We start from the raw sequence: 72,089 nt of genomic DNA on the forward strand, positions 1-72,089 counted from the left end.
ATTAATTATATAAATAAAATTATTAAATTAAATTAATTATTAAATTAAACAATAATACTTAAAAAAAACAAACATCTATATAGGAAATATGTCCTAAATCTTTGCATTGGTAGCATCAAACTCCGATAAGAATCTCCTACCTTCTCAATATTCATTAAGATGCTGGCAAGGCTCTAAATCAAAGAGAATATTCTTTCATCTTTGGTGGAAATATGATAAAAGTATCAGAGTTTTGGAAAAATGTTTAAAGAAATGTGTTACATAAATAATAAAGGCAGTTAAAAATAAAATAAATAAACAAAAAATTTGCTTCTCTCCAAAACAAGGTTTGCCAGAAATATTTGATGGCCACAATAAGAAATTACAAAGTAAAACAGCCTTTAAGTTTTACATATACTGTAGCAGCCAAATTACCGGTAGTTGTTGCAGAACATGGGAAAGATCCAGATATTTCAGTGGATAGATAGCATAGTAAGATCTGGTCGTGAATCGTTGTTATATAAGGAATGATGGAATTTTAAATAAATAGTAACCTAAAAATAGTTTGTATCCAATTTTATGGACCTATTAAAGTCTATCTAAAATTCAAATAAAATTTATATATACCATACGTAATTTGTCTTTGCCTTCAATTTCTTTGGTTTACTATGTCTTACTGCTTTTCTGCGCTTAGCATAAGATTGCCTGGCATGAAAGGGAAAAGAATGAAGGAAGGTCAAGTAGGTATGAAGTCCTCCTCTACATAGTGGTGGGATTCAAATATGTGAACAACCGGTTCTCTGTGTGGATGCCGCTTCCGGAAGTCCATTCTGGGCCTGGGCAACAAAGAATTAGCTACTGGTTCTGCCAAACTGGTGTGAATTGGCTGAATCCCACTGCCACCTGTACATCTGGGGACACTAGGATGGAGAAATTATATCTGTCAGGACCCACCCCAATCCACGTCTTAGGAAAACAAAAACTCTTGGAGTCAGTTCTAGTCCAAAAGGAATTTTTACTAGGACATGTTTGGTTGTGGAAATGCAAGACAGGACTTAGTATTGTTTTACAAATTGAAACTTTATAAAGGGTTCCCGGTTCAACCCCCCCTTCCCTCAACCCCATTTGGTCAGCCCCCATCATTTTACTTTGTGTCATCCCTTTCGTGGGGAAAAAGGAACTTCAAATCTTTATGGTTATTGCCTTCTTCCTCTACAGATTTAAATGAAGACACAGGCCAGATGCCTTCTCTAACCCTCCCTTTTGTTCCCCCAGTTCAAAAGGTTTCCCTTGGTCTTTGAAATAACCTAAGGCAGGCTGAATCCACGTGCGCTCCTCCTTCCTCGGGAGATGGCAGAATTCCATGGGGGGGATAATGTTTTAAACATACATTTATGAATGTGATATAAATGGATTCTGACAATATCTTTCATTCTACTGGCTATTACTTCCCTTCTTTAATATTCTCAGGATTGTTTTGAGGATATGTCTCACCAGTTATGTGCCCTCTACTGGCCTTTCTTTCTGCAAAAAGCCCCTGAGCTGCAGTGTGCCATGCAGCCCCGAACCTGGCACACCAAGAAACAGAGATGTGGTGCAGCAAACAACTCCAGAATTCTGGCCCTGTTTGCCATGCTTCAGCAATGGGGCTTCTTGGTGTGCCACAGTTCTGGAATTGCTAGAAGCTCTAGCTGTGGCATGCCAAGAAGTCCCTGAGCTGCAGCTTGCTAAGAAGTCCACCCGCACCCCCTCGCTTTGCTGGGTCAGTCTCACCTATGACTCTGCCACTGCAGGAGCAGTCTTACAAGAGCTTTGCCTCCTAGAGTGGCCCTTGCACCCCAGCCCGATGTCAACCCCTGCAGAATGCTTCTGCAGTGCCTCCCCATGAATGGCCAGGGTGAAGGAGAAAGGCAGGCAAAGATGACAAAAAGCTTGGGGTGGTAGTGGAAAGTGATCATATAGGCAGGCTCAAATTTTTCACTTGACAACAGGGGTGCTGCATCTTAAATTTGAAGACTGGTGACCAGCATTTTTTCAGCACCATCATAATTCTGAAGTCACTGAATGCATGGCTATTAAGCAATGTCTACCTGTATTCCTAACATCCTTATAGTCCATGATATGTAGAAGTGCAGATGAGACTACATATGTTGGGATTTTTTTCTTGCAGATTTGTTGACAAGAATCTTTGTACTTGTAATAAGAGTGATAGTAAAGCACCAGGGTTTAATAAGACTCCAGGACAACAGTATTCTAGACCAGGCATGAGATCCAATGCTTGACAGTCCTGTTTTAGACTCTGTTGTATTGGAGAAACTATAATGGCCCTAAGGAAATTTGAGTGGATGTATACATAATTACAAAATGAGAGACGGACCTATTTGAATTCCATACTGTACATACATCAATTGTGCAATTGCTTTGGCCAGAAAATGCTTAACTGCAGCCAGGCAAGTGTACTTCCTTGTGTCCTGTACAATCATAAGATGGACTTGGTGATCTTTTCTGCTTTTGAAAAAACAGAGCTAGTTTGGGCTGTAATTTTCCTATTATTTTGAAAGCTATTTTTACTGTTGAACTTGTTCAGCTGTGTTATTTTTAACTGATCATTTGTATTTCTGTCTTTTATTTAAGGAAACGAAAATGTTGGTTTTATCGTAATAGTTACTCATCTTTATAATACCTTGACAAGTTTTCAGTGCATGCAGTGCATGCTGTTTGGGGGGATATTGATACATCATCTACATACATGAACATTGAGAATCTTCTATCAGCTAGTTTAGGGGCACGAATGAAATCTTTTAATTAAAAGAATGTATATATTGAACAACGAGGCTAATATATTGTACAACCCACACCTCTTATGTCTTGATGTAATTAGAAAGCTCCCCCTGCTGACTGTATCTGACTCTTAAGTCTTGTCTTCTTGTAGCTTCTTGGCCTTTTGGCTAAGATCGAGTGTCAAAAATTGCCTGTAAATGTTCTTCCACCAAATCTAACAGCAAATTCTCGGGTGTTGTTTTCGCTGGGCGAAGCCGACATAATAGCGTTAATGATGGAAATGACTGAGGCTGATAGTACATAATCTCATTCATGCTCTCCCCGACCTACTTTTTCTCAAGTCCTGAAAAGCTGCAGGCCCAGGAGGAAATCAGGGTGACGTAATAGCAATCAGTCAAAGATCTCCTCCTCCAAATCCGCCCCACATCAGCTGTTCCTCCTCCTTCCTCCCCTATCGACCTTAGCACCCGGGTTCTCAAAGCATTGTACCAGAGCAGGCAAAGCAGAATAAGAGCAAGGATAGCAGAAACAAACAATAGTTTGACTCTCGGCTGCCAGGCGGAGGACGGACGCCGCCCTCCCGCTCAGACGAACATAAAGAAAATGTTGCAGCTCCCGCGCCAAGCCCGACACCGTCCGAGGGCGTTCGGGCCCGACGCATGCGCTCTAAAGCAAATCTGAGCTCGCTCCCGGTCTCTTCGAAGTGCAACCCCCCCCCCTCAGTCTCGCGCGCGGAGGGTGGCTACGCTGCGCGTGCGCCATCTTCGCTCTCTTGTTAGTCCGCCTGCCTAGAGGAGCTGAGCTGAGCGGCGCTGGGCGGGCGGGAGGGGGGGAGGGAGGAGAAGGAGCAAAAGAAGCGGGGTGTCGTGGGAGGCTGAGCGGGCAGGCGAGCCCGGAGGACGCCGCCGTGAGAAGGAAAGACTGCGGGGAGGAGGCGCGGGAGAGAGAGAGAGAGAAGCTGGAGGAAGAGTGAAGGGAGCGGGCAGGCAGGCAGGCAGGCAGGAGAGATGAGCGCTCGGTTCCTTAGGAGCAACGAGGAGGAGCAGCAGCAGGAACAGCCCCAGCCTCTGCGGCCGTGGTTGTCGTCGCCGTCTCTGCCGTGCGAATGAACTGAGGCAAAGGCGCCTTCGCCGGCTCGGCTCGGCTCGGCCCGGCTCGAACCACTCAGTGCTATCCTTCCGACCCTCCTTCTGGTAGCCGCCTCTTCTCCTGGCTCGCCTGGACTGAAAGGTAAGCCGCTACGGTGGCCGAGGTCGTGCGAAGGCCTGGGAGAAGGTGGAGGCCGCCGCCGCCCGCCGCTTGGGAGCTCGGGGCCTAGAGAAGCGGGAGAAGCGAGAGCCACGACCTGCTTGTACATGTGGGGATTTGAAGCGGGCGAGGGGGGGCGCGGTATCGTCGTAATCCCAGAAATATCGCCCCTGCCTCGTTACCAGCTGGCATTTGCCGGAGAAGGGGGTTGATGGAGGCTTCGCTTGAGGGAATTTTGATACGTCAGGGCAGCCTACGCTGCGTTTTTTTTTTGTTGAGGTGGTGCCGGCGGCTTCTCTTCTCTCCCCTATAGACTCGTATTATGGTTCACCTTAATTGCGCCGTCGTTGCTCGTTAATCACTGGATTGGTATTGTTTTGAACCGTGCGTCGCATTGTCATTGATGATGATTTGTTGCTCTGTGCGGACTTTAATAAAGGAATAAACTAAAAGACCGTACCTTCGAGGCCCACGTAAGGGCAGACAGCAGAAAAAGATGAAGTTAGGGAATAGAGTGACAAGAGGTAGAACATGCGTGCCTTCAGTTTGGGGTGGCTTTCTTCTTCGGTCCCACCCCTTCCTGCTTGTATTTGAAAGAGAAAAGTGTATAGTCGGTAAGAGGCACGCTGTAGTGATCTAAAATGAAAATTCTGAAATCTACTCAGGCATTGGTTAAGACCAGACAAATATGTACAAACTGCTGCTCCGTGTATGTGTGAAATATATGTATATTAACTTTATATTAAAAATCACAGATCCAGAATATATTTTAAAATGTGTAGAGGTATATAATGCATGCAGAGCAGCTTTGCAGATACCATTATTTGCATAGGCTTTTAAAACGTGTGTAGGAGGCATGCATATTTTAGAAATACGTGTATATGACTAAAGCGCATTTTAGCAATATTCAAATGTGGTACATCTTGCAAAAGTTCTAAATGCATTCAAAGGCAGGTTTGTTTAGAAGAAAAGCCGGTTCCATTTTAATGTAATACGTTTCCAGCTATGTTTTGTATGCTAATAGTTTATGGTGTTTTCCATACATTTGTGGTAGAAAGTTCTTAAATGAGTTTAGACTCCCTTTGTTTTGGATCTGATTTCTCTGTGTTCATTGTTCTTGTCAACTCAGTCCAGTGATGACGTAGCATGATGTTGTTTCTTTCTCTGGAGAGACAGAAGTGGGCGAAGAACTCATTGTCTGCCAAGCTTTATTAAGCATGATTAAAGTCATACTTTCCCCTCCTGCTGCAAGTGTTCTGTCAATCAGACAGAGATGACTGTTTATAAGATTCTATATAAGATATGATTGTTTATAAGATTCCATATATATCCTAATAAGAGAAGATTTCTGCTTGATCCAATTTAATGAATAAATTGAAACGTACAATATTTATAAAGTAATGTGCCTTAATTATTACCTTATACTTCCTAATTGCATAGTTATTACTGCTCCTTTTTTAAAAATGGGAAGGAGAAATGCATAAAACAGAAAAATGTAAATGATTTTCCTTTTTATTATATTTGGCATAGTCAATAGAGGCTGTAGGCACCATTATTTTCAGGTGACTGAATATGCCCAATGGGATGTAGATACATCGTAATTCTTTAAAAGCCTGCAAGGTGCTCTTGTTTTAGCAGTAATTTTGCAGTTTAAGATATTGTACATGTTACTATGGCTTGGTGTAGTCTCTGCTAATGTAATCTGTATTTTTTAATCTACAGCACAATGGTATGTAGATGTGTGGTAATTTATTATTTAGAACCCTGTTTTAAGAGTAATTCTGTAATTTAGGATACAGGCTTTGTCTTGGTCTAGCTAATATAGTCATTTTAGTCAAATTTTGTGACTTGCCCAAGTACACTTGCATGCATTTAATTTACCGTATACTGTATTCACGTAGCTTTTAGCATTGAGGAGAAAGAAGTCATATTGGAACCCTGAGCTATAAAAGTATTGCTTCATCTTCTCATTCCTAGATTTGATTATATGTAGTTCCTATATCTTAAATATTGTCTTAGCTTTAAAACGGGAAAAATTGAAAGTTGAGAAAGCTGGAATGCTGAATTACGAAGTTTTACTTTTCTACATCTTGATTATAGAATCTACACAGTTCTGGTGCTGATAATTTAAAGAATTTATTTTTTAAAGCAGAGTAAGCTTCAGAATGATTGTGTGGATCATAACAAACTGTGGCAAGTCTTTAAAGAGATGGGCATACCAGACCATCTTATTTGTCTCTTGAGAAACCTACATGCAGGCCAAGAAGCAACAGTGAGAACTAGACACGGAACCACTGATTGGTTCAAAATTGGGAAAGGAGTCTGGCAAGGCTGTATACTGTCGCCTTGCCTATTTAACTTATATGCAGAGCATATCATGAGAAAGGCAGGGCTAGATGAATCAAAAGTTGGAATTAAGATTGCCGGAAGAAACATCAACAACCTAAGATATGCAGATGATACCACTCTAATGGCAGAAAGTGAAGAGGAACTAAAGAGCCTCTTGTTGCGAGTGAAGAAGGAGAGTGCAAAAGTTGGGTTGAAACTAAACATTAAGAAAACCAAGATCATGGCATCTGGCCCTCTCAATTCCTGGCAAATAGATGGGGAAGAAATGAAGGTAGTGACAGATTTTATTTTCCTGGGCTCCAAGATCACTGCAGATGGGGACTGTAGCCAAGAAATTAAAAGACGCTTGCTCCTGGGGAGGAAAGCCATGGCAAATCTAGACAGCACACTAAAAAAGCAGAGACATCACCCTGTCAACAAAAGTGCGTATAGTCAAGGCTATGGTCTTCCCAGTTGCAATGTATGGCAGTGAAAGCTGGACCATAAGAAAGGCTGAGCGCCAAAGAATTGAGGCCTTTGAGCTATGGTGCTGGAGAAGACTCCTGCGAGTCCCTTGGACTGCAAGGCGATCAAACCGGTCAGTCCTAGAGGAGATCAACCCTGACTGTTCTTTAGAAGGCCAGATCCTGAAGCTAAAACTCAAATACTTTGGCCACCTAATGAGAAGGAAGGACTCACTGGAGAAGAGCCTAATGCTGGGAAAGATTGAGGACAATAGAAGAAGGGGACGACAGAGAATGAGGTGGCTGGATGGAGTCACTGAAGCAGTGGGTGTGAGCTTAAATGGACTCCAGAAGATGGTAGATGACAGGAAGGCCTGGAGGAACGTTGTCCATAGGGTCGCAATGGGTCGGACACGACTTCGCAACTAACAACAACAAAGCTTCAGAATGAATTTTCATATCAGGGTATAAGGCTTGTAGTAGAAAGTATTTTAACCTGTTTTTCAGCTGTTTTTAAGCTATGCTTTAATTCATGTATTTATATGATTTTATTATGTTGTACAGAGTCACTTACATATAGAGCTTAAATAAAATAGTAATTTATGATCTGTGTGCTGAAAAACTCTAGGCGGCTTAATGTCAATGGAGATTCTCAGTCATTCAGGTCATGGTTGTCTCAAAGGTGCTTTTTCAAGAGGCAATTAGACTTTCTTGTTTTTCTTTAAAGATGTTTTGCTTCTTATCCAAGAAGCTTCTTCAGTTCAGAGCTGAAGAAGCTTTTTGGATGAGAAGTGAAACGTCTTCAAAGAAAAACAAGAAAGTCTAGTTGCCTCTTGAAAAAGTACCTTAGGGACTAAGGTAGCTTACAATATATTTTATCCAATTCATATGGCCCACTCATCTAAACGTGACACTGGATGGCAAACAGAATTAAAATAAAAAATTAAATAAAATGCAGGCAGCAGAGAAACAACTCAAATTGCTAAGACTACTGAAAAACAAGTGCCTGTGCACACTTGTGCTCCATGCTGAGGCACAGAACCAAGTCTTTAGGGCCTTATGAAAAGCCAGTAGTGTCAAAGCTATCCTCATCTTTGGAAGGAGAATTAAAGAGATATATTAAAGCACTTATCACAATATATCAGATTAAAAAAAATTACTTCTAATTCTAATTACTTATCCAAATGTTTACTGCATGAGAACTGCCTTTACCTTTTTCCTACAGAAAAGGGTAGGATTTAACCTGATCTCATGGGCATGCTCTTGGCATGGGAGGGGGATGCAACATCTCGATGCATTTTTCAGATCTCAGCTTCCTCCATGGTTGCTCAGAAAGTGGGTGCCTAAGCATCCTTTTTCTCAGAACTAGTAGGATGGATGTAGTCTACTTGAAAAAGTTGTAAACATGGCAAGAGAGCCAATTTGATGCAATGATTAAAAGTATAGGACTACAATTATTTTATTTTATTTTATTTTAATTCCATTTATATCCCGCCCTTCTCCGAAGACTCAGGGCGGCTTACAAGCTTAGCAGTAGCCTTCATTCTATGTATATGCCTGCTTATTAGGGCTTTCACACACACCCCCAAGCGGCATTATTACAAAGTCAGCTTAATTGCCCCCAACAATCTGGGTTCTCATTTTACCTACCTCGGAAGGATGGAAGGCTGAGTCAACCTTGAGCCTGGTGGGATGCGAACCTGCACTAATTGCAGGCAGCTGGTGTTAATTAAGGAGGCATTAGCTCACTGCTCCACCAAGGCTCTAAGAAGACTGTAAGTTCTACTCCTCCCTTAGGCGTGAACATTACTTTGGTGATTTTGGGCCAGTTTCTCACTCTCAACTCAGCCCATGAGAATGTTGTGGTGGGGGGGGGGGGGAAAGCATTATGTATTTTATTTTGAACTGCACAAAGTAAAGATGGAATACTACTACTGATTATAGGAAGGGGCCAAGCTGTATGAAGCTTGATCAGCACTTTGAATCAGGCCTGGAAGCTTATTAGCAGCCTGTATATCTCTGGCAAAATAAGCGTTATAGCAACTAGTGCTGGTCAACATGCTGTACAGCAGCTGCCTGTTGTGCCAAGTGCAGCTCCCATAAAAGCAGCTCATAGTAATCTAACTAATAGATAATAACATTGGCAAGTTTTCAGCAAGTAGCAAGTCAAAGTAATTATTGTTTTACTTGTAGATTAATTTTATAGGTCTGTAAAAGAATAATATACAGTTTATTGAGAAATGACTATAAATATTAATATTTATGGTTGGAAAAGCATAAAACATTTTCTTAACATATTTGTTAAGAGTTAACAAGTAATCAGATTTATTTATATCAACAAGTTGTTTCCCAAAGGGATTATTTATTATAATAGTAACATAATTGTGACAGTATTTTGTTGTCAAGTTCTAAGAATGAAGATTTCAAATCTCTGGAGTCTTGGCTATCTAGAGTCTGGAAAAAAACAGTTGATAGCTTTCTTTCCATTCTCTTAACAAATTGTAAATAGTAGGAATATTTTTTTGAAAGCATAATCTGGAGAAAAAGGCTTACATGGCAATATAATATAGCTAATAATTTTACTCTAGAACAGTTTTCCCCCCCAAAAAAGCCAGATAAGAGCAATATTTATATGTACAAGTTGATAAAGGCTAATTCTAAACATAGCAGAATAGTGCTTTCTATCCAGTGGAGCAAGATTGTCTTCAATGCAATATCACCTCTGGAAAATTCCACTTCAATCCTTTAAAATCAACTTATTATGAAACAATTTCGCAATCAGGTTTTGCTAATTTTTACTCCCTAAAATAGAATTAATATAAAGGATTCTAAGTAATACCGTAGTTGGTATGTAAAGAATGGTTTACTTTCTTTAACTTCTCAGTGCGGAAAAAGTTCCCATTATACAGATGAGAAACTGAGGTTGAAACTAATGACTTCCTTAAAAGCAGCATACAGTAAAATTTCAATGTAATGTATTAATTTGGGAGGGTGTTCATTAAAACAGAATGTTAGTTAAACCTGCATGGAATTGTACCCATATGTGAAATTGGAATGGGATTTTATGCATTTGTAAAACCCTTAACAATACGGATTCTGTCTTTTGCACTGGAAGTCTAGTAGTTGAATTCCATTATACTAGGAGATTAATGATTTCATCAGATCTAAAATCAACAGTCTCCCTATTTACCTTAACTTTTATTCAAACTTTGATTTATTCAGGCTTTCATATAGTTTTCTAGATGTGCATCTGGACTATTCATCTGACTGTAACTCTCTTGCATAAAAAAAAGGTCTAACAGAATTGATTTTCAAAACAAAACAAGGTTTGTGGCTCTTTAAATTTGACTTTGGTTGTATAAGGAATTTGGCTGGATGAGTTATCTCAGAAATAAAATAGGGAATGAGTATGATCTGTTCTCACCTGGTTTTAGTTGGACTCAGGTGTTTACCAATATTAACTCTTTTATTTATGTCTTATTATTTGAGATAATCAGTGACAGTTTCAAATCCTGTGGGAAGTAAGGATTTTCACTCCTAACCATAACAATCTTTAAGACTTACAGACATGTTAGCACCTAATGCTAAGCTGTGCTTATCCATGATGTGTGTCCTAGACAACATGCAGTACCATCTCTGGCAGCTGTATTCACCCTTTAGTTCTATCTAATTTCTCAGCCATTTTTGTTGTGAGTGGTAAGGGATCATTTTTTGCATTATAAAAACAAATATCCAGTTGCATGGTATCCAATCATGTGGTTAAATGTTGGATGTGGAAATCCTAATCTTTCTCCCACTCCTTTGCTTCATTAAAGAGCTTTGTACCGTAGTTTCCGGCGTATAAGACTACTTTTTAACCCATGAAAATCTTCTCAAAAGTCAGGGGTCGTCTTATACGCCACTGCTGAAAATTTAGGGACAGGGCTGGCTGGAAAACCTGGAGCGGATCTCCCATTTAGTCTGCGCAGGGAAAGCAGGACCAATTGGAGAAGAAGCTGCAGTCTGTGATTTTTTACAGGCTGGGGTCTGGGCGTCTTTCTAAAGTTGAAGAGCAGCTGTAGTATATCCCAACTTGAAAGGCAGGTGGGGAAGGCAGCAGCAGAGCAGCAGCTTAGCTCTAAGGGCACATTTGACTCAGGAACTGGGCGGGCTGGCTGGAAAACCTGGAGCGGATCTCCCATTTGGTCTTTTTTAAAAAAATCCCATTTATATCCTGCCCTTCTCCGAAGACTCAGGGTGGCTTACAATTTAAAGCACAAATCAATGTGCTTAGCAAAAGCCTTCATTCTGTGTATATGCCTGTTTATTAGGGCTTTCACCCCACCCCCCCAAGCGGCATTATTACAAAGTCAGCTTATTGCCCCCAACAATCTGGGTCCTCATTTTACCTACCTTGGAAGGATGGAAAGCTGAGTCATCCTTGAGCCTGGTGGGATGCGAACCTGCACTAATTGCAGGCAGCTGGTTTTACGTAAGGCTCTGCGCAGGGAAAGCTTTAGAGTGAATTAGGAAAAGTGAAAAAGTGAATTAGGAAAATAGGGAACGGTTGCTGGAATTGGGTATGTGTAGTTTAACGAAGAGAAGGGTGAGGGGTGACATGATAGCAGTGACCCAATATCTCAGGGGCTGCCACAAAGCAGAGGGAGCCAAGCTATTCTCCAAAGCACCTGAAAGCAGGACAAGAAGCAATGGATGGAAACTAGTCAAGGAGAGAAGCAACCTAGAACTAAGGAGAAACTTCCTGACAGCTAGAACAATTAATCACTGGAACAACCTGCTTCCAGAAGTGGTGAATGCTCCAACACTGGAAGTTTTTAAGAAGAGACTGGACAGCCATTTGTCTGAAATGGTATAGGGTTTCCTGCCTTAGCAGGGGGTTGGACTAGATGACCTCCAAGGTCCCCTCCAACTACTTCTTCTTCTTCTTCTTCTTCTTCTTCTTCTTCTTCTTCTTCTTCTTCTTCTTCTTCTTCTTCTTCTTCTTCTTCTTCTTCTTCTTCTTCTTCTCCTCTTCTTCTTCTTCTTGTTATAGTTTAATCCACTTGCACTGTTTTATGTTTACATGTTTGATGACAAACAGCCTTATGTTTATAAGTGACAGTTTTCCTACTAAGCACCTGCATGTCATAAGCATTTGAATTAAAATTACCATATTAAAATCAAATCTGATGTTTTTTAATTTTTATTTGGTGTGCGTTGGAAGAGGGGTAGTCTTATACGGCGAGTATAGCCCAAACCCTATAATTTAACAGGAAATGTAGGGGGTCGTCTTATACGCCCAGTCGTCTTATACGCCGGAAAATATGGTAATATAGGGTGAAAAATGGAATTGGAGATGCTGTCACAGAAATACTTCTACTTTTCAGCCATTCTTAATTACCTACATGGAGGAAGAGTTAACAGTTGAATAACTCATGTCCAGATGACATACAAGTTATGTTTTAAGTTAGAATTTTGGATTGGGCCAACCAGATTAATGTTTTTCAGTAATGGGATCACACTTCTGCAGGTAGTTCTCAAGTTATGATTGGTCACTTGGTGTCCATTCAGAGTTACAGTGAACCTACATGGGCATATTTGCAACCTGGTTCTGAAGTTCCAATGGCTGTGCCACCCCTGTGGTCACATGATTGCATGTCAGGTACTCAATCAGCCCACATTTATGGATGTTTGAAGCACCCCTTAGTTACACAACCTCTTTATACAACAGTTTTGCTGAAAAAAATTACTTCCAGTGTCTGCAATACCAGCCCATAGCAAACCATTCGTTCACTTAAAAGCCAGCATCATTTGCTTAATGACTGCCACAAAAATGGTTGTAAAATTAGACCAGTCACATGGTGACCCGATTTATGACCGTCATGACTTACGACCATGATGGGCAGACTCCATTACAGTCATAAGTCAAGGACTTACGTGCATTATAGATAGTGGTAACGAAACTGCATGATTTCTGTGTCACTTCATGTTTTGAGCTTGAAACATTTCAAAATTACTTTAAATCAATCTAATTTAAATTTAAAGCAGATATTTTGAATTTAAAGATATTTTGATACTGCTACTGAACAATATTGTCACAAAGACCTATGGAAACTCTCGAATCAGCCACTGAACTATTTATTCTCTCAACACTTTTTAAGACATCTGGTCCCTTGAACCATATCAGCTCATAAAACCTTTCTATCTTAGCATTGTATATCAGAGAATCACAGGATACTTATTTCAGTTTATATTATGGATCAAATAATTATACCTAGGATGTTAATATAGTATCTATAGTTTAAATTGGGTAGGCAACCTCGGCTCTTTTATGACTCGTGAACTCTCAGAATTCCTGAGCCAGCCACGCTGAGAGAAAGGGAGAGGTTTCCAAGCTGAGCCATGATAGCTCAGGGACTCTGGGAGTTGAAGTCCACGAGATATAAAAGAGCCAAGGTTGCCTACCCGTGGTTTAAATAGTTGGAATAGTTTGAAGTCTTGAAGTATAAACAAACAAAAACAGAAAAAAACTATGTGGCAAGTCATGAAGCTAGTGTTCTACACACATAATAAATAATAGTCTAATATAGCAAATCCCATGGATGTTTTTATGTGTCTTTAGGACAATGTTCAGATGCTATTTATAGTATATCAAATTATTAACTAAATTATTAACTATTAGCATTTTAATATTGGAAATGAAATCTAAAATCATGCCAATATTTCTTATGTTGTCTATATTGAGTAGTTTAGAAAAATGTGGATTTTAGTGATGCAAAGATATCTTGTTCCATATATGCACTAAAGAATGGAATCATCATACTGTGTGAATTAAGTGGTGTTGATTTTTTACACTGTATTACATTTAATTTGTAATCTTGTCCTTAGTTATCAAATCTCTACACTATCCATCTCACATAAGTTATATTGAGCAGCTTACAACATAATAAAATAATAATGTGATTAAAAGCAGTTAAAACAGAGTTTTAAAAAAGATAAAATTTTGTAAGTTAAAACTAAAAAATCAAATTTAAGAACAAGGTTAAAAGGTTAAGGTGGAAAAAATACCCTCAAGCCACCAGCCATCCCCAGGGTTGCATAACATTCTTAGACACTCATTATAATTGGCAGACCCATGCCTTAACCCTCTTCACAAAAGCGAAGCCTCACCTCTGGGGATAAGATGCAGGGGCAATGGCATAGAACAGTGATGACGAACCTTTTAGAGACCGAGTACCCAAACTGCGACCCAAAACCCACTTATGTATCATCGGGTGCCGGGTGAGCGTGGCCGATTGGGTGGGTGTGGCTGCGGTGGTAACGGCAGACCGGGTGGGACTAAAAAGTTCAATCAATTAATTCCAATTTTGCGAGATCTTTTTTTCCCCCTGCAAGAAGTTGAAATTGATTGACTGAACCTTTTTTTTTTCACGCGGAGGCCTAAAGCGAAAAGGTTTTATAAAAGCCAGCTGAAGGCCTATGACTGGGGCGACGGCATGCATGCCCACAGAAAGGGCTCTACATGCCATGTGTGGCACACGTCCCATAGGTCTGCCACCATGGACTTAGGGTTAGGGTTAGGTCACCATGAACTCATAGAGCAAAATGGACATCGCCAACAAACTCAGAGTGCTTGGGTATGGTTAGGAGGGCTCTTACCTCTTTAGGCTACCCCATCTATGTTTCCTGGTAAAATACATGGGAAAATCCCATTGGAGGAAAATTCCACTTAGGGTTAGGGTTAGGTCACCATGAACCTATAGAGCAAAATGAACATAGCCATTTTTTTTTGCACAGGGTGGCGGAGGCCTAAAGTGAAAAGGTTTTATAAAACCCAGCTGAAGGCCTATGATTGGGGCAACGGCGCATGTGCCAACAGGGGGGGGGACTCTGTGTGCCACCTGTGGCACGCGTGCCATAGGTTTGCCACCGCGGGCATAGAAGATCCTCTTCCTAGATCTCGCCAGTTGTAATTCTTTAATTGACAGGATCCATAGCATGACCTCTCTGCCTGAGCAGCTGGGACAACTGGGATGAGACAGTTTCCCAGGTACCCTGATCTATGCCTTGAAGGGCTTTAAAGATGATAACTACCATATTGAATTGACCAGAAGCAAAGTGACACCCAATGCAACTTGTATAGCAGAGGTGTTACATGTACAACCCTAGGGGTACCCAGAACTCTTTGCACAATTGCATTCTGCACCAGTTTCAGTTTCTGGATACTCTTTAATGGTAACCCCATGTAGAGCAGCCTACATTGCAGTACATCATTTGAGAGATGACCAATGCATGGTGGCTGAAATGAGAACAAATTGTAGGATTAGGAGCAAATGTTATTAATATTGTTTATGTAGCACTTAGTGTTTAATTGATATAGTTGATTGATTCCATATTTTAAAAAAGATGCCATGTATAAATCAGTGGTGCATTCCTTGTCTGTATGAAAATTAGAGATTGCTCATTATCTTCATAGGTAAAGGTAAAGGTTCCCCCGCACACGCGTGCTAGTCGTTTCCAACTCTAGGGGCCGGTGCTCATCTCCGTTTCAAAGCCGAAGAGCCAGCGCTTGTCCGAGGACGTCTCTGTGGTCATGTGGCCAGCATGACTAGACGCCAAAGGCGCACGGAACGCTGTTACCTTCCCACTGTAGTGGTCCCTATTTTTCTACTTGCATTTTTACATGCGTTCGAACTGCTAGGTTGGCAGAAGCTGGGACGAGTAACAGGCGCTCACTCTGTTACGTGGCACTCGGGATTCGACCCGCCAAACTGCCGACCTTCTGATCGACAAGCTCAGCGTCCTACCTCAATTACTTCATAATACCAGTATTACTCTAAATATTTAGTAAAATGTTCATAAAGTTTGCCTGTGAGTTGTAAGATGTATGCATAGCTCCTACCAGGTTTAAGAAGTGTTTTATGTCATATTACACAGCTTCAAAAGTTCCGGACACCATAATTAATGTCATGGGTGGTGAGACTTGAATAATCATTTTTGGGGACCAAGATTAGAAAATACTATGTTAAACTCTAAAAGGCTATTTTAGGATAACGTATAAACATACAAATGAATTCTACTACTTTTTGCTTTTTAATTATTTATTCAATTTTATATGACCACACTGCTCAATTGAATGCCTCTAAGCAGCTAATAGAAAAAAGCCCAACAACCCCAAAATATAGAATGAATAAAATCAGTAACAAGATAAAAATAATAAAATACAACATGAGTAAAAATACAGTACAAATATTTCAATAAGACGGATTTATGGGCTCCAAGGAAGATAACTTTGTGAACGTCATATAGGATCAGGAACAATCTGATATCTAATGGGATAGTGCTTCACAGAGTCGTCACTGCAATATAGAGGACTTTCTTCCAGAATCCCACCAGAAATCTATCTTTAATGAATGGGACCATAACATGCTTCTCCTCTTGGGACAGGTAGACATGACTGGGGAGAAGCAGTCTTGCAAATAACCTTATATTACTGATTACTTCCAAATATTAGTGGGGTTTTGGGTCTCAATTTGAAGCAAGTCTAACATGAAGCATTTGTATTTGCTTTTCAGTAACATTCATAGTATAGCAATTCCTGCTTCCACATAAACAGTAATTGGCTCCCAAGTTCTAATTCTGGTAACTTACAGAACTATGAGACATTCTAAACTAAGTAATCGTTATTGGAACTGGAAGATCACATCTCCATAATTAGGTTTCAGTACAGTTCATCTTCAGAAAAAGAAAGCTCCAAGAAAGGAGACTTTGCTTTCCAGTTTGTACAGTAAGATCACCTTCCAAATGAATTTAGATGGCTTTTGTGGAATATCCATCAGTTTTTTGGCATGGTGCTAAAGTGATTTGCCATTGCCTTTTTTTTTTTACTTTCCTGTGTAACCAATTATACTGGACTTCATTTTGGTCTTCCATGCAAGTGCAAACAAACACCAACTCTGTTTAACTTTTTAGATAAACCAGAGTTAATTTTATCTCTTCTTCAAATTATGGATGAAACCTTCTTGCCTACTGTAATCCTTCTTGCCTATTAATTTATATATTTTTATACAATGGCTTACAGATGTAGAAAATTTCACACTAGTTCAGCAACAGTTTGTTGTTTGAACTTTAAAATTAGATAATTACATTTGTTGTCTTTGGTTGTAGTGATTATGGTATTTCAGGGAGTAGAATTCATTGTCTCGTGGCATAGCTGCTGTAGTAATTTAAAAGGGTCTTATTGGATTGGATTATCATGAAGATTAATAAATAAATAAATTGTTGCATCTAGAAAGAAGTGCAGAGCCCTTCTTACCTATTGGGGCTTTCCAAATTCTTCCAGCCACTGAAGTTCTCAGAATAATATTCCTTGGGAGACGAATTTCATTGCCACTGGCAACGTGAATTGATGGAATTCACGCTCTTCATTCAGAGTAAGGAAGTGCAGCTCAATTCATTTTATTGGAATCTTGCTTATAAGTCAAGCATGGGGGAAAAACATTGTAGTGGTTTTGAAATATTTTAAAAACTGCTATTAAAAATATTAGGAAATACTGTTTATCAATGGATAAGTATATAACAGATTATATAGAATTATATTATAGAATACTAGAACCAGTAATAGCCTTCCTTGCTCATTTGTTCCTAGTAAAAGCATACTTGAAACGACTGTCTGTCCTGTATGTGCTCAGTATAATACCAACCATTGAGTTAATCTTCTGTAATTCTTACATAGATGAGATTTTCCTAAGTTAATGGTGCAGTGTGAAAAAATACAGAATATTAGTTGATCCGAAATATAAAATATTACTCGACTTGAAAGTAAAGACATGTAAATATACACACACACATACTTGTATATTTAGTTCCATTCTTAAAAATAGTGTTGTTCTTGAGTTGCACGATTTTGATCTGTTTTACAAAAGTAGGTAAGGCCACTTTTGTTTTTTCTTAATTATTCTGATTTAAATATTATTTTACAATTACCATTTGTCATTAATAAGTGTAGATTTCATCCTTCCCCCATTAAATTCTTTATTCATAGGGACTTTATCAGTGGAGTCTAAGCACTGACACCTAAATTCCATTTTCATGTTATAGCTTCCTTTCTATTAATAAAGGAAAATATTAACCAGTACAATTTGAATAAGTAACAATTTTAGAATAAATGAGTGCAAGTTCTTTTTCATTATTTTGGAGGAGAAGAGATTAGAATGGTCCAATTGGTTTTGACAGGAATTTAATAAATCTACTTAATCCCTTAACAAATAGCTCCCAACAATTAAAAATACAAAATAAATTCATAAAGATGGTTCCATCTACTCTGTGCTTGGCAGAAGAAATGCTGGTATGGGTTTATATTTTTTGTACATCTTTTTCTATATCTAGATTAAGACCTGGGGCATTGGATTCGAATCACCATTCGATTTAGAGTTTCTTCAGGGAATGTCAGAGAATAAAATGATTAGCCACTATTGCCCTAAATTCCCTGAAGCAAAAACAGGATAAAGATATCATAAAAATTATGGCTGCCACCAAGAACAGATTCCTGCCTTATTACCGCATTTCATGTGCAATAGACAGACAGCCCTTGCGCCCCCTAACTTGCAATTCATGAAGAAAGAACAGGTTTCTGAGATTAAACATTATGAGTCATGAAAGTTATGTAATATATTTATTGTAATCTATTGGACTGTAAAAAATTACTATTTCATTTTTTCTTTTATTCTTTATTCCCTTTTGAACAATATAACCATTCATTTAATGACCATTCAAAGGTACAACAGCACTGAAAAAAATGTCTCATGACCTGTTCTCACGCTTAAAACCATTGCAGCAACTCATGATTGTGATCAGAATTCAGGCACTTGGTAATTGGCAAGCAGTTATGATAGTTGCACTGTTCCGTGATCACATGATTGCCATTTGCCATTTTTGACAAGCAAAGTCAATGGGGGAAGCCAAATTTGTAACCAAATGATTCACTTAACAACCATGGCAAAAGAAGTTGTAAAATGGGGTGCAACTTACTTAACAATTGCCTTGCACAGCAGTGGAAATGTTGGGCTCAATTGTGGTAATAAGTGAAGGACTACCTGTATGTGTTTTACGTTGAACAGTAATTTAATTTTTTATAACCAGTTATTAGATCACTGAAAGTGTGGTAGACAACATCCCTTTTGCCACATTCCGTGTTAGCTGCAACTTCTGAATCATCTTCAAGACCAGAATCACATAGAATGGATTGTAGACATTCCTATGATGTTGAGTTAGGGTAGACAACAGACTCTTGGGAATAAGCCAGACTTGATCAAGAAGCTGTTGGAGTAGGCATAGTTGTCCATCTCCACTGTGTGTCTGCCACTTCAAACCTGATTAATACAGGTAATCCAAGGCTGTGCAGTAGCTCCTTTGGGAGAAGAGTGGTCCCATTTAGATTAGAAATTTATCTAATTTTCACATCTAGAAGTCACCATCTATGCAGCAAAAATTAATAATAATAATAATAATAATAATAATAATAATAATAATAATAATAATAAATATTTATTTATTATTTATTTATTTTAATCCCATTTATATCCCGCCCTTCTCCGAAGACTCAGGGCGGCTTACAATTTAAGCACAAATCAATGTGCTTAGCAATAGCCTTCAAAATAATAATAATAATAATAATAATAATAATAATAATAATAATAATAATAATAATAATAATAGAGGTATTTCCCAGATACCTTCCAGTTCTGTATTGTGGTTAACTGAACTATAACACAGATGAATAATCTGTGAAAAAGAAGTAAGAAAGGGCAACAGAGGGTTGAGAAGCTGTGACAAGGAGGTGAACAAATGGAAAAAGTAGGAGAGAATAAAAAAAGATAATATTTACCGACCCACTCCAATTCAGATGAGAGAAGATTAAATTGATTTGAGTATCTTTCTTTGCTTAAAATTGGCTGGTAATGAATAACAGAGTTGGGATGGACCTTGGAGGTCTTCTAGTCTAACCCCCTGCTTAGGCAGGAAGCCCTATACCATTTCAGACAAATGGTTGTCCAATCTTTCTTAAAAACTTTCAGTGTTGGGACATTCACAAGTTCTGGAGGAAAGTTGTTTCACTGATTAATTGTTCTGACTGTCAGGAAATTTCTCCTTGGTTCTAGGTTGATTCTCTCCTTGATTAAAGGAAATATACTTTTTTTCAAAGACCCCTGGGGAGTGGGGCCTTTCATAGGGGATATAGTTCTAACTCCTGTTGACTTTGGCAGGGAAAGGGATTTATGTGAAAATCTATGGAATAATGTACTCCATAAACTTCCATTGTACATTCTCTGAACCAAAAAATATCCTACTGAAAATTGATGAGAGAGACAGAGAATTACATCCCCCTCCCTAGAAACAAGAAACCCTATTATCATTTTCAGGTTCCAGACAAAATAGTGGTTGGCTTGATTTATAGGGCACTGACATTGCATTGACATCTATGGCATCTGAGGCACCATATCACAAGAATACAGTAGTTTCCTAGGGGGCAATTTAATGTATTGGTGGTTCATGTTAATTTACAAGACCTATCCAATATTTTTTTATGTACTGAAATAAATCTTTATTCTCTATTCTCAGCTGAGTCCAAACATATGTTATAGTTACTCACATTCTTTCCAACACTTCTCTCATCTTCCACAATTTTCTTCCCTACAAAAGTTTTTCACAAAGCTATTGCCACCTCAGGCCTCAGTGTACTATATGAATGATTTCGATTGTTTTTAACTACCATGTACATGATTTTTCATTTGTTTACATTCATCTATCCCATTTGAAGAGAGATCACAGTAACTCTTCACTGTCCCTTTTTGTTACTGCACCTTTTAATTAGACTTGGTCATTCGTAACTTCAGATGATTTATGTATAGTTTAAAAAGTGCATGATTTTCCAAAAATCTCACTCTTTATATTCTGTCATTATGAGCGTTGTCATTTATTTATATTCCTTTTTGTTTAATGTATGTTGTCCTGAAAGAGGACTCTCCTCTTAAACCTGACCTCTAAGGTGACTTTGATGATAAAATTGTAACAAAACATTTGAAGATAAACAGTGACTGTGTTTTTACAACAGACTAAATCATATTTTCATTTTGCTTATAATGTTTTCTGAAGTCAAACCATTTATGAGATTATGGTTGAGGAGATGTACCTTACCAAATGTGTAACTAGGGCTTCTTTTCTTAATGTGTTTTACCCATGATATAGCAAGGATGAAAATGAATAATAGCCATTGCCACTAGAGAGAGAGTGAAAAATGTTCATTAGACTACAAGTCATTTTGCACAACTTAGAAAGTTTTTAATTGATAATGAAATCATAACATGCAGTATATTGTATATGGTTGGATATATTTGACAGAATATGTTAATTATAAAATATTTAAGTGAAAGATGACCTGCTACAGATAGCAGGAACACTTGCATAAATAACACAGCTTACAAATTATTTCTTATGGCTGGTTAATGATCAAATGACTCAATGCAGGATTACTAGAAGACCTCCAAGGTACCTTCCAGATTCTATTCTATTCTATTCTATTCTATTCTATTCTATTCTATTCTATTCTATTCTATTCTATTCTATTCTATTCTATTCTATTCTATTCTATTCTAAAATAATATTTTAGCCAAATGTATTATTTTGGAACAGATAACATTCCAATCCTTGGAAATATTGATTTTGAATTTTTTGGTATAGCTACCTGGTTCTTTTAAAAAAGTATTATGGCACTTTCTATGAATGTATTTAAGGTTTCTAGGGTTAACCAATAATTTCATCCAGCAACTTAACTGCTAAAGCATCATTCCTGTGTCACGGTGGCTCCCAGTCTCCAGTACCATCTATTACTAGAAGTGTAGAAGTGAATATGTTCTATGGACCTACATAGCCTTCTAGGCCGGATAATGCCAATTGCTAGCCTTTGAAAAGGGGCGTGTTTTGCTTTAATCTGCTTCTGTGACATTAGTATGAATTTCTGGTTGAAAAAATAAACCTTTCTATAGGAAATCACATTTGCATTTCTTACAGAAGGTTTTTCTCTCAGAAATTCTATAGGAACAGGCATTCATTTGTCTTACAGATTCTGCTCTGCGTCATAAAATTATAATAATATGTTGGAATAGAAGCAGGGTCGTGGAAAAATCAGTATTTATCAGGCCAGGCTATAGAATTGCTGTTAAGGAGATAAAACGAGGGGAAGTAAGTTGTGCTTCCAAGAAATAATAGAATTCCTATTCTGCTTTACTGAGACATTACCTGAAGCACTAGCTGTACACTAAGGGTTTACCGAAAGAATATTGATCTGTGAAATGTATTCAGAAGAGATAACGTAAGGTAGTGTGAAACTTGCAGATCAAAACATACAATAAAATACCGTATATACTTGAGTATAAGCCGAATTTTTCAGCCCACTTTTTGGGCTGAAAAATTCCACTTCGGCTTATACTCCAGTCAACAAAAAAACTTACCGAGGACTTGTGCGCGGCCGAGGCTTTGGTGCTTCCGGGATCGCGCGCACCTCTCCCAAGCCACCGCCGTCCGGAGACCTGCCGACGTTTGGGGAGGTTTGGGGAGGTGCCCAAACCTCCCCAAACGTCGGCAGGTCTCCGGACGGCGGCGGCTTGGGAGAGGTGCGCGCGATCCTGGAAGCACTGAAGCCTCGGCCGCGCGCAAGTCCTCAGTAAGCTCTGGGCGGTCACTTGCTTCGCGTCTCCTGAGGGAAGGGGGGGCGACTGGAGCGGGTGTGTTTCCTCGCCTGCTGGGCGCCGCGATTTGCCCGGGGAACGCGCGGGCCCCGAATGGCAGCATGGAGCGAGGAAGCGGACAGCCAGGGCTTCCCCGAGAGCCGCGGCCACACAAGGTATTCCTGTGTATTCAGGTTTGCAAAATGGCGGATCGAGCCTCTGCTGGCGGCAGAGGCTTGCAGAGCGCGGATCCAGCCTCCGCCGGCGGCGGAGGCTTGCAGAACGGCGGATCGGCTTATACTCGAGTCAATAACTTTTTTCCAGTTTTTGGGGGTAAAATTGGGGGTCTCGGCTTATACTCGAGTCGGCTTATACTCAAGTATATACGGTATAAGAAATTGGGCATGTGTAATTAAGAAATGTAATATAACAATGGACTTACATTCTGTTACTATATAGGCTGGGGCATGAATGTATTCAGAATTACGGGGGGAAAAAGACTAAATATCAGAAGGAAATTTCTAAAGGTACAAGCTCTTTGAAGAAATTGTTAGAAAAGGCAAATGGATTGTTTTTCATTAGCAATTTTTCATTTTTCATCAGAAAGTGACAAAGAGGGGCTATAAAAAATCAAAGTTTATTATTACAGTATTGGCTTGGTATTAGAATAGATTGTCTCCCCACAAGTCTAGCATTCTCTCATCATTATTGTCTGTCTGGTAAGGGCTGCTGGGAATTACAGGCCAGTATACTGAGGAAGACTGAATTAGATCACTGAGGCCTTATCAAGTCTGTGGTAATCCTAACATCAGTCAGTTAAATTGACTTTTCTTTCCAGCTGTGAATATTTAGGCACATTAACGATCTATAAGGTCTTGCTATGTGCATACATGTTTGATCTAATTGAATCTGGATTTGTGTTTTATTATACAAATAAATATCTGAAAATATTATTGTTCAGCGCAACAAAGGATTCAAGGACCATTGTTTATTTCTGAATAGTTTCAACTGTGGTTTGCTTTGTTTATATTAACTGCAGATATTTTGTTAAAGGACACATAAATAAAATACCAGCTTTCATAGTAACACAGTTTAAATATTTGTATAAATATACAAAGCATGCCTAAGACAGAACTCTATAAATCCAGAAAAGCAAAACAGTTGAGCTTTAGGTTAACACTGACATTGTGTGATTCAACACAATGGACTAGGATTATGGGACTCCATTTGAGAATCTTTTTTTCTTTGATATATGTATTTAACCTATGGCTAAATTAACACACACTCTCTAATGGCAGTTTAACAGCAGATACTTTTATCTCCACAGATTTGAAAGAACAATACATCATGGGAGCTTTTCTAGACAAGCCAAAAATGGAGAAGCACAATGCCCAAGGGCAGGGCAATGGACTACGCTATGGGTTAAGTAGCATGCAAGGTTGGCGAGTTGAGATGGAAGATGCACATACAGCTGTGATTGGCCTGCCAAATGGACTTGATGGATGGTCTTTTTTTGCTGTGTATGATGGACATGCTGGATCCCAAGTTGCCAAATACTGCTGTGAGCATTTGTTAGATCACATCACAAGCAATCATGATTTTAAAGGATGTGGTGCTTCACCATCTGTGGAAAGTGTAAAGACTGGAATCAGAACAGGTTTTCTGCAGATTGATGAACAAATGAGGTTACTATCAGAAAAAAAACATGGTGCAGACAGAAGCGGGTCAACAGCCGTGGGAGTCTTGATTTCTCCCCAACACACTTATTTCATCAACTGTGGAGATTCTAGAGGTTTACTTTGTAGAAACACAAAGGTTTATTTCTTTACACAGGATCATAAACCAAATAATCCACTGGAGAAGGAACGTATACAAAATGCAGGTGGTTCAGTAATGATTCAGCGTGTGAATGGCTCTCTGGCTGTATCTAGAGCGCTTGGGGACTTTGATTACAAATGTGTTCATGGGAAAGGCCCCACAGAGCAGCTTGTCTCTCCAGAACCTGAAGTATATGAAATTGAGAGATCAGAAGAAGAGGATCAGTTCATCATATTGGCTTGTGATGGTATCTGGGATGTTATGGGAAATGAAGAGCTGTGTGAATTTGTCAGATCAAGGCTTGAAGTCACTGATGATCTCGAAAGAGTTTGTAATGAGATAGTTGACACCTGCTTGTACAAGGTAGCCAGAATTCTGAAGGAATTTATTGCATTAGAGGTTTTACATGTGGGATAAAAATCTGTATATGCTTTATATAATCTTGGAAAGAGTTTCTTTGTGGCACATGTGGAATTTAGAGAAGTGTATTTTGCCAGCTAATACTTGCTCTGGTTATTTTTATTCTATGTTATTGATTAAGATCATACAATGCTGATAATCTGTATACTTAAAATTACACGTACTTTTGCTAATATATTGCTGAATTTGCATTGTATTTTACATATTTTTATAATTAGAAAAATGTGGGTACTTGATTTATAGAGCTAATTTGAGCATTACTTTTCATTTTATTTTGTAACGTCACAGCACTTTTTTTAAAAAAATGGTGCAAAGGTCTTGTTTCTATGATAGATCATCAAGATTCTGAACTAGTTCAGTCCATTTACTTTTTTTTTTAATCTAACAGCCTTGGGAATCTACAACTTTAGGCTGAGGATATATAATTTCTATACTGGGCTGAATTTCACTATTTGCTTTGTCTTTTTAGTTATTTTAAAAAAATTATGAGATACATGTTGCAGAGTTTGAGTTGAAATATTAACTTAATAATTAGAAGAAGCCTAATTTTAATATGAAGATAACAATTGATAGACTTACAAATAGTGTGCTTAGAAATGTTTAAAAAATAACTGAAATTTCTTTTTCCTTCCCTTTTTAGGGTAGCCGAGACAACATGAGTGTAATATTGATCTGTTTTCCAAATGCACCAAAGGTATTACCAGATGCAGTGAAGAGAGAGACAGAGCTGGACAAGTTCCTGGAAAGCAGAGTAGAAGGTGGCTCTTTAAGAAAAAAATAAGTAATTTAATTTTAAACAAAACCTGAACAGCCAAGTTGTAAATATTTGGTTTTTTTTTAATTAAATCCTTAAGTGCCATGGGATATTTATAACACATATCACTTAAAGGTACTTTTGTTGCCTTTTGATACATGTGTAGGTTTATCCTATTAAAATACGTGTCCTTGACTGTTCCGTTACAGTAGAGAAAAACATAGATACAACATTTATGTCAGAACCATTACCAGCAATAAATTTATGTTCCAAACAATTTCTAGTTGATGATATTGAAGAGTATTTAGCTATCTTAATAGAATTACATTTAACATAATACTCATTAAATATATGTATCGGTATCTGTTACAGCTGTGTAATAATTTCAAGACAGCATAGTCATAGTCTTGTGACTTGATATTAATATAATTTTGTACAATAGAATTCAAAACCTATTTTGATTTAAATCTTATTTTGGTTTAAAGCATGCATTAAAATGTGCATGCCAGTCTCTTATATAGCGCCTTGGAATATGTGCAGTGCAATCCTGTGCTTATATACATGGATGTTAAGTATGTTCACAAGTAAGCTTTTATTCATACTACTAGTTGTAAGCAACACTAATATGGACAAATATGCATTTCTCAAAAAAAATGAACAGACTGTGAAATTAGATTTAGTCAGAATTCATCAGACCTTTAAAATAGATGTAATGATCAAATTGTATTATGAATGTAAATTGAAGGTGATTTAATTATACCTTAAGGCCATGGAGTTATGAGTATGACTAGTAGGAAATTTTATCTGCTTTATTGAGTTAAATATCTCATGTATTTTTTTATCTTATAAAAGCTAACTGTGTCAGTTAGCTATCTATTAATGTTTGAGATCTTAAAATTCTCTCAGTGGAACACCAATGAGTTGGTGTGCTGCAATGGCTAGGAGACTAAGGTAGAAATCAGGAAACCTATGGTTCCTATCTCATCTTTATAATTACCTCATTTAGATGGCTCAGGCAAAACACACTTTCTTGAATCTCTCCCTCCTATTTTCAAGAGGGGAACATAATACCCGACATAAAAATTAAATTAAGATAATGTTTATGAAATACTTTAAACCCCTGAAAACACCATATGGTAGTATTAAATGTAAAATTCAAAGCAGATTAATGTTACACCGAAGGAACTTCAGATAGTGATTGCTAATACATATTTTTTTCTGCAGAATCACAGTCTCTGCTTATACAATATATTGCAAGCATAGTAAGTGAATGTAATTAATAAGAGTGGAAAGAAGCATTATATAGTGACAACCTAGTGAAGCTGTGTCTTATAATAAAGTCTATATATTATCTGAATAATGGGGGATAAGCAGACATTATGCAGTTTTCTTTACCTTGAGATAAAATTATGTTCAATGTCTGCAGTCCAAGAGTTCCCCATCATTTAAACCTGCTTCCAAGTGAAGAACCTATTCTTCCTAAAATAAAATTTCTCCTTAAGTTTAAAGCAGGGGTCCCCAACCCCTGGGCCACAGCCCACTACATGGCCGTGGTCTATTCAAAAGCGGACCACACGAGCAGCCGGCTGGCGTGCTCACATGTAGCGCTATTTGCTCAAGCGGCAGGCATGCACACATGCAGACGTGCACATAGCTCAACTTGCACAAGTTGAGCTGCCCATGCATGTGAGTGCGTACTGGTTCTCCACTCTTGCAAGTTAAACTGCACTTCTGCACCAGCCTGCTGCTCACACAGCCCATTGCCCTCTCCCCTCCTGCTGGATTGCCAAACTACAAAAGTTGGGGACCACTGGTGTAGTTAAAACAATAGGATTTAGTTACAACTCAGCTAGTAAACTGCTTTAGTATGTGTTAGGGTGAACTCGTTCGCTTTGTCCTTCATATCTTACAGAACCTTCTCAGGTTCTTGTGGAACCCTTGACTTCCATGGAACACATCTGGACAAACCTTGAGTTATTCATTCACTCATTCTCTCTCCCTCCCTCCCTCTCTCCCTCTCCTTTTCTCCCCCTCTCCCTCTCTTCTGAGAGAGAGAGAACCCAAGCATTTGCAATGTTTTGAAGTGTAGTCTTCCATAAAGCATCCAATTACTCTGAACTTGTTCTGAGTTCAAAAGTAGTTTGATGGGTTTCGAAAAGGATAACTGCCAAAGAAAACTGAATTCCAGGCAGTATTGCCTGGTTTCTAACTTCAGGAATCTTGAAGAGCAATTTAGATTATACTATAATCATTTTTGAACTGGGAACAGTTAAAAAATTAAATATGTACTAAACTGATGTATCGACCCCTCTTGGTCTATTACAAAACATTATTCTGATCAATAGCTATGTTCTCTTTTGCACAATTCTTGGAAATATATACTGTATACTGTATGGTACAAGAAATGATAAAGCTGCTGACTCATCCAGTTATATGCTTAATATACTATTTCTATTAAGATTCCAGAACTACAACTTTAAAAGACGAACATTAAAATTTAAAATTACCACATTTAACATGCACATCCATCCACGTGTGTTTGTGTGCTCTGATTGAAATAAAATTGAAGCTTTTAACATTTAATAAGAAGAAAATGAGTAATAAGATTGATTAGATGTAGTTTTTTTCAGGATGACCAAGCTTCAAAAAAAAAGTTAACTTTAGGATTCATATTTGTTTATTTTTCTGAAAAATCTGCTTTGTTGACTGAGTTACACTACTATAATATATAATATATTATAAATTATGCCTTTAGCTGTGTTCTGATCAATTTTATATTTATTTTGAATATATTTAATTGTAGTTATGTGACAAACTATTTATGACACTCAAACTTAAATACTAAGTGCAGTTCCTTAAAACTGTATTTCAAAATGTTCTTCTAATATTATAGACATTAGGACTACCCTTATAAAATTAAGTCCCTCAAACACAACTGAGATTGCAGTCCTCAAAGTGATTTTCTCAGTGTGAATTTTATTTCAGTTTAATGGGATTCTCAGGTGTAATATTTCACAGGTTACACTGGAAAATTTCACTATTTAAAAATGTGTTTGTTTCATAGATGGTTATTGATTTAAGTATGCTGTAATACCCATCTTCAGTAAAACACATATATTTATAGAGAGAGATTTCCTCTTACCGAGAAAAAGGTGAAGATTTCTGGATACCTATTCTTCATATTCTCTCACATTTGTAAAAATATAGCGTTTTCCAAGCCCTTCAAAACTACAGTGCCCATTTAGTTACGGTAGTGTGAACTGTACTTCCAAGCTCCATTTGTCCTTCAGTGATCTTTTTGTGCCACATTTGGGAAAATATTTTAAGTTAACAAAAAGCAGCTGCAAGTTACTATAATACAAAGGCCAATAAATTGGTTACAGTTATGCCATAAATTATTTGTGATTGTTCATATTTCTATTTAGTTAACATGTATTTTAATTGAGAATGTATTTTAAATGTACTACAGTTTTAGGTTCTGGAACTGTGTAGTTTAGGTAAATTGAAATCCCTTTATTTTTGTACAAAAGATAACATAGCATTAGAATGGTGTAGCCAATACCAGATGTTCACAATTCACAATAAAAATACTTTATAAAACAATGTTGAGATCTTTGTTCTTTATTTTGTGTTCATTAGCAGAAATTTTTGCTTTAAGTAGTTGGTGAAATTAAAATTCTGGCCCTACAGTTTCACCTTTAAAATATACACGTAGTCCTTGAGTTACAACCACAATTGAGCCCAGTTGTGACACAGTTGTGTCAGAAGGTCACAAAAGGTGATCATATGACCCCGGGACACTGCAACAGTCTTAAAGATGAGTCAGTTGGCAAGCGTCAGAATTTTGATCACATGACCATGGGGATGCTGCAATGGTCATAAGTGTGAAAGACAGTCATAAATCACTTTTCAGTGCTGTTATAACTTCATATAGTCACTGAATGGTTGTAAGCCGAGGACTACCTGTACTTGCTCTCATTTGTCTCATAGTACATCCAGGATCCAAGAAAGTGTAATTAGATTCCCTCACCCTGCCTCCAAAAAGCCATTCCCTGTGCCACAACAATTGACTTTAAAACTTGATGTCGAGGTCAGTTGTTCTTTGGGAGAGGAAGTCAGTAGTTTCATTGCATTAGCATAAATCCCTTGAGTGTAGCCTTATAATCAGCTCTTCATCTCCTGACCATTGTGAAATATTGCTATTTTTGGACCGTGGAGGATTATTTTAAATTTATATAACTACTTAAATTTTCTAGTATGCTTCCTGTAATTGCTGTGTATTAGCCTACAGATGGGGCTAGAATGTTTTTTAAAAGTTACTGTCATATACTTTAGAATTAGTTCACCAATTGTATTCTTGTTTTCAAATTTTTATGTAGATCAAAATTATAAAATTATTTCTTTTATTTTGAGTGGAATGTTGACATATATCTGTTTGGGAAACCACAGACCATTAAAAACTTAATATACCATCGCTTAGCTAAATATGTTGATTTAAAGCTATTCCACAGTTACTAATAAAAACCCACTTGGTGTTATTGATTATCCATAGTTAACATGCAAAAGCATACTCACCCCTGGACTGATTGCATGTCTCTGTGACTCCCTGTATTAAAATAATTTCTTTTGACAAATTTGAATGTATACGTGCTACTTATGTACAATTGTTTACAGAGTCAAAATAAGAAAATAGTTGTTATGGAAGATGCAGAGATTTAGAAACCCAGTTGATTCACTTCTAGATTTTTTTATTATAAAATTGTTAGTAGGGCCTATAAAGGTGATTGACTCATGTGAGCTGCAGATAGCCAGGCAAAGATAATTTTCATTGGACATTATAACCTTTCAAGGTAAAAATGCTTTTCTACTTTCAATATTTTTGAGCATTTGAAAATAAAGACAGTTCACTCTTACAAAATAGAAGGTTTGTTGTGTAAACCCCCCCTCTAAATCATTGTTTCTCAAACTTGACAACTTTTAAAATGTTAAAATGGCTGACTAAGGAATTCTGGGAGTTGAAGTCCATCCATCTTAAAGTTGCCGAGTTTAAGAAACTATTTTAAATGCTAGTTTAAACTAGCATAAACTAGCTAGCAGTTTCAACTGTCAGAAACATGGTTAACAAATAGAAGTTACATGGAACATTTGAAGTTGTTGTTAGTTGCGAAGTCGTGTCCGACCCATCGCGACCCTATGGACAGCGTTCCTCCAGGCCTTCCTGTCCTCTACCATCTTCTGGAGTCCATTTAAGCTCACGCCTACTGCTTCAGTGCACCTCATTCTCTGTCGTCCCCTTCTTCTATTGCCCTCAATCTTTCCCAGCATTAGGCTCTTCTCCAGTGAGTCCTTCCTTCTCATTAGGTGGCCAAAGTATTTGAGTTTTAGCTTCAGGATCTGGCCTTCTAAAGAGCAGTCAGGATTGATCTCCTCTAGGACTGACCGGTTTGATCGCCTTGCAGTCCAAGGGACTCGCAGGAGTCTTCTCCAGCACCAGAGTTCAAAGGCCTCAATTCTTTGGCGCTCAGCCTTTTTTATGGTCCAGCTTTCACTGCCATACATTGCAACTGGGAAGACCATAGCCTTGACTATACGCACTTTTGTTGACAGGGTGATGTCTCTGCTTTTTAGTGTGCTGTCTAGATTTGCCATGGCTTTCCTCCCGAGGAGCAAGCGTCTTTTAATTTCTTGGCTACAGTCCCCATCTGCAGTGATCTTGGAGCCCAGGAAAATAAAATCTGTCACTACCTCCATTTCTTCCCCATCTATTTGCCAGGAATTGAGAGGGCCGGATGCTATGATCTTGGTTTTCTTAATGTTTAGTTTCAACCCAGGTTTTGCACTCTCCTTCTTCACTTGCAACAAGAGACTCTTCAGTTCCTCTTCACTTTCTGCCATTAGAGTGGTATCATCTGCATATCTTAGGTTGTTGGTGTTTCTTCCGGCAATCTTAATTCCAACTTTTGATTCATCTAGCCCTGCCTTTCTCATGATGTGCTCTGCATATAAGTTAAATAGGCAAGGCGACAGTATACAGCCTTGCCGGACTCCTTTCCCAATTTTGAACCAATCAGTGGTTCCGTGTCCAGTTCTCACTGTTGCTTCTTGGCCCGCATATAGGTTTCTCAAGAGACAAATAAGATGATCTGGTACACCCATCTCTTTAAGGACTTGCCACAGTTTGTTATGATCCACACAATCAAAGGCTTTAGCATAGTCAATGAAGCAGAAGTAGATGTTTTTCTGGAACTCTCTAGCTTTCTCCATGATCCAGCGTATGTTGGCAATTTGATCTCTAGTTCCTCTGCCTCTTTGAAATCCTGCCTGTACTTCTGGTAGTTCTCGATCCACATACTGCTGAAGTCTAGCTTGTAGGATTTTAAGCATAACTTTACTAGCATGAGAAATAAGTGCAATGGTGCGATAGTTTGAACATTCTTTGGCACTGCCTTTCTTTGGAATTGGAATGTAAACTGATCTTTTCCAATCCTGTGGCCACTGTTGAGTTTTCCAAATTTGCTGGCAAATTGAGTGTAGCACTTTTACTGCATCGTCTTTTAAAATTTTGAATAGCTCAGCTGGAATACTGTCACCTCCACTAGCTTTGTTGTTGCTCAGCTTTTCTAAGGCCCACTTCACTTCACATTCTAGGATGTCTGGCTCGAGGTCAGTGACCACCTCATTGTGATTATCAGGGACATTAAGCTCATTCTTGTATAGTTCTTCTGTGTAATTTTGCCACCTCTTCTTAATCTCTTCTGCCTCTGTTAGGTCCCTGCCATTTTGGTCCTTTATCATGCCCATTTTTGCATGAAACGTTCCCTTCATCTCTCCAATTTTCTTGAAAAGATCTCTGGTCCTCCCTATTCTATTGTTTTCTTCTATTTTTTTGCACTGTTCATTTAAGAAGGCATTCTTATCTCTTCTAGCTATTCTCTGGAATTCTGCATTCAATTGGGCGTATCTTTCTTTTTCTCCCTTGCCTTTCGCTTCCCTCCTTTCCTCAGCTATTTTCAAAGCTTCCTCAGACAGCCATTTTGCTTTCTTGCATTTCTTTTTCTTTGGGATGGTTTTGGTTGCTACCTCTTGTACAATGTTGCGAACCTCTGTCCATAGTTCTTCAGGCACCCTGTCTATCAGATCTAATTCCTTAAATCTATTTGTCACCTCTACTGTATATTCAACAGGGATATGATTTAATTCATACCTGACTGGCCTAGCGCTTTTCCCTACATTCTTCAGTTTAAGCCTAAACTTTGCAACAAGAAGCTCCTGGTCTGAGCCACAGTCAGCTCCTGGTCTTGTTTTTACTGACTGTATAGAGCTTCTCCATCTTTGGCTGCAGAGCATATAGTCAATCTGATTTCTGTGTTGACCGTCTGGTGATGTCCATGTGTAGAGCCGTCTCTTGGGTTGTTGGAAAAGAGTGTTTGCTATGACCATCGTATTCTCTTGACAAAATTCTATCAGCCTGTGCCCTGCTTCATTTTGTACTCCAAGGCCAAACTTGCCTGTTATTCCGGTTATCTTTTGGCTTCCTACTTTAGCATTCCAATCCCCCATGATGACAAGGACATCATTTTTTGGTGTTAGTTCTATAAGGTGCTGTAGGGCTTCATAGAACCGGTCAATTTCATCCTCTTCAGCACCGGTGGTTGGGGCATAGACTTGGACTACTGTGATATTGAATGGTTTGCCTTGGATTCGAACTGAGATCATTCTGTCATTTTGAGGATTGTATCCCAGTATTGCTTTTCCTACTCTTTTATTGACTATGAAGGCTACTCCATTTCTTCTGAGGGATTCTTGCCCGCAGTAGTATACCTGATGGTCATCTGAATTAAATTCACCCATTCCTGTCCATTTTAGTTCGCTGATTCCTAAGATGTGGATGTTCAGTCTTGTCATCTCTTGTTTGACCACGTCCAGCTTTCCTTGATTCATGGATCTTACATTCCAGGTTCCTATGGAGAAAAAATCTTTACAGCCTTGGACTTTCCTTTCACCACCAGACATATCCACAGCTGAGCGTCCTTTCGGCTTTGGCCCAGTCGCTGCTCTTCCCCAGTAGCATATTGGACGCCTTCCGACCTGAGGGGCTTATCTTCCAGCGTCATATCGTTTTGCCTTTTGGTACTGTCCATAGGGTTTTCATGGCAAAGATACTGGAGTGGGTTGCCATTTCCTTCTCCAGTGGATCACGTTTTGTCAGAACTCTCTGCTATGACCTGTCCGTCTTGGGTGGCCCTGCACGGCATAGCTCATAGCTTCATTGAATTACACAAGCCCCTTCGCCACGACAAGGCAGTAATCCATGAAGGGGACATTTGAAGTAAGAGCTGAAAAACCAAAACAAATCTTTCTGAGAACAGCTTCCAAACTAGTTAAGATCTACAAAACAGAATCAACAAAGCCTGCAAACAATTGCTGAAAAGTGAAGCTGTCATTTGAATAGTTTTCCACAGGTCCATGGAACAGTATTGCTAATACAATTGTGATCTGCATGGGAGAGTTTTTAGGTGAAAACATTTTCTTTGCATGCATCATATAAGTTGCAGTTCAAAATATGCAAACAATTTTTTTTTGAGCAAAGTGCTCTGGATTGATTAAACAAAAACACAACTTTTTACCATAGTAACAGTTTCAGAGAAAAAGATATTTGGGGGGAAAAAACCACCTTGTCATCCATTAAGCACCGAAGTGGCCTTATTAAGTTTTTTAAGTTGAATGGATATAACTAGTACAGGAAATACTATGCAAGTGAAAGCAACGATGGGTTTAAGTAAAAAGCAAAATGTAGAAGAAAATGTTCCAATTAGTGAACAAATTGAAGTTGAAAAGAGATTGGGTATGTCAACATCAGTGATCCAAAATATACCTCCAAATCAACCATGAAAATACAGGAAGAATGCTAAAGATTTTGGTATGGACTTCAAGTTTTGAATATTATTGGTATGGACCAGACTTGAATATTACTGAAAATTTTGAGGGAGATTTCAAAGATGCAGTGTGCGCAAGGAGACCTGCGGAATTCATTAAAATTTTGCAAGGAAGATTGGGAAGAAATTGCAGAAGCAAAAATAAGCTAATTACAAAAAAGATTTAGAAGCAGTTATTTTTGCCAACGGGGATGTAACAAAGTACTGACGCAAATGGTGTCCAAACTTATTCACTTACTACTTCCATTTTTCTTATTTTATAAACAATTGAACATGAATAGTACATATACATTCATATTTGCAGAAATCTTTCCATGCAATTATATCACAAATCAAGGTAAATATGTGCAAATAAAAATTGTAATCTTTTTAATGGTTTGTACAGGTAGTCCTCAACTTATGATTGTAATTGAGCCTGGAACTACGGTTGTAAGTTGAAGCATCATGTGACCAGACCCAATTTTTGGACATATTATGCAACAGTTATTAAACGCATCCATTTTCCCTAATGGGCTTTTTTAAATCAGAAATCAGAAGTTCATGCCAGAAAACAGCAAAAGATGTAGCAATCGCAAACATGTGCTCAAGAGACACTGCAAATGACTATAAAGCAGAGCTGATTGCCAAGCACCCAAAATATATTCATGTGACCACAGGGATGTCTGTGAGGCCATTATAATTTTGAAAATGGGTCATAAGTAACTGGGGTGGCCCATCATAACCAGCTACCATGTAATAGAAACATTACTGGGAAATATGTTTAAAAATAAATAAATTATTTTTTATAATTTTTCTTGATTTTTTTTTAATATTGAAGCAGAAAAGGAGAAATTATTTTGGATTAGTTATTAATATTCTGAAAACTATGAAATGTGCAGTTTTGGTTATTGACAAAGTAGATTTAAAGTATAGGTCTTATTCAAATATTATTTAAACTGTATTGAGGGTGTTGTAATTAAACAGTTTCTTGGTGGATAGTACATTTTATATAGGGAGAGCATTTGTAGAAATTTGAGTTTGGTATAACTTCCGTTATGTCATAATTCTTTTTTTCCAAATTGGTATGCATTGAACTATATTAAATGATTTTTTTGTATTTTAGTTTATTATAACAAAGGCTTTAGTTTATAAAACAGTCTCCAATATGTTGGAATTAGAATTTCATTGATTGAAATACTAATTGAATGTATTGGTAATGAAGTTCTCTCTTTTCCTCTGGCAATTCCAAATATCAACATCTCAGTATTCAGGGGCACTAGAATACAGTTGTTTTTATATAATGATTTAATAGATATATTACAGGCTTCTATATGTTTCTGAATTAAAGATATACAGAATCAGGGATATTCTGAAAAGTTTAAACATCCGTGAGCTGCATTTCTGCTCAAATTTGCTATGGTAAAATGATAAAGTCATGAAAAAGGCAAAACATTTGAAACCTTTAACTCTCTTTGATTAAACTAAATGTTGCAGTGTTTTCTAATTGTGATTGAACTGAATTTACAAGAAGATACTTCTGATTCCCAGAGATCATAAAGAAGCAGGGTGAAGGAGTACCAGACTTAGTCCACGTCATGCGTACATTACAAACAGAGAGCATCCCAAATCTTCCACCTGGGGGTGAATTGGCGAGCAAGTAAGTTTGCACCAGTGTAAATATGCTTTTGAGTTTAAATAAGGTATACCTTTCATAAAAACTGTCATAAGGGTGATAAAGTATTTTCAATAACATTCATTAATCTCACTCTCTTTCAAATGTTATTACAAATGATGAAAACAGGTGAAAGCAATATAAATTGTAAAAAGTTTCATGCTCAAAATGCATCCTTTTGAGTTTGAAATTAGCATGAAACAATTGTTTTGAGTATGAGGCCAGAGTGTTTCAAGTATTTTGGGTGTGTTTAAAGCTTGAAGCAATATATTTCTAATTTGGACTTCCGGTTTACCAAGTCAGCCGACATAGACATCTGGAGGATGGCTCCCGTCTTCCACGTCTAATTTTGCATCTCTGGGGGGTCCTAAAAGGGCCGAAGAGTCGCCCTGGAGGGGCGACCAGAAAGAAGGGGCTTTTGCAGAAACGCAGGGGAGCCGCAACCCCCCTGTTACTGCCTGCATTCCCTTCGTGCCGGTGGACGAAAGACTGGCCATAGTAATATGGCCAGTTACTAGGCTGCAGACAGCCGAAGTCAAACTTACCATCAGGCAACATTAAAGCAGCGTGGAAGAGACGGGTAAGATTCCTCTCATATACCTTAATCATCTTCTTTTCACCTAAATAAGCTGCTAAGTACCTTCCCCCCAGTGGGAATTCAACCCTCCCTTCAAATAAGTGGTGAGCAAGCCCAGGGGTGTTTTTAAAAAAACGTTGAAAAAAGAAACGGACTGGTGGAGCAGTGGGCTTATGCCTCCTTAAGTAACACCAGCTGCCTGCAATTAGTGCAGGTTCGCATCCCACCTGGCTCAAGGTTGACTCAGCCTTCCATCCTTCCGAGGTAGGTAAAATGAGGACCCAGATTGTTGGGGGCAATAAGCTGACTTTGTAATAATGCCGCTTGGGGGGGGGGGTGAAAGCCCTAATAAGCAGGCATATACATAGAATGAAGGCTATTGGTAAGCACATTGGTTTGTGCTTAAATTGTAAGCCGCCCTGAGTCTTCGGAGAAGGGCGGGATATAAATGGGATTAAAAAATAAATAAATAAAAAAGAAAAGAAAAGAAAATTCAAAGTACCTGGGGGACACCCAGTGGCTAAACCTGAAATTGCAATCTGACTTTCTCTTTAAAAAAATCAAGAAAATATTTAAGAAAAACAAGATAAGATTAACCTTGAACACCAGATGTGAAACTTCACTATGGAAGAGTTTCAAAAACAAATCTATGCTATGTGGGAAATATCTTACCAAACTTATCAGTTCCTTTCTGCAGCTGGCGATGAAATAAGAGCTTTTGGAAAAGAACTAGAAAGCATCTCGAAGAAACAAACCCAAATTGTGACTACAACTAATATTTTATTGGGACAGAACTTAACAGAAGAAATTGAACGATCAAATACATTGGCAGAAGAATTAAATATTCAACAAATACAGGCTTTTGAAGATTATAATGGAAAAAAATGGAAAAAAATCTATTCAGACCAGGACAAATATATCAAGAGACAAAAATAATGAGAAGATTTGGTGCTGTTAACAGACTCCTCAATCCTTCAAAAGTGGAGACTAGAGGGCCACTTCAATATGATATAACAACACAAGAATGCTTTGATGATCCTGAGGCAAAGAAGCGAAAAATGACATGGCAAAGGAAGAAAGCAAGAATAAGATTGAAGAAATATGGACATTCTTAAGAGGCCTGAAATACATAATACCAAAATAGACAGGATTGTACCTGGATTACGAGAGATTGTTTTGATGAGTAGATAAAAATACTGACTAATTAAAAAAAATAAAAATAAAACACAGGTGTATGAATACTAATATTAAAATATTGAGTTCCTTAAATGATATGGATTAAGATGTATATATGTTAAAAATGATAGAATGTAACTGATATACTTGGATGTAGTGACATGAGAGGATGTATTAAATGTTGAAACGGAAGAAATTTTGGTTAATTTTTAATATGTGGAAAGTATAAGTGAGAAACAAGAATATTATATTGTCCTCCTCTTTCTCCTCCTTGCAATTGGTATTCTAATGACTACTATTCTAATATGGTACTACTAATATTGATATGGAAATGAGATAAATAAGTGTATTACATTACTAGGTATTGGAGAAAATTGTATAAAGGGAAAGGTTATTTAGCAATATGAAAATGAGAAATTTTAAACGTTTAATTCCAATATCAATGTAAAATTAAAGCTAGAAAAATATATAAGGTGTTTGATGTTTTAAAGATGGAATGTTAAAATATAAAATATACTAAAGTATTGATAAATATAAGAAAACTATTAAATGACTGATGGATAGCAATGAGAAGTATGTTAATTCAGATAAGAGATAGTATGTATTATATATATAATTTAATTTGAGGCAGACTTCTTTCAAGGTTAAAGCATCTTTCCAAAGCTCAAAACGACCTGTTGTTGTTTTTTTTACTTCAAATGGGGTTTTGAAACTGAAATAGGCTGTGTTGATTTAAAATGGATTGAATTCAGTTCATTGTATACTTTCCTGCTCTATTGCATACTAAATGCTAAAAATAAAAGGCATCAGTGCCAGCTGATAAATCGATTTTTAGAGAGATATCCTAACATTTAAATATGTTTGTTATTTGAAGATTTAATAATGTTAAAATTTAATTTACAAATGGTCTTATTCCAAATAAAATGGATTAATGGCTTCCAAGATTTTATTGTCCAGGGAATATAACTTTAAAAGAAAATACTTTCTGCTGCTTGTGATGTTTACATCAAAACATGGTATGGAGTTAAAACATTGCCTACCAGACAGTTAGTAGAACCTTTGGCATTATATGACCTGAATTAGTTATATGTTTATTTCTGATTTCAGTTAGTGTGTTGCACGAAGATAATTTGATGTCCTGCTTAAATTAGTTTGCTTGGTCCTCCCATTACCTCCACAGTTTCTTTTTTTCTTTGGTTTGTTTTTTTAAGATCGTGTTCTTATTTTATTTTAGTAATCTGAAATTTTTGATGACAGCTTGAATTCCTTTTGGCTCAGATATGTACAATTTGTTAATAAAACTAGATAATACTGGTAAGGATAATGATCAAGGGCATTTTTTTACAATATTTATATTAAAAAACTTTTTAAAAATGTGTTTGACTACTAGGAATTGCTGTCCTTTAAAATTCGTTTTATTTTGTTTTTTCTTTACCTGATTTAGACGGAGTGTGATTGAAGCCATTTATAACAGACTGAATCCTTATCAGAATGATGAAGCTGTGAGTATTGGCACCACCTAGCTGTTTTACTTTATTAATTCTGACTGAAAAAATACTTGTCAGTCTTTAATTTTACTTTGTTAGTATATTCACTAAAACATTCTTTTCACTATGCTTAACCTTAATAAAGTACCAAACTGAAATATCTTGGAAGATTCTATTGCTTTTAGGTTAAATGACCAGCTATAGTTCACTGAAAAAAAATACTGTGCTTTGAAGTTATTTATTTAAGGGTGATGTTTGCTCTCAACAACTTTCTGTCATATGTTTTGTTAAATATATAATTTGTCCCAGAGTATAGAAAAGAAAATCAAAATCCTAAAATTATGGACATATCTACTACCCTTTTCAGTCTGGATTATCCAGAAATTGCTGTAATTTTGGGCGCTCCAGACTTTAAAGGGTTTGTTCTCTTTTCTTAAAGGACTCTGCGTCAACTGATGATATGTGGTAAAATGCCATCTAAGCTGTGGAATTAGCACCGATTCTCCTAATGGGAAACTTACCCAACCAACAACGATCCTTCTTAGCATCAGTTTCACATATGCTTGAAGGGAAGTGATGTTGGTATTAGTGAATACATCAGAAAACAGCAGTTCAACACTTATCCCAGGAATTATTATTATTTTTTGTGAAGCAAACTTCTGTAAAAGTGATATTGAAACTATGATGCTGTAAATTGGACTCCAGACAATTTTATGTTGTATGATTTTGTTTTGTAAAGTGCAGTTGTGGTTGTCCAGAATGCTTATTCATAATGAGCTGTTTTACATCGTAAATGAAAGGCTTGGTTTGTTGTTTAACACAACAGTACCTTAGCTGTTTCTATTAGTTTTTGTGGTTCTGGATTGCTGGGAGTAGCAACCTAGCCAGCAAAATACTCAGGAGGTGCATGAAAATTTTGTAAAGGAAATTTGATATAAAGCAGATTATTGTAACTGTAGTATGGAAATTAACTGGAACACAGTTAATTTTCCTTCAGACTTTAATTGTTTTTTGATCTTAAAATTATGGCAGATCTAAAGTCCCACTGAAATATGTGAAAGATTTCAGCAAAAGAAGAAAAGTTCATCAACTTTACAAGATGGCTATTAAATAAATCCTGGGAGCTAAAAACTTTGATGAATTGCACCTTTTTTAGAGAAAAAAACTTTACCTTCAATTAAGTAACAGTTATATTAAGAAATGGTATCTTTCAATATTTAGTAGGAGCATGCACCATTTTATTAGCCCGATTGGCTGGATTGGCTGCTGTTCCAAGTAAAAATTCTTTTTAATTCCATTTTATCAATAAAGCTTGATTTAACAAGAAATTTAACAAGAAATGTGTAACTCATTCTCTTTCCTTTTGTCTTCTGAAATGTTCATAAACTGTCATGTTGATAAATATTTTTATTGAACAATTGCCCATTTATGAAATGGGAAGAACTCTTGATTGTGCCCAAGGCACAAATGGAGTTTATTTTCTAATTAATGGGCATAATATGCTTTGAGAAACAGAATGATCTTGTTACATGAGTTTTATTTCAAGATTTTAGTTTGATAGCATTATGTGAGCGTACTGTATACTTGCTTCTTAACGAAATTAATTTGTCAGAACCTGACAATCTTATTTTGACTGAACAGTAGGTGTGATTTGAAGTGCATAGATTCAGAATATTTAATCATTGAGTTTAAATTGCTTTTTTTTAAAAAAATAATGAAATAATAAAACTAATTTGACTTGAATTTTCCTCTACTGAAAACAAGATACATTGATTATGTGTTTGCAGAACTACTGTTTTATGCACCTTGTATTTTTTTTGTTGTTTTTTTCAGTTGAGGGTATTGTATGATCATTATGTATTTCTGTAAATTTTCAGCCAACTGATGCCCCTCCAAAGGAAAACCAACAATATATAAAATAGATAGTAACAATGTAGCTAGCATTTTTAAAAGGTGTAAAACATACCTTTTTATAGGAAGCAATGTACAACTCACATGTTTATATCCCTCTTTCCTTAATTTTCAAATATACATTTGTTTGTATATAGAGCCTTAAAACTATTGAAGTTAGGAAATGTTGAAAAAGTAATGTCTAAGGATTGTTATTATTATAATCGCAAATATTTTATTTCTCTCGTTTGGTTGTTTAACATCACTGTATTCAGTTTCTACCCTTTTGAAGCATGAATGAAGAAAACATAAGCACTATTTGTATTTATAAATTTAGAGCAGCTTTAGGTAAAGCAGCAGTCACTCACCCTACCTACATTAAATGCTTAAAATACAGTTTTGTTCAGGCAATAAAATTGTTAAGTATAACTTTGTATACACCTAGTTATGAGGCTATATTTGAAGTACTAATCAATTAACAAGAATGGATTGGTTTTAGAGTTAGAAACAGAACTCAGCATTATTTTTTGTGTGTATTGAAGTATACACATATATAAAGGTGGCAAAAACTCAGACCAGAAACAAATTTTTAAAATTCTCAAATGAAAAGCCATATGATTAATATTATCCATTGTAATAACAGCACTTGTTTAAAATTCGTGCAACGTCTTAAAGATGAGAACAGTTATTCTGCTATTACTTACAATAGTTCTTAAAAGTAAGAGTTGGGTAGAAGAGAGGTACAGCAGTTGTACATTAGCCTATCTACGTTTGACTCTTTATTGGAGTCAAGGCACTGTGTTACTAGGCTTATTAATACATGGCAATTTTATGTATTAATCAAAGTGAAATTAAATTCATATAATCCATGTATTACAAATTTTAGTAAGGATGCTTTTTCTTGTTCACAGAACTGCAAAAAATAAAACCGTGTTGTTGTTTTTTTCATTTTTGCAACTTTTTTAAATGCTAGAAATGTCTGAACACCTCAGGGGCAGTCCAGCATAGTTTAAAGAATTGTGTGCTACAGTATTTATTTCCCTAGTCAGGTGAAAGAGTGGATGCCTGTCTGCTGATGAAATAAAATAAAACAATGGTCCCAACTTTTGCTTTTTTTTCCTGTGCATGTTGTTCTCTATACAGTATTTTTCACAGCATTAAATTTCTGGTATAGTTTAAATGGAGACTTTTGAGAATTGATAAATTTAAGATAATTTAAGGCAATTCTGTATTAAGTAGCTTTAAACATTGATACTCATTCCTTATTTTGGGGGAGAGAGGCATGTTTGGGTTTGTTTTTAAAAAGTCATCAATAAAGTAAGTATGATTTGGTTCCACACTATTAAGTACCCCCATGTTTCTCCTTATCTCAGCCAGAGAACATACTTGTAGGGCAAGGGTGTCAAACTGGTGGCCCATAGGCCAGATGCGTCACGTGTAGGCCACACCCACACCAGCTTCACAAAGGCAAAAAATGTCTCAATACGTCATGTCACCTGTGTTCTAGGAAAACTAAACCAGGAATTGAGACCTTCCCTTCTCGTCATGGGTCACTTGCAAACTTCCCTGGTTTGTCATGATTGCCCTCAAATAAAACAAGGATTAGGGATGCAACCTTTTGCTTAACTCAGTATCTCTGGTTATTTCAGCAGCTGTCAGCACTCTACTGAGGGGGCCCATTGTCTTTAAACAGGAGACGGGGAAGTGTAATAAATGAAATTTCACATTCTCTGTAATAGTTTATTTTTCTTTTTCTCCATGGGGAAAAAGAAAACCTGTGGCTTTCCAACAACATATTCCTGGCAAAAATCATATAAGAAAAGCAGATCATATGCTTTGTCATGTCAAGGGTTACAAAAGCGATAACAACAACTACAAAAATATCACCACAAACCTCCATTTCACCCACCACTGAAGGGAGATCTCAAACAACCTAGTCCAGGTTTGGGGAAACAACCAACTTGAATGTGATGCCCACTCCAAACCAATGGGTGACCTCCTTCAACAGTCTCAGTTGTTAAACAGGAAGGGTGATTATATGCAGGTTCTGAGGTTTTGCTGATAAAAAATTCAGGAAACCAGAAGTTGCCTTCAAGCGTTACGTTTTTATTCAGCTGAACAAAAGACGGGCTCCTCTAAATGAGAGCAGCCCCGAAAGACAAAAAATCCTTGTATTTATTCTTTCTGGTTACATAAGCAGGCCATCCAGCAAAGCTGATACACATACGATAAAGATTTCACCCAGTAAGTCTGGCATACTGTAGATAAGAGAGCAGAAGTAACAAACATGTTCCCTTTTGGGTGTTTCCCTAAAGATATTGTATGTTCTCGGGTGGGTTAAACATTGGGTGTTTTCCTTGCTGGCCTTACATGATCCTGCATCCAGGACTTTGCAAGAGCCCAAAGACAGTAGGACCATCTGCACATTCACAATTGATATTTCCTATACTGTCCCCTAATTCCGGGTCAACAGTGAGAGCATCAAAACTTGAGGCTCTTTACAAGCCTTAGGGCAGACATGTCAAACTCGCGATGTCATGTGACATGCAACATTTCAGGACAGTTTTGCCATTGCCGGCAATGGGGTGCGCGTGGCTTCCAGATGACGTGTCCGGCCCATGGGCCAGGAGTTTGACACCCCTGCCTTAGGGCTTGGGCTTGACCTCTTGCCCTATTAATATTGAATGGAATCAGCTGCAGTGAAGGAAATCACCAGAACACCACCTCTCCACTGACCCTGCAGTCAGTCTGGAAGCATACCATTGTTGCTGATTTTGAAAGTTGCTGAGAGATCCAGAGCATCGCATGGTTGCATCATTCCCATTCTCCTCCTACCTGAAGTCATTGGTAAGTGCTATTGATGCAGTATCAATCATATGTCCTGTCCTGAAACCCAACTGAAAAGAGTCTATATAATCTGATCCAGAAAGGTTGGAAAACTGGATGAACATTATCAAGACAAAATTACTAGTTTGGTATAGTACACCAAAGGGATGCTAGGGATGTTGTGTATTTTGATCTCAATAAAGTATTATGACAGTCTTGTGCAATATCTTTGTAGACAAGATGGACTGATGGGTAAATCACAGATTCATGAACAAATGCATTCAAAACATTTCATAAAGGGTTCTGCATCAACATGGAGGAGGATATTGAATTGGGTCCTCAAGGTTCCATCGTTTATCTTATTCTATTCAACATTTTGGTATGTGGCCTAAAGGCTGGCACGTGACTAGGGTGATTAGAGAACAAAATTACAATTCAAAAAGATCTCCAACAGGTATATCTATATATATATTAAACTAAACTGTTATAATGTTCCATGATGCCTAGTCATGCAAATAGCTATAGAAAATCATACACATACATACAATACTATGGAGATATAACTTGGCAGCAATGTATGTAAACAAGATCATGGAATATTGGATATCAGCTAAACATGAGTAAGCAATTTGGATGCAGCAGCTAAAAGTGAAGTGTCATTTAGCACTGAAAGACGTATTATAATATGCAAACTAAAGAGATAATAGTTTCATTGTATCCTGCACTAGTTAGACTGCATTTGGAGTACTGGGTCCAGTTCTGGGCACCAGATTTTTAAAAAGAACATGATAAAGCTGGAGGAGGTTCAGAGAAGAACTACAACAGTGTTGGGATGTCTGAAAATCAAATCCTGTGAGCAAAACACTTGGCACATTTAGCTTATAGAAGGAAGACTAAGGGATGATATAAAATTCTATAAATATCCAAAACGTTTTTACATGCAAAAAGGGATCTGCTTGGTCTCCGTTGAAACAATAGGGGAGGGTTCCGTGGGTTTTAACATGAAAGAAAGTTGATGCAGAATATCAGAAGTAGTTTTCTGATAATAAAAATAGTTAAGCAGTGGAACCATCTGCCTGCAATAGTAGCGGACATCCTGTTTCTGAGTGGTTTAAATGGGAAGTGAATGGCCATCTTCCAGGAATAGGAAGAAATCGTTTTGAATCATAATTGGAAAGGCCATTAGATCAGGGCTTTTCAATCAGTGGTACATTGGCTCATGGCAGGTGATACGCAGCCCAGCCCAGCCCAGCCAAGGGTAGCGGGGGAGGAAACAAGCCAAAGCAGCGCAGCGCAGGACTTGCTATGAGAGAGTCCTCAGGAGCTGCAGGGCTGCTTGGGGTGAGACAAAAGCCCCAGGATCACCCAGAAGAGAAAGGGAGAGGAGGGGGACAGAGACAGGAAGGGATATAAAAAGAGGCAGTTTGGGCAGGAGAGGGAGAGAAAAAAAGACTCCGGAGAAAGAGGCAGAAGAGAAAAGGCTTTTGTCACAGAAGCGGCGAGACGGTGAGAGAGGGAGGAAAGAATTTGGAAGGCACGTGTGTGTATATGAATGGGGAGGATATTGGAGAAACGTGTGTGAATGGAAAGGATATTGGAGGAATGTTTGTATGAATGGGGAGGATATTGGAGAAACGTGTGAATGGGAAGGATATGGAGGAATTTTTGCATGAATGGGGAGGATATTGGAGAAATGTGTGTGAATGGGGAGGATATGGAGGAATGTTTGTATGAATGGGGAGGATATTGGAGAAACGTGTGTGAATGGGGAGGATATTGGAGGAATGTTTGTGTATGAATGGGGAGGGTATTGGAGAAACGTGTGTGTGAGAATGGAAAGCACTGGGTAAGCCATGCTTTGCAGGACGAACCCGGCGGACCTATGCCGGCAGGCCAGTTGACCTCAGGAAGGCTCCAAAGGAGGTAGCTGCAGGGGGTGGGGGGCAAGCAGGAGGCTTTTCAGTAGGTGCCGCCAGGTTTGCAAACATGGCGCTTCCCCTCCACTTTCCAACCCCAAAATTCTGAATTAAAGTTGGGCAACCTTTGAGTGCCACTGACAAGCTGCAAATCTGCTGTAGTCTTGGCTGCTGCCCCCTTCCTTGGCTAGGTGAGGCTGGAGTGCTCAGCCTTTAGTCGGGGCTGCTGGCATGGCGGCAGGCGGGAGCACCAGGGGAGCGCTGCTTTGCAGAACGAAGTGGACGGAGGTACTTGCAAGTCCCACCCCAGCTATAGTGAGGAGCTGCAACTGTGTCTGTGTCCAGGGGGCGAGGAGAAGGAACCGGAGGGGCGTGGAGGCTGGGCTGCCTTCTGGCCCGCTGGATTCAGGTTTTTCCTTTGCGGGGCATATGGCCTGACTCTCGCCGAAATGCAAATCCCTCTCTAAGCAGGGATTGGGAGGCTGAAGGCCTCTATGCGGCCATGCCGTTCTAAAATCGATGGTGAGGAGAATCAAAATAGGGCAAAACAAGCATAATCCACCAAGGTTTATTGATTGCAAAGTTTTCCTTGGATTTTCCTATCCCTTCCTGGGCTATTAAAATCAAATTGGCAAGGTCTGTACTGAACACCTGGCTGCAAACTAAACTGGATTTTAGCCTAGCCCCTTGTGCAATCCCAGGCCACATTCTGGAGGTAAGAGGATGTAGTAACAGGAGACAGCTGCAAAATTGGTTTGTTATTTATTCTTCTCTTTAGCAGCAATAACTATGTTCTTTGACGACTTTGCTAGCAATCTGCAGGCTGTGAACTTTTCTTTCCCCCTTGGAGAAAGAATACAGAAGGGCTAGATTTATTTTTCCTGCTAATTACAGTATACCTTCTTGGTTTTTTAAGGAGCTTATGAGAAAAAGATGTGTCTGAAAATTAAAGGATGTATCAACTGAGTTGTGAGACAGGAAAGGGAAGTACATGGACATATGCGCTTCCAGTTGCTGACAGGTGTGCCACTAATATTCTGATTTGACACCTGCATGCTCTCAGGGCCCAAAGATTATCTTCATTCTTCACAGGGCGGTATTGTGGATTAAGTAAATTTTTCTGGGTTCTGATTTTTAAGGTGAATGTCCTGAGCTACGAAGGCCTTTGATCTTCTTAAATGCATAATAATAAAATACTGAGAAAAGGCCCAGGGAAGGCAGATTAGAAAGAACGAGACCTTTTGGAGGTCTTCAATTCCCTTCCTGTTAAGAGCTCCTTAATAAGGTTTGCTCTTCCTTCCTAACATCAATAAAGGTGGTATTTCCAGAAAATATGTGAAGAGCTGTAATTAGTGATTTAACTATGTTTTCTTTTTGGCTGTGTTTTAATTTATATATAATGTATGTTTAATCCAGGAGGGTGTGGAGAGGTAGAAGTGGCCAATATGGAGGCTGTACCTTGCCCTCCCGATCTCTGTCTCCCCTTCAGATCTCTGGAGAAGAGGGGGTGGCAGGCGAACTGTGTGAGGGAAGGCTGCCCCAACAAGCCTTTTGAGAAGGGCCAGCCTCTCTTGTGCAGGACCTGGGAGTGCTGCTCCCCTGCCACCTCCTCTTGCTCTCCAGAGATCTGTCAAGACAGAAATTGGACTCGGAGGAAACTGCTTCCTGCAAACGTCCTCCACCTCCTGCTTTGCTGGGAGGGGGCACCGGACAGGGCACCGGACACCAACAATGTCTGGGATTGGGAAAAGAATATCTCTTTAGCATGCTACACACACACACACACACACACACACACACACACACACACACACACACACTCACACACTCCAAGCTTGGAGACTTGTATCCACATCTGAGGTAGCAAATTGCCAATCATGCCTGGGCTTGGGGAAAAGGCCCTCTCCTTCCTCGGTGGATAAAAGTCCCCAAACCTGGAGTGTGTGTGTGTGTGTGTGTGTGTGTGTGTGTGCATGCCTGATAGCAGTTTGTGGAGGCAAAGAGTTTGTGGGGCACTGAGTTGTCCCCACATTGAGTTAGCCGGTGCGACTTGTTCCGTTCCGACCCAGCTGTCTCGAGTCAGCTGTGTCCAGTGACTGGCAATCGAGCAGCCCACGCCCACCTCCTAGGCGATTAGTGGTACTCGAATATTGCCATATCCTAAAAGTGGTACAATCTCTAAAAAGGTTGAAAAGCCCTGATCTAGATCAGTTCAGGCTAATCTCCATGCAGGGATCCAAATTTAGAACTTCCAAAATAAAAGGCTATCTAGTCTCTGCTTGAATGCATCCAACGAAAGGGACATGCCATCTTGATATATAGTTTCATTATCAAATTGCTCTTCAGTTGGAATCTGCCTTCCTGTTACTTAAAACTATTATTCTATCTCCTGCATTCAGAAATGAGAACCAGTCCTGGCCTTTTATGTGACATCCATTCAGGTATTTACAAGAGTGCTCTCATATTCTCCTCGACTGACTTTTCTCAAGGCTGAAATAAACAGCTCCTTTCATGTCTCTTTGTAAATTTCAAGTCTTTTAATCATCCTCATCACCCTTTTCTGAACTTGTTTTCACTCTTTATAAAACGAGATGCCAAGAATTAGATAATAGTGCTTGAACTGGGATCTTGTCAGAACAGAATGAAACAAAGTTATTAATTCCTGTGATTTGGAAATTATTCTTTTATTTATACAGCCTATTTATATGGTATTTGTCTTTTTTGCAGTTATCAGACTGCTGGCTCATCTTCAGTTTGCACCCAATATTCTGTTCCAAGATCTTTTTCACAAGTTGGATTTCATCTGTATATTTTATTTATTTTATTGTTTTTAGATCATTATGGAGTTTTAACTGTTGTGTTGTACAGCCCAGAATCATGTGTTTGTGAAAGGGTCGCTACATAAATTAGCACCATTGAGGACAGGTTCATGAGCCACCTTCAGCAAAGGAAGGAGGAGGAATGTCAGCTATTCCTCATCTTTTTATGCATGAACAATTGTCCTTATTGCACAGATCCACCTTCTCCAATCTGGCCCATCCAGAGGCTTTGGGACTGCAATTTCCTCCAGGTCAGGGGAAGCTAGCACAGATGAAGCCCATCTCTTCCCTTCAAGTTCTTCCTGGGCCAGAAATGGAAACCTAGGATCAGGCTACCCAAAATGTGGTTTGGGGAAATTGATTAGGAAAGGGCTTTTTTTTTTGTGCCAGCCAGTTTCACCAAATTACTGAGTTCCAGCATTTAGATGAGAGACAGAAAATGGCACTTCATCCCTTCTTTCATACCATGCATAATTTCAGACTCTTCTGTCATCTTTGCCCTCAATCACTTATTTCCTGCATTATAAAGATACCCATGGCCACCCTGACTGCCCTTGCCTTCTAGCTCAAGGGTCTGCAACCTTGAGAACTTTTAAGACTTGTGGACTTCAGTTCCCAGAATTCCTCAGCCAGGTTGCAGACCCCTGTTCTAGCTCACAGGAAACAACAATGCGTGCCAGATCTCGCTTAACTACAGCATGAGTTTAGCTTCTCCCTCCTAACAGTAAAAAAACCTATTTCTGTCTTCTGCCGTGTTTATTCACCCTGACACGGGGTTTTGCATGAAAAGGTGGGCTACGTATCTATATCTTTATGTGGATAAAATCCAAGGCATAGGCAGACGCTAAATCATGCATTGGTACCTATCATTATTTGATTGTTTTGTATCAGGTAAAGCAGAGAGAATTTCAACAGTTAATTGCACACTTGAGCAAACCACTAGAAAGACAGAAACCTGGATTTCTGTCAGGTTTCCCTCCATTAGAATTACGGCCATTGTTTGCTGCTTATTTATTTATTTAGTCATTGATTAGTTAGAGTCACCTGGGGAAGTAAAGGGAGGGGATTGAGGCAGGGGACTGCAAAATCCTTTGCGTGCTGGCCACTTTCCATTTACCTTCCCTTTGTGCCTGTTTTCTGGCAGAGAGAATGTGCCAGCAAGCATCTGGAAACTTCCCCAAAGAAGTGTTAAGGATGAGTCCTGGTTACATAGATCTGGCACAAGTTGAATGGAACTGTTGCACCTGGTGCTGTTAATTGCATGCTTGAAAAAAATGGTATGAAAGAAGGGAAAATCAATGTTTTAAAAATGGACAAAAAGCTAGGTGCTTACTTGGGAATGCAGTGTAGTGACATCTGATGCAGCCAGAACAAAAATGCTATTGAAGGAACCTCTGTTCCTCACAATTTGCCGTCTTTGCTTTTCTTTTTCATCCCTGTTCTTGATTTTTAATAAAGATTTTTTTAAAAAAACACACCACCTTAGAGATTTTGCCTTCCTTACATTTTTTGGTAACTATAGTGTTCATTTTTTCTAGACAGCTATTTTTATTTATATTCTACCATTGAGAGGTCAACTGACTTTAGCATTTTCTTTTTTTAAATGTTGGACATTTTTTAGATACTGAGTGAATTCTTGAATAGTTGTCAAGGATTTGATTCCTAATTCATGTAATGTTTAATATAGATTTGGCATCTGATAGATTTAATTCTACTGGACAATTTTTGATTTCAATTTGCAGGGTTCTATGTTTAAAATATAAACATAGAACCCTGCAAATTGAAATCAAAAATAAAGGGACGCCGTGGCTCAGTGGGTTAGGATGCTGAGCTTGTCGATCAGAAGGTTGGCAGTTTGGCAGGTCGAATCCTGAGTGCTGCGTAACAGAGTGAGCGCCTGTTACTCGTCCCAGCTTCTGGCAACCTAGCAGTTCGAAAGCACGTAAAAATGCAAGTAGAGAAATAGGGACCACTACGGTGGGAAGGTAACAGCGTTCCGTGCGCCTTTGGCGTCTAGTCATGCCAGCCACATGACCACGGAGACGTCCTCGGACAAGCGCTGGCTCTTCGGCTTTGAAACGGAGATGAGCACCGGCCCCTAGAGTCGGAAATGACTAGCACGCATGTGCGGGGGAACCTTTACCTTTACCTATGTTTAAAATATTCAAATTTCAAACAAAAAAAATTGTTCAAGCCAAAATGTAAATCTGAATTTTAAATTTTAATTACTTAATTATAGAGTAGGAAAGATGGACAGGCTTTAAATATTAACAATATTTAACACTGTTATTAGAAGCATACAGGATTGCCAAGGAATCAGTTCTGAGGAAGGGTGTCATAACACAGTAATTTTTATTTACAATGGTATTGACAGCAGATATAACTCAGCCCTGGAAAAACTATGTGGTTTTCTGTCACCAACCAGCAAGTTAATTGCTTCACTCTCTAAATTTATAATAGAATAATCAAAGGAATAAAAATAATAAGTGAAAAATCAGTAAGTAAACTATTTGGGGGAACCATAAGTGAGTGCAAAAAAGTTATCTGTGCCAAAATAACACATTCTCTATATGTGGTCTGTTCCCAGTAGGGTGTTCAACCAAAAATCTACAGTGTCCTGTCTCAAAAACATGTGAAGTAGCTCAGATCATTTTTGAAATCCTGTGACGTCTGCAGCCACAGCATACTAGAGACATCAAGATTATGATGCCCAATAGGCTCCACTATAGATCTATGAACAGCCAAGGCTGGCTGATTGACAGAGCAAGTATCAAAGGAAAAGACCAGTTAAAGTGCTTCGGGGGAAGATGGGAAGAAGACAAAAATGGTTCAGAGACCAATCTCACACTTGCTTTCCTGCTTGGAAGAAATAAGTCAGTAACTCAAGAATTTTCCTTTAGGACAAAATGAATTGGGACAATAGTGAAGCCTTCCGCAAGGGTGAACCCTCTAGACCTGTGGCAATGCAGCTTCCAAAGTTCTCAGCCACCAAGGCCATTACCGTCTGGAGTTGTAGACCAGCACATCTGAAGAGCACAAGGATAGGAAGGAATACAGCAAGATGTGTAAGCCAGCTAACTGAAAAGCAATTTAAAAGTGTAAAAATATGTTGATTTGAATTTGCCAAATTTTGCCTAATAAATCCTGTGCTGAAGAACTCTGACTAAGCAAATTTCTCCATCTCCTCTTCCCTCTACCTTTGAAATTTTGACAGCATAAAACTTTCTAACAGTGGAAAGAAACAAAGCTCACAAAAAGCTTTTGATTTTGCTGTTTTTCAATATTTAATGTGGGGAGCCAGAGACATCAGCATGTCTTTCTGACCTTCTGTTCCTGCCCCTCTCCCTCCATATTACGATCTAGTTCTTGTCGTGCTCAATTACTCTGTGTAGTCATGAAGGTGACACTAACGCAAATCCACAGCATCCAGCTTTGATCTCCTGGAGGCAAGATATCTAATGTCAGTAGGGCACAATCCTATTCACATTCAGAGGGATGCATTAAATCTTTTTACTTGGAGGGTTGTCAACAAAAGCCAAGCTGCCTGCTATCAGAAGCGCTGAGCGTTGCTCAGTCCCTCCGAAGTTTTTAGTATGTGCATTGATACAGAATGGACTGTTACTAACCCTCCAAGGCATCTGTGTTGAGGTCAGGAACTGCTGATTTTTAAAATAGCCATCAGAAAAACAAAATCAAGAGCCTCCTATTCTCAGTATCCATTTAAAAATAATGAGTAGGTTTGCCTGTGTTCATTATATTGTATTACTAATATGTGCTTGTTTTCCTAACGTGCTTGGGAGGTCCTTGGCTCCATATATCCCCTCAAATAATGCCAGTGTGACTAAATGCCAGTGCAACTGCAGAGCTAATGAAAAGGAAAGGCAATTTTCTGTTAACACAGCACAGCCATCCAAAAAGCAAGGTTATGCAGAGAGAGTGATTTCTGCCTTCAGAGATTCCTGCTAATCTCAGTATAGCCTCACCTGTGTCTTAAAGCCTTAATGGTAACCTGAACTGAAAGAGCATATGTATGATGGCTTCTTGTTATGCCTGACGGGGAAATGCAATTTATATTTGTGCAAATCATATTGATAACAAGATGGGAAAAGAGTGGTGCTATCAAAGAGACATTCACTAAATTTAGTCCTAACTAAATGTACAATGGAATGTATAATCCAGTTTCAGTTACCTTTGGACAAGACGTCCTCTACTGCCCAGGCACTTTCACTCTCTCCTTGGTTTTATCTATGCAACTAGATCAGACCACTGATCTGGCTAATTCAAGATTGTCTACTACTCTATGCAATACTTGAGGGTTTCATAGAAGAAAGCCTATCTGTTGGATACTGGTTGGTTGCTTCAATGACGAGACGAGGCGAGTGAGTTCAGCAAAGATCATTGTTTATTGCTTGCAGGATCTGAACTGAGAAACAGGGCTGCGAATGCAGCAATGTATACCCTGGCCTCTAGGCGGCGGCCAATAAGTTTAAAGCAACCTATTGCCGCCCTAGAGGCAGCCAATGGCGGCGCTGGAGATGGGTTGTCTGAGGAGCTGGGTGCCGTTAGCCAGCTTCCGTGCTTGAGTAACCTTCCAGCAATTAACCCACGTGATATTCCTTTAGCAAGACAAGCCCAATACATTACACCCCTCCCCCCTAGAATGTACATACATTATAATAACAAAGGAGAATGATTACAGCAATACAAGTTTTACAGAGTTACAACAGTCGCATGCAATGTGCACATTTTTCCATACAGAGAGTTTCCTGGCTAGCAGCACGTGAATGATACAAACAACATTATAGCTCAGTTGTTTCAGAACAAAATTTTGTAGATATGCAGGAGGCTTGCGAACCCTCGTGGAATGCCTGGGAGAGCCAGGCCCTCCCTGGCCTACCAGCTTGCCCGCCAGAATGGGTAGACCAGGGTCCATAAGTTCCAGCGAGTCTGGCTGACTCAGAATTCTCTGGCTGGCCCTTTCAGGTCGGCCCACCCCAGAGTCAGTTTGCTCCGCAGAGTTAGCACAGCGGCTACAGTGTTCTGGTTGGCTTTCTCCATCAGGGGCCCCATGTTGCACTCCTGGGCTTTGCTCCCCTACGGCCACCTCCCCGTTGCTCTGACTGCTTGGGACCTCAGAGCCTATGGATTTATTGGCCTGGCTGCCAGTTTGCGGTCCATGGCTGGGACCTGGGACGAAGTCCTCACTTTGTGGCCGCTCTGGAAAACGTTTCCTAAGCTGATCGATATGACGAGGGATGACTCGCCCACCCTCTAGGCCCACTTCATATGAGAGAGGGCCTGACGTTTTGGTGATTTTCCCTGGCACCCACAAGTTCCCATGCCCATAGTTCCTGGCCCACACCCCATCGCCCACTTGCAGCCCCCTCAGGGGTTTTGGGCGAGAGGCCTCAGCTGCCACCCGCTCTGGGTGCAACCTGTCCAGTTTCGTGATTAGTCATCTCCCCCAGCTTTTACCCATTGCTGTGCATGGTGTGGAATGTTGGCAGAGCAAAAAGTCGGCCAGTCTGTGGTGCCAGTCCCCAGTCACTATACGCTTCAATGATCCTTTTGTGGTCCACACCATTCGTTCGGCGTGACCATTAGTAGATGGGTGAAATGGAGCTGATGTCGCATGCCTAATAAGGTTTGCCCTCAGAAAAGCCTGAAATTCTGCCACAGTAAATTGGGTCCTGTTATCGGACACTACGATGTCCGGCAGCCCGTGCATTGCAAAGAGTTTCCTAAGCACCTGGATGGTCCTAGCAGTAGTCATATTTGCGATTGGTATAACTTCTAGCCATTTAGAGTGGCTGTCGACCACTATAAGAAAGAGCTGTCCCTGAAAGGGCCCAGCGAAGTCTATATGAATCCTCGACCAGGCTGTGTGTCTCCTCCCACCTGTGGATGGGAGAGTGCGGCATTTCAGGCCTAGATTGCAATACCCTGTCCCTTAATGAGGTGGGAACAATGACCCTGTTCTGCCAAAGAATACAACCTTTATGAGCTGAGAGCCCGTCTCCTTGTGAAATAGCTCTGAAACTCAGGACCTGGGCTTTAATCTAGCCACCCCGTGTGTACCCAAGAGAGCACTCTGCTTAGAGTCTTATCTGCTGCCATTTCTGCAGCTATGTCCCCCACGTGGAGGGGAAACTCCGGCAAGTCCTGAATGGACAAAACGCGGGCCGCTGGGGCTGGATCTGGTTCGATTTGTGGCAGTGGAAGCCTGCTCAGGCCATCTGCATAGCCCATATCCTTGCTGAGTTTGTGAATTAGCTTAAAGCTGTAAGCTGATAAAAAATGGACCATCTTAGCATCCTAGGGGATAAGATGTGGGTTGTCTGTCTGTAGTGAATAACCCCAATAGCGGTTTATGGTCTGTAAAGACCGTGAAGTGTCTGCCGTATAAGTAGTCGTGGAATTTTTTTACTTCATTTACTATGGCCAGTGCCTCTTTGTTGATTTGAGCGTAATTACGCTCGACAGAGAACAGTGTCCTCGAATAAAAAGCAATTGGAACTTGAGTTCCATCGCTCTCTAAGTGACTCAGGACAGCCCCCACCCCATATGGGGACGCGTCACACGCAAGGCATACCGGCATCGATTCCTTAAAGTGATTGATCGTGGAACTGACGGACAGAAGAGCCTTCAATTCCTGAAAGCTTCTTTCGTGAACACTAGTCCACTTCCATGCAGCATTTTTGTCCAAGAGCCGGTGTAATGGCTCTGCCACTGCGGCCTTGTTAGGAAGAAATGCGTGGTAAAAATTTAGGAGGCCTAGGAATGCCTGAAGCTCTCCCTTCGTTTTGGGGCTAGGTGCCATCTGAATGGCTTTTACTTTAGACTCGGCAGAGTGGATGCTGTCAGTATGGAAACCCAAGAACTCAGTTGAAGGGACTCCAATACTGCACTTATTCTTTTTAAGCTTGAGGCCTGCTTCGCACAGCCTTTGAAGGATGGCTCTGAGCCTCCTTGCTAGCACCTCAGTGGATTTCCCGACGATGAGCACGTTATCAAAATAGGGGCAAACCCCTGAAATGCCCTTGAGCGTCCGTTCCATAATGCCCTGAAAAATGCCCGGGGCTACACTGACCCTGAATTGCAGGCGCTTTACTTTAAACGCCCCCCTGTGGGTTACAATTGTCTGTGCCGTGGCTGTGGCCTCATTAACAGGAAGCTGTTGGTAGGCCTGAGCCAAATCTAATTTTGCAAAAATTGTACTGCCTTGCAAAGATGCCAGGATGTGGCTTACTACTGGCACTGGGTATGCATGCTGTTTGAGTGCACGGTTAATTGTGCATTTGTAATCGGCACAGATTCTGACCTCCCCGTTGGCTTTTAGTGGTGTTACGATTGGGGTCTCCCATTCACCCCCAACTACTGGCTGTAGTACGCCCTGTTCAACATGTTGATCTAACTCAGCATCTATATTGTGCTTGAGAGCAAATGGCACCCTACGAGGTTTAATCCTGACTGGCACTACGTTTGGATCTAGTTTAAATGCTATTGGTGGGCCCATGTATGTCCCCAGAGCTGAATCAAACACATCTGCAAATTCCTCACATACTGTGTCACTAGACTCGCGACTTGCATCCGGTTAATTCCGGTTACTTGGATGCCTAGTGCATCAAACCAATTGAGCCCAATCAGGCTTGTTTGCTGACCCCCTACTACGACAATGTCCAGGTGCCCAGAAAACCTTTTAAATTTAATGGCTAGTGTGGCCTCACCCTTGACTGCCACTCTGGCATTCTGGAAATCAGTTAGTATAATGTCAGAAGGCCTCAGCTTGGCCCATCTCTTACTGCAATTGCAGACGAAATTAAATGTCTCAAGTGAAATGATAGATACTGCAGAGCCCGTGTCCAGCTTCATCTTGCAGGGGACCCCTTGCAACTCCACCTGAAGTCTAAACTTCGGCTTAATAGGGCGGTGAGCTCCTGTACGGCAAATGCTTCTGCGGCTGGAGCAAAACCCCACACTATACTGTCCTGGGGCCCCAGTACCTCTCCTGGTCGGGTCTTCTGACTGGTGATTCGATGGACAGTTCCTCTGGTGACCTCTGCAGACGGATGTGATGTGGCCAGTCTTTCCGCAGGCCTGGCACGTGGCTGTCTGGAACCTACAGTCCAAACGTTGGTGGCGGCCACCACACCATGGGCACCTAAGGAAGGGATCTGCCTTGTAAGTCGCCCCTTGTTGTCTGTCGCTGTGACACTGTTGGTTGTTGTGTCTTTGTCGCTTGTCGACTTCTGTGTCATCTTCGGGGTCTTCTGTGTGCTCGGCGTCCTCGTGGTGGACGGCTTCCTCATGCTGTGCTGTTTTGGCAGGCAGCATGGCTCGTATGGCCCACCGGCGGCTTCGTCCGCCATGATTTCTTTCAGCGCGTCTGGAAACGACAGAGTCTCTTTGGTGAAGAGTTTTTGCTGTAACTCTCAATTCCATAGACCACAGACAAATCGGTCTTGTAGTCGCTCCTCGATGTCGGAGAACTGGCACAGGCATGTGGCCTGCCTCATGGCCACTATGAATTCAGACGCTGTTTCACCTGGTTGCTGAACTTTGTTCAAATGCATGGCGCCAAGCGGTTGAAAGTGGTCTCCAAGCTTCTTCTTTAAGTCCGTGAATGTTACGGACTCCAATGGCGGCGTGAACAAGTTGTCCGCGATGTCAAACATGGCTGGGCTGCACACACAAAGGAGTGTAGCGGCCTTCAGGTCGTCCTCGGCAACTTGATTCATGTGAAAATAGTTCTCGACCCTGGATAGATACAAGGACCATCTTTCTGAGTGAGCTATGTCAAATTCTTCCAGCTTTCCGACCTTGGCCATTTCTGCTGGTCTTCATGGGTGGGGCTCGTCGTCTTTGCACCCTGCTCTTCCGTGGCTAGCGTGGCTGTGCTAGGCCAACCTAGAGGCAGCCAATGGCGGCGCTGGAGATGGGTTGTCTGAGGAGCTGGGTGCCGTTAGCCAGCTTCCTTGCTTGAGCAACCTTCCAACAATTAACTCACGTGATATTCCTTTAGCAAGACAAGCCCAATACATTACACTATCCTAAAACTGTTGAATTTAAACCAGATGTTTTACACTGGCCTAAGAAAACCAGAAGGAGAGATGGGAGCAAAGAGAGATTGTCAATGTTTTTTACTTGCTACTGATTCTGTACTTGGAGAGAGCTGATTTACACCTCTGAGGAGGAGCAGGAGCCTCTGCGGTTCAGCAGGTGACCCTCTCCTGAATTGTAGGCTAGGCAGGGGCCTGATAATGTTGACTTCCTGATGCTGGTTCAGTTGGGATCCATCATTACCTTCAGCTTATGTCCTTGGGCTGCTTTGGAACACATAAAAAGATTTGCATGACCCAGGATAATTTTCCAAGTTATTCCACCTATATTTATGATTTTAGCAAATCCTGGAAAAATCCATATATGCAAAGCATAGATCGAGAGACCAGGCACTGCATGCAGAGCTCTGGTCAGAGCATGCCTCTTAGGGAGGAATCTTCACCCTACACAAAACAAGTAGGAACCATGTGATGATTTCCGTTTAGGAATAATATATTACTTTTGTTTGGGACAAGACTGAATTCCTATTCACAATAGCAATCATGTTTAGGTTACCTGGAAGAACAATAAGCTTTGCTTTTCCAGAAATAAAGGCACAGCTAATTTAAAGCATTCATACATTCATTCATTATTTATTTGTTTGTTTATTTATGCCATCCATCTCACTGAAAGCAACTCTGGGCAGTGCACAACAGATAAAAATAAACAACCCCCCCAAATTATGTGCAATTGATATGATATTAATAAATATCACAAAGCCAAAAGATGCAAACCATAGGAAAAGGAGCATCAAAATGATTGTTTCAACAATGGAGCCATTTGTGTAAGTCTCCAATTGTCTGAGAGGCGAGGGCCTCAAGTGCCTTTTGGAATTTCAAAAAGGATGGGGATAATTCAATTGGGCAGGAGAGGGGAAGAGTAATTTTCCATAATATGGGCACTTTGGCATAAAAAGGCACATCTCCTAGGACCCACCAAATGAGGTTCCCTAGGCAATGGTGCCTGCCAGAGGCTTACTGTGTCAGATCAGGTGATGGGAGCCAAAGTAACTGAGAAGAATTGGTTCCTCAGACAGCCCCATCCCCTGCCATGAAGGACTTTATAAAGATTAAAACCAGCACATTGACTTAGACCCAGAAGCAAACTGGCAACTTCATGGCAAAGAAGTGTAATATGCACTGTTCTGGGAGTACACATAACTGCCCCTGTTGCTGCATTTTGTACTAGCTGAAGTTTCCAGATTCTCTTTGAAGGCAGCTCTATGTAGAGCACATTGCAGTAATCCAGACTGGAGGTGACCATGGCGTGAGTGATTGCAAGCTGGGTCTGTTGATCCAGGAATGGGAGCTAAAGATGCACAAGGCAAAGCCACGACTGCAGGAGGACCTCCAGATTGTGCACTGAGTCTGTCTGAGTAGTGCAACTCCGTCTAGCACCAAAGATGCTTTTTCAAAGGCAATTGGACTTTCTTTGTTTTCCCTTGAAGACATTTCACTTCTTATCCAAGAAGCTTCTTCAGTTCTGAAGAATTGAGTAGATATTATTGTTAAGTGAGTTTTGTCCATTTTACGACTTTTCTTGTCACAGTGGTTAATTTAATCTATTTAGTACCATAGTTAAGTGAATCTAGCTTTCCCATTGACTTTGCTTGCAAAAAGGTCACAAAAGGTGATCACATGACCCCAGGACGCTGCAACGGTCATGAATATGAACCAGTTGCCAAGCACATGAATTTTGATTATGTGACTGTGGGGATGCTTGCAGTTGTAAATGTAAAAACTGTTCATAAATCACTTGTTGCGGTCCTGTTGTAACTTTGAGCAGTCACTAAACAAACTGTTGCAAATCAAGCACTACCTATAAGCTCTCTTGTCAGATTGCTGGGTTTTATTTAAGGCAGGAGCTCAGTTGGAAATATTTTTATTCAAAGGCTGCATTTAATAGATAAATATTGTTAGCACACAATTTAGGATTATAAGATCAATGGAAATGTGCTGTAAATTGTAAGATTGTCAAAAATAACACTAAGTGCAGATAAAAGCCATTACATAGAGCAGCAACCATGAAGGCAATTCAACAATTGCATTTAGGGCACACTTCTTTGTTCAAAGAAAGAAATAACTATTGAGTATTAAATTGTGATGCTTCTGTCTTCCCCTTTCTATAGCTTTGATTTCAACATCATCCATGGAAACAGTGGCTGTTTTTGTGTAATCAGGGATTCTGACTCACAGGGAGGCACCATCAATAGTGATTATTTCCATCTCAGCTGCCCCATTGTAGAAGTTGAGTCTGACACACTTTGTTACCCAGGATCTGAGGTGTTTCGGCAGCTGAGGCAGAACAGTTACATCTAGTTGTGTAGTTGACTCTGCAGCAATATAGTTGTACTAATAAAAATATGGTTGAAATTAGTGTTTTTCAAACTGGGCAACTTTAAAATGTGTGGACTTCAATTCCCAGAATTCCCCAGCCAGCTGTGGCTTCTGGGAGCTGAAGTCCACATATCCTAAAGTTGCCAAGTTTGAAAAAATCTGATTTAGATGGGGAAAAAAATCCATTTAGACCAGGCATGTCAAATTGCCAGCCCGCGGGCCGAATGCGTCACGCGGAAACCGCACCCACCCCATTGCCGGCAATGGGGAAAAAGTCATGATACGTCGTATGACGTCATGTCACATTGGGAGTTTGACATGCCTGATTTAGACTTTGAAAAACTCAAGTGTAAGAATGTTGCTGCCAATCCAAATAGACAGGAGTGCACCAAGCAAGATTACAAGAGTAAAGGCAGCTCCCTTGATTCTTCCACTTCACAATTCAATGTAGGAAGAAGATGGAGGCCAAGCTCTAATTCTGATCATTTCCCATTGACTTAGACTGTATAGACTCTACTTTTGTCATATAGTCTGGAACACTTTATGATGAGAAGGAACTTGTAATAACAGAAAATCCCTAGTATTTCCAATAAGATGCTGCTGCATTGGGCAAGATTTTTTCCACTTTCAACCCTCTCTATCCCAGTGTGAAGAAGACTTCAAGTTCTACAGTCACCTCGAGAGAAAGTAACTCCACAGATTCATTAACTGAAGTAGGTACTGAGGGGAGGGAGGGATATCAAAATGGCAGCCATGACTACATAATTGAAGCTCTAGTGTGATTTTAATTTGTGAAGTAGCTATCAGCACTCTTTTTTTTAATCCCACTCTCCCACAGTTCATAGATGTTCTGGGGCTTAAGACAATAATACTGTATGTTTGAAGTCTGTCCAGGTTAGAGGTGAGGGATTCAAGGCAAAGGCCTTGTTTGCTTACATGTTTGTTCCAACAGGAAGATATGGCTCCTCTCTGCAATGCAGCTACAATACTTGTGATGAGACCAATCAAAGGAATCAAGTGGACATTTCAGAAAGCCACTAAATAAAAAAACCCCTTTTTTAAAATCTTGAGCCTTTTTCTTAAAAAAAAAATGAATATTGGAAAGTATAAATATACTGTACACAGAAATTGAAAGTCATCATAGGTTATTTTATACAACCAGTTTAGGTAGCATTCTTTTAGAGAGCCTCTTGACACCTTCGTTCCAGGCTTTTCCACATTGTTCAATCAGAGCACAATACTGAAAACCTTCTTTGGGACTGCGAAGATCCTCAACTTTGCAAGCCTCAAGTAACACAATAAATTTTGGGGAATGCTTCATCTACTGTAAAAGGTCGGCAAAGGTCTCCTTTCTACAGTAGTGACTTGTGAAAATGGGTGGAACTTTGATCGCTTGATCATGGTCACCAATTATATTGTGGACACCTCTGAATTTTTATATGGCATGACCTTGAAATGGCTCTGGCTGCAACAATCTCCTTACAACTGGTTATAATGACAAATAGATTTGCAGTTGAACACTAGGAGGCTCCAGTACCTCATCTGAGGGTCAACTGAAACTGCAGGTTGAAAATATTTCCTTTATAGAAACAAATAGACAAACTTTGTAGCCAGAGATATGGAAAGATCCAAGGCAAGTCTGAGATGTCAATGCAGCAAAATTCCTGGGACTTTTTGAGTAGCTTTGAAGAAATACAGCACCTGCTCCAATCGAATTCTCTCCATCTGTACTGGATTTCAACTTTTATGCACTCAATTATGGCAAATTGAGATCCACCTCTTCAGGAGAACACCGGGTTGTTATACCTGATATCTGATATACTACCTTCCTTCCTTCCTTCCTTCCTTCCTTCCTTCCTTCCTTCCTTCCTTCCTTCCTTCCTTCCTTCCTTCCTTCCTTCCTTTTTGTTTTTAAGAACAATACCATCCTTATACACATCCAAAATCAATCTCTGAAATTCAGAATTAGAATAATATGTTATCAAATACTAATGACACTTCATTCTTTTCTTGGTGACATTTGACTTTTAAGGAGTGGAACAGTTGCCTTAAGTCTCTGCAAGGCATAAGTTACTCACCTAATTTAAATTCACTCCAGACCTCTAAATGCAAAAAAGGCAAAGGCAAAGGAGAGCAGCACCTTGACAATAAAGCAAAAGCTTTCCTTAGTACATAATCCAGTTACACAATGTTGGTGGGTGGGATTTCTAGGAGCTTTCTGGTATAAATGGATCTGGAAGGCAACAAATTAGGGAAGGCTGTATTAAATATATACTGATTAGTCATTCCTCTCCATTCTTCTGCCTCACCCTTCTTGTTTTAAAAAGAAAACAATGAAAGTAGCAGGTTTTATTATAATTTGCTTGCAGACATTACACTTCTTTTTCCACAGGGCTTATATAACTGGAGACTGTCTCCCAAATTTCAGAATAGATTGCTCCTGATGATCATTTTCTTACGATCAACATAGAACATAGAATAATAGAGTTGGAAAAGATCTTGGAGGTCTTCTAGTCCAACCCTTGCTTAAGCAGGAGACCTTATGCCATTCCAGATAAATGGTTGAAAGCCTCAAAAGTGATGGAGCACCCACAACTTCTGAAGGCAAGCTGTTCTATTGGTTTATTGCTCTCACTGCTAGGAAATTCCTCTTTAGTTCTAGGTTGCTTCTCTCCTTGGTTAGTTTCCATCCATTGTTTCTTGTCTTGCCTTTCGGTGCTTTGCAAAATAATTTGACCCCTCTCGTCTTTGTAGGAGCCCCTCAAATATTGGAACACTGCTATCATGTCTCCCCTAATCCTTCTTTTCATTAGATTAGACATGCCCAATTCCTGTAACCATTCTTCGTATGTTTTGGCCTCCAGCCCCCTAATCATTCTTGTTGCTCTTCTCTGCACTCTTTCCAGAGTCTCGGGTTTTTTTTTTTATTGTAGTAACCAGAACTGGATGCAGTATTCCAAGTGTGGTCTTACTAAGGTTTACTAAAACAGTACCAGAACTTTAGTTTAACTGTAGAATCAGCCAATAAATGATCCTTTTATAATGATTTTGAAAAATACCTTGCAATTCTATTTTTTTAAAATCATTTAAGCAACAGATATGATAATGATCCCAAAATACTTTATGGCATTACCCACAGTTTTATTGGGCAACCATCAACCAATTATATTGAGAAAAAATAAATACTTGAACAGATTTCCAGAAAAATTGCAGACTACAGAAACCATTTGTGCTTCAGTTTGAGATGGAGACAACATCCCCAACAGCCTGTGCCTTGGTTCAATGGTGAAGGGACACAGGGCAGAAAATACTCTGCAGAAAACACAGCTCCACAACACAGTCCTTTCAGCAGTTCCAAGAAGGCTCCACACCCATTTCCACTACTCAGGTGACCCTGAGGACACAGAGAAACCTCCAAGTGGCCTCATCAACTCTCTAAAAGAATGCAAGTGATCAGCTATCTGAAAAGAATAGAAATCCTTTCATTCCCTACCATCCAGTCAGAGCTGAAGAAGCTTCTTTGATGAGAAGCAAAATGTCTTCAAAGAAAAACAAGAAAGTCCAGTTGCCTCCTGAAAAAGCACCTTTGGGACAACCGTGACCTGGATGACTGAGAATCTCCATAGACATTTACTTTTTCCAAATAGTTCATAATTTTAAACTTTATCATTCCTCACCTATCTCTTCTTCCTTCCAATTTTTAGGCATCCATAGCAGAGCAAGGAAGGCAAATTACAAAGTATGTTTAAAAAGAGGTGACTGTCAACTCCAGTATGCTGGAAGTGTGAAACGAAGGAGACAGACGTATAGCTATGATACAAGTGTCTTCTATGACTGCCCTACTTTGCTTTAATATCCATATATTTGTTAATTATAATTTTAGGAAGAATAATGTTTAAGATACACATGTGACTTTGAATTACATGCCCCAGACCTGGTGATCTGAGCAGTGCAAAGCCCACTCCTTTTGCATGTGTGTATGTGTGATATCAATGTATGTCTTTAATCCCTCTGCCATGACTGCCATCCTGACTTTTTAACCCAACCCCCTGCAGTTGTCACCAGCTGTCATTTCCAGAATGTATAATCCATGTTACATCAGAATAATTAATTTAGATAATGTTTTAGGAACACATGAAATTAATAGATTTTTTTGTCCAAAGTTCAGATATTTAATGATTAAATATTTCAGTATGTAGCAGACCTTAAGAGCTGATTTGATCACTGCATTAACTGTAATGTTCCTCTCTGTTACCACAAATAAAAATGATGACAATTTAATACTGTTACATGTATATGTTTTTGCAGTAATCATTGCATACAAAAGAAATGTACAATTGAAGTGATAATGGTTAAGGCTGCTTGTTTTCTCTTTTAGGTTACTTTAGAAAAACATTTAGTGCTTGCCCCTACTCTCTATGGAGAATAAGCTTTTGCAAAAAGCATCATATAAATATAATTGCTGGATTTTGCAATGAAAAAAATCTTCAAAAGTTCATCATCAGTTTTCTTTATGATAAAAAAAAATACTGACATTGATGAAGCTCTGCTTCCAGATATACAGTGTCCTTCCTTCCTTCCCTCCCTCCCTCCCTTTCTTCCTTCCTATCCATACAAATTTTAAAATATCTTTTTTCATTATAACATAACAATAACATTTAGACTTATATGCCACCTCATAGCACTTGACAGATCTTTCTGGGCAGTTTACAGTGTAAGCATTATTTCCCTTTTGCCCCCAACAATCTGGGTCAACATTTTACCGACCTCAGAAAAATGGAACGTTGAGTCAATCTTGAGCCCCAACAGGCTGTAGGCAGCGTTTGCCTACAATACTGCATTCTAACCACTGTGCCACCAGGGCTCATAATATGAATAATATGACTCCAAAGATATCGCCACCCAAAGTAAAGCTTTTCAATACTCTATGTTGATGAACAGAAATTTCCTTGAATTTGAATTCCCTTCCAATGATTTGGTGTGAAAGGGAAAGATTTATGTGGATAAGAACCAGATCTTGTCAAGCAAATGGGAGCTAAGCAACTACACAAAACCACATAATTCTTCTCGAAAGTTTTGATGGAATATTCCACATAAAAAATTGATGGAATCTATGCCACATGGAAGAGATATAGATTTCTCCATGATCAATTGACTGGATTCAACATAACCTTTTAGTTTTTCTAAAAGAATTTAGTTTTCTAAAGTTCCCTTGGTTTTTGCTCCATCAAACAAATGAAGGGGCTTTGTATGATATGGTGTCCGACTATTGGTTTATGTAACCTGATATTGTTCACAGAAACTGGTAATAACTCTCATCATTCTTTTGGAATATCTCTGGGAATAAATTTCTGCAAAGTTATATGTTTGGACAATGAACTCTGATCTCAGGGAAATAATTTAATTCTTTTTTGAATTGGATCAACCAGCAATAGGGACGTCCACAATTCAATTGTGTTTGCTGTGATTTCCTTTCGCTTGTTTTCCTACCATTTTTGCATTTTGGCTTATATACCATCCCATATGCTTTACCAAGATTAATCTGCTAGAATCCACCTTTTTTTAGCATTATATGAAAGGCTAACACTTTTATTTAGCTTCTTGGAAAATGTTAATGTTGTGACCCATTGCCTGAAATTACTCATCCTTTCACTGAAAACAGTTAATTAGGAACTGAGCTCTGAGCTTAATTTTGCAAAAGTCACCCAGTATTGTGTTGGGCCCTGTTACTGTGTCTTGATTAATCACAACTTTATCACACAAAAGTTATGGCTTTTCTTTTCAGCTGATGACATAATCTTTTTAATTGGTGTCAGGAAGCCTACTTATGAAAGAGCCATGGAAAAACTCCTATAGGTTATAATTTTACTTGGCTGCATTCACAGGGGATTGAATGAAACAAGCTTTAAGAATGTACTAGAGTCTCATTACATCTCACTTGGTTGTCAACACAAAAGCCCTTGCTTTTCAAGACAGAGGATTAGCAATGGGAAATTCTGTTTGCGCTAACTTCACTCCTTGAACTATTAACCTTTTTAGCAAAACTGGCGAAAAATGAATGTCAGCTAAGTCTCCCTGGCAGAGAACTAGTTGGGATCAAGAAAGAAGTCATATTTAAGAAACCATGATTATTTTTTAAAAATTTTAAGGAGATCTAAGATGCCAGCAATCTCCCAAACTGGGGAATCAATGTAGCTATACTGAATAAATTGTATTTGGAAGATTTGTATTTGAACAAGCATTTCTATAGATGTTTTATTGTGTATTCACCTGTCCCTAAATAATATTTTATTTTTAGTCTTTCTGCAGGTCAGGACAAAGCAGTTTATTACTAAAACTGGGGAGGGGGGTCCGAATAAACACAAAAGTGATGAAAGCAAATGAACCCCAAACATGAAAATAAAGCTAATTAAAAAATAGAAAAGCAAGATAACTAAGAGAGAACCTGACAAGCATTTTGATTAGGAATAGTTGTTGACCTTTTAACATGGGTAAAGAGACATGACTTCAATTGTGTTCTGGAAGAAAATAGAGTAGGATCAGCCAAACAGTTCCCAGGAATTTCTGCAACTGGGTCACTGTTACTAAGGGGCCCTATTTCTGGCTACTGTGTTGTGAACTAAACCCAGAAGTGTGATCATGAGGAAGGTTTTCTCAACAATTTGAATGCATGGGGCAGGGGAGATTTTAAAGTACCCAAGGCCTGAGTTGTTAAGAAACTCATAAGCAAATGGCACACTGTAAATTTGTCTTGGTAGTATGTAGTTGCAGCACTTTCAGGAAAGAGTATTATGTAATCCCACTTAACTGCCCCTCTTATTGAATTGTGTTGTACCACTTGTAGCTTACACACCAACTTCAAGGCTATCCTATCTAAAATGCACTACAGCTATCCAATCAAGGGGACATTAGGACATGGATCATTGAGTTTAAACTTTTTCCAACAAATGTGAACATAGCCCTTGTCATTGAAGCATCTTTAGTGATACCTTGAATTCAGCCTTTTGAAGAACTGCTACTTCATTCAGTCTAGACAAGTTTCCAAATTTTCCATGCTTGAGAAGTGCCCTTCCCTAGTATATCTGTTTTATATGCATTTAGCCTCATCCAACTCATCGTAGTTATCTCAGAACCATTGCACCATATCTTTCAAAAATCCTGGACACTGGGGAAGTACCTGAGGATTGGAAAAGGGCCGATGTGGTTCCCATCTTCCAGAAAGGGGGAAAAAAACACCCAGGAAACTATATAGACCAATCAGTCTAACCTCAATACCTGGAAAGATCTTGGAAAAGATAATAAAAAAACAGATCTGCGAAGAACTAGAAGCAAACAAAGTTATAACTAGTAGCCAGCATGGGTTTGTTAAAAACAGAACATGCCAAACCAATCTTATTTCATTCTTTGATAAAGTGACTAAATTAGTAGACCAGCGAAATGCTGTGGACATAGTATACTTAGATTTCAGTAAGGCATTTGACAAAGGAGACCACATCATCACCAGATGGATCTGTAGCTGGCTGACAAACTGTACTCAGTGAGTAGTAGTCCTCAATGGTACTACATCCACATGGAGAGAAGTAAGCAGTGGGGTACCACAAGGCTTCGTCTTAGGCCCAATACTCTTCTATATCTTCATAAATGATTTAGATGAGGGAATAGAAGGGGAACTCATCAAATTTGCAGATGACACAAAACTGGCAGGAACTGCCAACACCACAGAAGACAAGCTCAGGATCCAAAAAGATCTTAACTTGAACAATGGGCTCCCTACAACAAAATGACTTTAATGTGGAGAAAAGCAAAGTTATTCATTCAGATAGGAAAAATCAAAGGTATAAGTACAGATTAGGTGAGATCTGGCTCAAAAACAGTAACCTTGGGACCTTGGAGTCCTAGTGGATGATCACTTGAATAAGAGCCAGCAGTGTGCAGCAGCAGCAGCCAAAAGAGCTAATATAATTCTGAGTTGTATAAACAGAGGCATAGAATCAAGATCATGCAAAGTAAGTACCCCTTTATAAAACCCTAGTAAGACCACATCTGGAATACTGCAACCAATTTTGGTCACCATAGTGCAAAAAAGATGTTGAAACTTTGGAAAAAGTTCAGAGCAGAGCAACTAAAATGATCAAAGGCCTGGAGACTAAAACATATGAAGAATGGCTGCAGGACTTGAGTTTGGCTAGTCTAAAGAAAAGAAGAAACAGGGGTGACATGATAGCAGCATTCCAGTATTTGATGGGCTGCCACAAAGAAGAGGGCATCAGGACAAGAAACAGTGGTTGGAAACTGACCAAAGAGAGAAGCAACCTGGAATTAATTTAATTTAATTAATTTAATTTATTAATATTTCTATACCGCCCTTCTCCCGAAGGACTCAGGGCGGTGTACAGGGCAAGAATAAAACACAGAAATTTACAAAAGATAAAAGGTAATTAAATACATGCCCAGTTAAAAAATACAGTTAATACATACTAAAAAACCCAATAAAAATAGTAAAAACCCCACCAATCCCCCCTCAGGCCAGGCCGGCTTGCTCGAACAAGTATGTTTTCAGATCGCGGCGAAAGGAGCGAAGATCGGGCGCCGTCCGGAGCTCAACCGGTAACTGGTTCCATAGCTCCGGGGCGCCCACAGAGAAGGCCCTCCCCCTGGGGGCCACCAGTCGACATTCTCTGACCGGTGGCACCCTGAGGAGGCCCTCTCTGTGGGAACGCACAGGGCGGAGGGAAGTAGACGCCGGCAGCAGGTGTTCCCTAAGGTACTCCAGACCCCTGCCATGTAGGGCTTTAAACACCATTACTAGCACCTTGAATCTCACCCGGAAGACAACTGGTAACCAATGCAGCTCACGGAGCAGAGGTGTGACATGGGAGTATCGGGAGACTCCCAACACAACTCTCGCGGCTGCATTCTGTACCAGTTGGAGCCTCCGGGTGGTCCTCAAGGGAAGCCCCATGTAGAGAGCGTTGCAGTAGTCTAGACGAGAGGTCACGAGCGCGTGAGTGACCGTGCATAAATCATCCCGGCTTAGATAGGGCCGCAACTGACGCACCAGGCGAACCTGGGCGAAAGCCCCCCTAGTCACAGCCACCATGTGATCTTCCAAGGTGAGCCGTGAATCTAGGAGGACTCCCAAGTTGCGAGCCCTATCTACGGGGGGTAATAATTCACCCCCCATAGAGAGAGATGGAATGTCCGAATAGACCCGGGATGAAGGTATGCAAAGCCACTCGGTCTTGTCGGGGTTGAGTTGAAGTCTGTTCCTCCCCATCCAGACCCGAACCGCCTCCAGGCAACGGGACATCACATTGAGGGCATCACTGGGGTGGTTTGGGGTCGAAAGGAAAAGCTGGGTATCATCAGCATACTGATGATACCCAACTCCAAAACCACGAATGATCTCACCCAGCGGTTTCATGTAGATGTTGAACAGGAGAGGCGAGAGGACCAACCCCTGAGGAACTCCACAAACGAGAGTGGACCTCTGCCCTCCTGTCAACACCGACTGCGAGCGTCCCTGGAGATAGGAGGAGAACCACTGCAAGACCGTGCCTCCCACTCCCAATCCCCTGAGACGCCGCAGCAGGATACCATGGTCGATGGTATCGAAAGCCGCTGAGAGGTCTAATAGGACTAGAACAGAGGAATGACCCCTGTCCCGAGCCCTCCAGAGATCATTCACCAGCGTGACCAATGCCATCTCCGTGCTGTGCCCGGGCCTGAAACCCGATTGGTACGGGTCTAGATAATCCGCTTCATCCAGGACCAAAGGGAGCTGATGCGCCACCACACTCTCAACAACCTTCGCAAGAAAGTGAAGGTTGGAGACCGGACGAAAGTTGTTCAATACAGCTGGGTCCAAGGCAGGCTTCTTGAGGAGAGGCCTCACCATCGCCTCTTTCAAGACGGCAGGGAAGCTACCCTCACTCAAAGAAGCTGATATAACTGCTTGGAACCAGCTGCGTGTCCTCTCTCAGGCTGCATAAACCAGCCAGGAAGGGCACGGGTCCAATAAACATGTGGTGGAGCTCAGCCTCCCCATAATCCTGTCCACTTCCTCCGGAGTCACAGAATCAAACTCCTCCCAGGTGATATCGACAAGACCGCCCGTGTCCTGATCGTCAGACTCTGCCCAGTCAGAGTCCAGACCGGTCCGAATCCGAGCGATTTTGTCCGACAGATAATGGTTAAACTCCTCAGCACGACCCTGCAAGGGTTCCTCCCTCACCTCTTGATTAAGGAGGGAGCGAGTCACCCTAAACAGGGCGGCCGGGCGATTATCTGCGGACGCGATAAGGGTAGCGAAGTGATTAGACCTCGCCACCCTTATCGCAGCGAGATAAGACCTAATATAGGTTCTTAGTCGCAATCGGTCGGATTCGGATCGGCTGGACCTCCAACCGCTCTCTAGGCCCCGTCTCCGACGCTTCATCTCCCGGAGCTCCGCGGAGAACCATGGAGCTCGATGGGATCTGCATCGGGTCAGGGGCCGCAAGGGTACAACTCAGTCAAGAGCCTCAGTGGCTGCCCTTTCCCAGGCTTCCACTAAGGCATCTTGTGAGTGGGGGAGGCAGGTGGGGACCCCAGCGCTACCTGGAACCTCTCGGGATCCATTAAGCGTCTGGGGCGGTACCATCTAACTGGTTCCACACACCCATGGCGGGGGGTAGCAAAGCGGAAGACCAGCCGCAGGAGATGATGATCGGTCCATGACAGGGGCATAATAATTGGGGAGCCCCCACCAAGATCATCTAACCACCGACCAGATAGAAAAACTAGGTCAAGGGTGTGGCCTCCCTCATGAGTCGGTCCTGAAATTACTTTTTTTTTTATTAAAAAGTTTTAACATACATTTTATCTTTAACAATCCCCCCTCCCCCTCCCACACCCATCCCTCCCTACCCCTCCCCCCTCCCCCCCCCCCGACTTCCCAGAGCTAAGTACAGGGTATAAAAACAAAAAAAACACTCATGAACATCCAAATGCTAGCAACCATAAACTCTAAAATCTATCACTCTCTAGCTCATATAGGATAACTACAAACACTATTACTATTAACTATAAAAAAAGAAAAAAGAAAAGAAAGGAAGACTTATTCAAATGCTACATGAAACTTTTTAGTCCCATATTTGTTCTGGATATACTCAATCCATTTTCTCCACTCCATAATATAACGTTCTTGCAAGTGATCTTTCAAATAAGCCGAAATCTTTGCCATCTCTGCCAGGTCAGAAACCTTTAAAGTCCATTCTTCTATAGTCGGCAATTCCTCCTTCTTCCAATATTGACCTATTAAGAGTCTTGCTGCCGTAGTTAAATTCAACATCAACTTAGTGTCCACAACCGCAGCATCTGTAATTATACCTAACAAAAAAAATTGCGGGCAAAACTTTATCCTTTGCTTGAAAATCTTCTGCATGTTCCACCAAATTTTTATCCAAAAGGCCTTAACCTTTTTACAAGTCCACCATATGTGAAAATATGTTGCATCTTCATCGCCACACCTCCAGCACTTGGGCTGATAATTCGGATACATACTTGCAAGCTTTTTAGGATCTAGATGCCATCTATAAAACATTTTATAAAAGTTCTCTCTTAAGTTTTGAGCTTGTGTAAATTTTACGTTCCTCACCCAGATCTTTTCCCACGTGTCCATTGTAATAACTTCTTGAATATTTTGGGCCCATTTTATCATACAATCTTTAACAAGTTCTGTTTCTGAGTCAATTTCTATCAATGCAAGATATATCCGTTTGATATGTGCTGGACCCTGCTTTCTAATTTGCTTTATCAGATTTTCATCAGTCATTGTAAAACCAGTTTTCTGATCTTCTTTCCACCTGGCCCGTAGCTGAATATATTGGAACCAAGTTT

At 39.7% G+C, this 72,089-nt stretch overlaps 1 protein-coding gene and 2 long non-coding RNA genes across 4 annotated transcripts; 2 read left to right on the forward strand and 1 right to left on the reverse strand.

Annotated features, from left to right (window-relative positions):
- Positions 1–3,606: 3,606 nt before the first annotated feature.
- PPM1A (protein phosphatase, Mg2+/Mn2+ dependent 1A) lies at positions 3,607–42,158 on the forward strand. Of its 2 annotated transcripts, none has more exons than XM_081342801.1 (6): positions 3,607–3,990; positions 23,832–24,685; positions 25,383–25,500; positions 35,960–36,068; positions 39,281–39,338; positions 39,691–42,158. In XM_081342801.1, the coding sequence occupies exons 2-6, from the start codon at positions 23,852–23,854 to the stop codon at positions 39,736–39,738; spliced, it is 1,167 nt and encodes a 388-aa protein (XP_081198927.1). In that variant the 5' UTR covers positions 3,607–3,990; positions 23,832–23,851; the 3' UTR covers positions 39,739–42,158. The 2 variants fall into 2 exon arrangements, with proteins under 2 accessions (XP_081198927.1, XP_081198928.1); XM_081342802.1 differs by having other exon boundaries at positions 39,763–42,158.
- LOC308676793 lies at positions 19,139–25,462 on the reverse strand. Its single transcript, XR_014028366.1, has 3 exons — positions 25,444–25,462; positions 20,976–21,057; positions 19,139–19,188 (listed from the first exon to the last, which is right to left on the reverse strand). It is a non-coding gene; the product is annotated as an uncharacterized lncRNA (long non-coding RNA).
- Positions 42,159–42,949: 791 nt separating the features above from the next.
- LOC308663226 lies at positions 42,950–52,030 on the forward strand. The gene is made up of 3 exons (XR_014025323.1): positions 42,950–44,060; positions 48,355–48,396; positions 51,365–52,030. It is a non-coding gene; the product is annotated as an uncharacterized lncRNA (long non-coding RNA).
- Positions 52,031–72,089: the final 20,059 nt, after the last annotated feature.

This window comes from Vipera berus, assembly GCF_964194415.1.
Source record: "Vipera berus genome assembly, chromosome: 1".
Lineage (NCBI taxonomy): Eukaryota > Metazoa > Chordata > Lepidosauria > Squamata > Viperidae > Vipera > Vipera berus.

Coding starts and splice junctions, on each gene's coding strand:
- PPM1A (XM_081342801.1), top strand. CDS start 23,852: ATGGGAGCTTTTCTAGACAAGCCAAAAATGGAGAAGCACAATGCCCAA. Junction 24,686..25,382: donor TTGACACCTGCTTGTACAAG/GTAGCCAGAATT, acceptor TTCCCTTTTTAG/GGTAGCCGAGACAACATGAG. Junction 39,339..39,690: donor CTTATCAGAATGATGAAGCT/GTGAGTATTGGC, acceptor TACCCTTTTCAG/TCTGGATTATCCAGAAATTG.